Source organism: Pelodiscus sinensis, chromosome 11 (assembly GCF_052426305.1).
Source record: "Pelodiscus sinensis isolate ZL-2025 chromosome 11, ASM5242630v1, whole genome shotgun sequence".
Classification (NCBI taxonomy): domain Eukaryota; kingdom Metazoa; phylum Chordata; order Testudines; family Trionychidae; genus Pelodiscus; species Pelodiscus sinensis.
The window spans coordinates 35,680,498-35,741,473 of record NC_143062.1 but is presented as its reverse complement, the minus strand read 5'-3'; the positions used below and the strand labels follow the sequence as shown (position 1 = coordinate 35,741,473).

General features: G+C 43.7%; 1 protein-coding gene and 1 pseudogene across 1 annotated transcript; both read left to right on the top strand.

The window, feature by feature from the left end:
* The first annotated feature begins 1,329 nt into the window (after positions 1-1,329).
* Positions 1,330-4,215, top strand: LOC149523814 (uncharacterized; annotated as a pseudogene).
* A 1,016-nt stretch (positions 4,216-5,231) lies between these two features.
* EDEM1 (ER degradation enhancing alpha-mannosidase like protein 1) lies at positions 5,232-36,090 on the top strand. The gene is made up of 12 exons (XM_075938704.2): positions 5,232-5,820; positions 11,844-11,916; positions 16,627-16,730; positions 19,587-19,758; positions 23,488-23,671; positions 24,284-24,458; positions 24,982-25,102; positions 26,636-26,806; positions 27,473-27,546; positions 29,236-29,332; positions 30,453-30,641; positions 34,487-36,090. Exons 1-12 carry the CDS (start codon positions 5,378-5,380, stop codon positions 34,574-34,576), a joined length of 1,893 nt encoding a protein of 630 aa, XP_075794819.2. The 5' UTR covers positions 5,232-5,377; the 3' UTR covers positions 34,577-36,090.
* The last annotated feature ends 24,886 nt before the right edge of the window (positions 36,091-60,976 follow it).

Sequence of the window (60,976 nt, the reverse complement as noted above, 5' to 3'; positions counted from 1 at the left end):
TTGTAGTGCATAATCACAGGTGCCTTGGTGGACATAAAAGGCAAGTCTGTACACAGATGGAAAACAACTACAAATGGATGAAAAAGATTAGGAAGAACATTGCTTTAGAGTGACTATGGGGTAGGCTTGCTCTGCAATTCCCACTCCAAGACTTCCACCACTGGGGTCAGTATCTCATGCTTAGGGAGCATTACCTATCCTTGCTTTAGTGCCTTGGTATGTTGGGAGGTTAGTAGTGAGCAGCAGCTTTAAAATGCTCAAGTGCTCCTTCTTTTTAGGATCTAAGGACCCAGCAGGAATCACTGTACCTTGAAGGCATGCACCTTTCCCTGCCCCACCACCCTGATGCAGATTTCACTCCCTGCAGCGCTCACCCATGCAACTACACTTTGCAAGTGGGCCAGCAACAAGCCTTTCAGCACTTGGGTCCCCCAGCCACAGGTGGTGGGTGAAGCTGTTGCTTAGGGAAGCAAGCTCCCAAGCCTGTGGCCCCATTCATACTCATCTCTGCTCAGCCAAGACCTGTCCCATGTCTCACTGCTCCATATTCTCTCTCTTTTCTCTGTTCACCCATTCCATTTTTGGAGGAAAAAAATGCTAACATTTCTTTGTAAAGAAAATGGACCATGTTTTCCACTGCATGCCAGATTGTGATGACTGAACATACAGAAGGTACTTATAATTAAAAGCTCTAAATTTGGTTATAAAAAGTATCACACATACTCTGAAGTTGGTTTTACTGCAAAAAACTTTGTAGTAAAGCTTGTCAGTTGTCTTGATGCATACACAGCCCTTCTGTTTTATGTTTTTCATCATAGTCATGATTCCAGATTGCTACATATTTTAACTCAGACATTTTAAACTAGTCAGAGTAGCTTAGTGTGTTCATAACAATTAATTGCTTTTAAAAAAAGGAACACATTTGTGAGTCTGTCTTGTCCTGGGGTCTCTCTTTCTGCCCCATGTCCCCCACTAACTGGATACAATTTTGTAGTGACCTTGAAGCATTTTTTCGCCGCCTCCACCTCCGAGAATATTTCCAAACCACCAATCTGACCTACCAGATCTCTCTCTTCTCCCCCCCCCCCCCCCCCCATCAACACAAAAGGAAGAATAATTCTATATGGACTCCCCCTGACGGTCAGAATTACAATCTGGATTTCTATATACAAAGCTTCCACAACAACGCACAGACTGACATTCGCAAACAACAACAAGCGACACACAATCTCAGCCATGCTGAACAACATGCTGTCCAGAGTCTCAAAAACAACCTGGACATTATTATCAAACCAGCTGACAAAGGTGGTGCTGTGGTCATTATGAATAAGGCTGACTATAACTAAGAGGCAACCAGATAACTCTCCAACACCACATTTTACAAACCTCTCTCCTCTGATCCTACCTCGGAATACCAAAAGAAATTACTCTGTCTCCTTAAAAGCCTCCTTACAGCTACTTGGGAACAAATCCACACAAACACCTTCTGACCCCCAACCCAGGATTTTTCTATCTGCTTCCCAAGATCCATAAACCTGGATGCCCCATCATCTCTGGTATTGGCACTCTCACTACTGGTCTATCCAGCTATGTAGACTCTCTCCTCAAACCCTACGCAACCAACAGCCCCAGCTATCTCCGAGACACTACTGACTTCCTAAGGAAACTACAAAATATCGATAACCTTCCCAATAACACCATCCTTGCCACCATGGATGTAGAAGCACTATACACCAACATCCCACATGAAGACTGATTACAAGCTATTAGAAACACTATCCCAGAGGACACCACTGCCAACCTGATAGCAGACCTATGTAACTTTGTTCTTGCCCACAATTATTTCCAGTTTGAGAACAACTTATACCTCCAGATCAGCAGCACACCCATGGGTACACGCATGGCCCCACAGTATGCTAATATCTTTATGGCTGACCTAGAACAACGTTTCCTCAACTCCTGTCCCCTTTCACCCCTTCTCTACTTACGCTACATCGATGACATCTTTATGATCTGGACACATGGCCAAGAAACACTGGAGACATTCCACAGAGATTTCAACAACCTGCACCCCACCATCAACCTCAGCCTGGACCATTCCACACGAGCGATCCATTTCTTGTACTGTGGTGTCCAGATCAACAATGGAAAATTAGACACCACCCTCTACAGAAAACCTACTGACTCATACAGTTACCTACATGCTTCCAGCTCCCATCCAGAACACACCACACGATCCATCATCTATAGCCAAGCCCTTCGGTACAACCGCATCTGCTCTAATCCCACAGACAGAGAGCAGAAACTTCATCTCTACCAAGCATTTATAAACCTCAACTACCCACTCGGAGAAATACAAAAGCAAAGTGAAAGAGCCAAACTAATGCCTAGAAACTATCAACTACAAGACAGACCCAAGAAAACCAATAGAACACCACTTTTCATCACCTACAGCTCCCAACTTAAACCTGTCCAACACATTATCAATCAATTACAGCCTATACTGGAACAGGACACTAAACTCCAAGAAGCTCTGGGAGACAGACCCATAGTCTGCTATAGACAACCACCTATCCTCAAGATGATTCTTACCAACAACCACAGGACATACCACACTAATACCAACCCTGGTACTTTCCCTTGCAACAAACCCCGTTGCCAGCTTTGTCCACATATTCACTCTGCTGACACTATTATTGGGCCTAACCAAGTGAGTTACAAGATCAAGAATACATATTCCTGCGCCTCCAGAAATATAATCTATGCTATCATGTGCCGGAAGTGGCCGTCTGCTATGTACATTGGACAAACGTCTCAGACACTTCGCCAAAGAATCAATGCCCACAAAACAGACATTAGACAGGATCACAAAGAAAAAACAGTTTCTTGCCATTTCAACCAGAAAGGACACTGTCTCAATGACCTAATCACATGCATCCTACTTCAGAAAACATTCAAATCTGAAATGGAAAGGGAATCCTCTGAACTGGCATTCATGCTAAAATTTGACACTCTCCGCAGGGGGCTGAACAAGGACCCCATTACAAAGATAGCTTCCCCAATTATCACCTCTAATACCATTAACTCAGACATCCCCCCTTCCCCACCTCTAATATCATTAAATCATAGGCATTTACCTTCCTCCCGCCTCCCCACATCCCCCCTCTGTTCTGTAATGTGATTTGTCCTTTTCATATGTGTTCATTTTTTTTAATTGTATCCTTTGGTATATATGGCTGTGACTATTTTCTTCCATTATTTGATCTGAGGAAGTGGGTCTGGCCTACGAAAGCTCATCATCTAATAAACCATCTTGTTAGTCTTTGAAGTGCTACATAGTCCTGTATTTTGTTTCAGCTACACCAGACTAACACGGCTACATTTCTATCACATTTGTGTGATGTCATTAACATGTTTATGAAATTTCACTCTATATTTACGTTAAATATATCACCAAAGATTATCAAATGAATGTATATCTTAGTAAGGTTCTGATGTTGGCGGAAGGTTCTCTTGAACTAGTTCATCAACTAGGAGTCAAAGGAAAACTAATTTTGAAAAGAAAAGGAATGTTGTCCTTTGAGTTTTCTGTGGGGATAGTGGGAAAAGATGAAAAGAAAGCAGGGATGGATGGAAAGGACAGGAACACTTTCCAAGTGTTAGGCCCTAGAAAAAATAGGCCTAGTGCAGTTATGCTAAAGCAAATGCAACAAAGGTTTCTGGGTAGTCCCTGGGTAGAACTGGAGATAGGTTCAAGCAGGGACGCACCCTACACGCTTGCTCAAGTTGGCAAAATGAGATAAGCAAGAAGCTGCATTTTTGTACCTGCTGTGATGAGGAACAGTTTGTTTTGAGAACTGATAAGGAGACTCCCTATTTCTGCTCTCCCCGTTTGTTCCAAACTCCCTGTTTATGTTCTCCTTTGGCCATAACGAACTGTCTCCTTATTGCCTAGTACCTGTCTTTTGGGCTGATAAGAAATTGCTGATGCATTATGAATTGCTTAAGGCCATGATGTATAGTTGGCCAGGTATGCATGGGTATTAGAGGTTTCTAACTAATAAAGGGGGGTTGGTTGCTTGGGCGAATAGTCTATGACGCGACGGAACTGTCTATATAAGCCTACCTGTAAATGAAATCGGGGCTGGTTCACTTTGGAGACGGGCCGCTCTCTATTGTAAGTGCGCACTATTCAATAAAGAGCTTGTGATTGGATCTTGCTGGTGTTGCCTGTCTCTTTGCGGTCAGACAACGAACAGAGGCCGTCTGGGTTCGAGTCCCCGACACAAGCAAGGTTTTTGTACTACAGTAATATGTTTTGGATAAGGGTGCCATTTTGAAGAATTTATTTAAAGTAAATATCTGAAGATCCAATTCTTTAAGGCAAAAGCTGAACATTCCCCTTGTGTATCTAGTTATGTAATGATTTCTTTAGAGATGTGATTTTATAATTTCCACCTAAAGTAATGGAAGATAGTTGTTTAAAATTTGGTTTAAGTCCTGTTCACAGTAATGCATAACTGCTCTTTTCAGCAGTGAGGGCTAGTCTATTACAGTTGAGTGGTTTGGTTATCCAGGTTCAAGTTCAACAGGAGACAACGGTTTTGCTCAGGGGCAGATATTAATTCTGTTTGTCTCTATGGTAGTGGTTGCTCTTCTAAGTTGTAGTGGGTTCAAGGCCCCTTGTCCCCTGCCCTCTTCCTCCAGGCAGCTCTAATTGTGCCCTGTGGGGGAGCAGCCAGCTCAGGAGAAGGGCCCTTCTGAAGGTCGGGGTGGGTGTACACAGGTCTGACAGCTGCCCAGGCTTTGCCTTGCAGGGGAACAGATGCACAGCAGGGGAGGAGCCCCTTTCTGCAAGCAGCAAACGCTGCTGTGGGAGCCTTTAGGAACGGCCCGCAGACGGCGGGAACGGGCAGCGCACTAAGACCCAAGGGAGACACAGTTCTCTTCCCGCCCGCCCATAGCCCCAGCCCCGCCCTAGAGTGGGCAGGGAGCTCCTCGCGCACACCCAGCGGTGCCGGCTTGCCACGCCAACCTAGCTTAGGCCCCGCCCCTCAACGCTTTACGTGCCTTCAGCTACTGGCTCAGGGTGAGGCAACGCTCCGCCTTTGATGGACATCCCGCGTCATCCTATAAGCGCAGAGGGCAGGGGAAGTAAAAGGCAGCGCTGACCAATCAGGACCCGGCACGGGGCTGCCTTCGTTTCTCTCAGGGAACACGATGTCCCGTCCCTTAAAGGGGCGGCTGGGGCGGAGCGGGGCCGGGGTGGGGCGGCGCGGCAGGGGCGAGTCGGAGTACGCCCTACGGCTGATCAGCGGCGGGGTGTGTGTGTGGGGTGGGGGCCCCTTTAAATGATGAGCGAGGGCCGCGCGCGACCATGCCATGGCGGTCGCTGGTGCTGGGCCTGCTGCTGCTGAGGCTGGGGCTGCACGCGCTGCTGTGGCTGGTGTCCGCGCTGGGGCCCGGCCTCGGCTTCCACCAGAGCTTCCCCTTCAGCCTCCCGCCGCGCGGGGCCCGCTCCCTGGCCCCCGGGCCGCCCTGGCTGCAGGCCGCCGCGGGGGAGCCGCGGCCCGCGGGCCGGGCGCACTGGGGCTGCCTGCGCCGGGGGAGCGGCGGCGGCGGCGGCGGGGGCCCGGCCGGCGGCGATGAGTACGAGCAGCGCTACAGCGGCGCCTTCCCCCCGCAGCTGCGGGCCCAGCTCCGCGACGCCGCCCGCGGCATGTTCGCCTTCGGCTACGACAACTACATGCGGCACGCCTTCCCGCAGGACGAGCTCAACCCCCTGCACTGCTGCGGCCGCGGCCCCGACCGCGCCGACCCGTGAGTGGCGGGGGGCGGGCGAAGCGGCCGGGCGGATTTGAAAGTGGGGGGCTGGGCTGCGTGGGGCAGAGGGGAAGTGTGTGTGTGGAGGGGGGGGGTTGGTGAGGGTAATTGGTAGGGTGGGGGTTTGGTGAGGGGACCGGGCGGGCTATAAGCAGGGGCTCGGGGAGGTAAGGGGGACAGGCGGGAGGCGGTTGGTGTATGTGTGGGGGGTTGTGGGGCTGGCAGAAGGGGTGGGTTGGAGAGAGGCCAGGGGGTGTTAAGAGAGGGTGAGCAAAGCGGAGGGCTGGGCATGAGGGGGCTGCCAGGGAGGAGGCTGGGTGGGGGTTGCTGGCAGGATAGGGGTTTGATGTGGGCTTTCAAGATGATGCCTGGGAGAGCGAAAAGAGGGGACTGGGTGGATGGGTGGGAGAAGGAGCTTTGGGGAGGGGAGAAGCCAGTCTAGAGGTATGTGTAAGGTGGGGGATCTGCTTGGTGAGATCTGCCCATGGATTCCTAGTTCATTTTCCTAAGTTAAGGGTGTGGCCCCATAGGGCCCAGTTGGGTCATGCATATTTTCTGCCCCAAAGCTACAGCACCCAAGGGATTCTGATCCCTCTGTGTAGTGCCATTTGCATTGAAGAATTGCAGTCCCTTTTCAACCTGTACCCAAGCATCACTTAACTCATGGACATGCAGTGACTCCAGAGTTAATTTCCTTTACTAAGGCTCCTTGCTCGATTTGGATCAGTTAGTAACAATAGAAGAGCATTGTCTATTCATCTGTGAATTTCTTCATATTCTAATCGCTACTCTAATATATGTGTTCCTGTTGTGGTATCTGTCTCTCCTAGTGCATACCTGTAGGTGAAGACGTGTACACTAGTACCTGCCAGCCTATGTAGTTTAACTAGAAGCCCCCAAAAAACTCCAGGAAGTGGTTAGTATTAGACCAGTCGAAGTCCAAGGCCACCCTCCCCTTTACACCTATCTGCAGGTTGTTCAGGAGGTGAGCGTTAAATATATCCTGTCTGTTTTAAAGTGTAGTTGTAATCAGATAATTGATTGTAGAAATTGAAGTGGGCAGTGCAGTGATGTGAAGTACCTAGCTCCTAAACTTTTGTAGGGAATTGTGTGACTTGCATTTGTTTTCAAGGGCATTGGGCATCTCAATCCCATTTTAATGCTTTTAAATTCTGGTATTGTACCTCTTACGATCCATGTGCTTGTCTTCCTGTAAGAAAATACCACAAATGTTACTGTAACTGCCAAATAGCAAACTAACTTTTTAAAAAATTTTTTATCTGGTCAAGATATGATATATGGTATTTCCTTTACTCAGTACCATGTGGCTTGTAATACTGGCAGTTGGAAAGATCCATGTGTTCTTCTAAAGAGAATAAATCCAGTAGGGAACTAGGGATGTTAAATTTAGATTATTTGGCTAATCAAATAGTTGATGGAGTTTGCATTGAGTATTCGATTAGTCGATAAGGGCACCTCCACCTTTGAGGTGAAAGTGCTGCAGGGAGCACTGGGCCAGTGGGGGGCTCAAGCAGTCCCCCACTGGCCCTGTGATCCCCGAGGCATTTCAAAGCAACAGTACCGAATGGATTCCAGGGTCAGCGAGTTAGTCCCTTTGAAGCACCCCCTCTTTACCTCCCAACTTGCTGCCTCTTTCTGATAGAGGCAGCAAGGATGGGGGGAAATGGGGAGCAACTACTTGACTAGTGTGTTAACCATCCAATAAGTATTTGCTCATCAGATAAAGTAGTCGACTAGTTGTTCACATCCCTAAAGGGAACTCAGTTTCATTGAATAAATGTGATCTAAATATCACACATCTGAACTCAACCCAGCTTTTATTCAACAGAAATAGCTCTTTCAAGGCAGAGGGAGGTTTCAGTCCTAGGCACTAATGCAGTACAAATGATAAATTATTATTATGCTTAGTGTCAGGTTTATGCTTTTTATTAAAATAATGTTAAAGAACAGTTATTCAATACAATAGAAAAAGACTTCTTGGATCAGAAATTGCCTGCTTCTGGTTTACATTACTTCTGGTATATCGTAAGGAGGGGACAATAGTGAGGCTTGTTTAGCTTGTTTTTAAGGCTAATGACATAGACTATAATTTCCTTCTTTTGATGTAGTTAAATTAATTTGCATATTAAGTCTGGATAAAGAATCCTCGATTGTTCTAAATCGAAATAGAATTATTATGGGATAGGTGTCTGTGATATCTGTAGATAACTGGTTTGGTTACTCTCACATGTATACTTGTAAGTGGGTCTGAAGTGAGGCAGTGTATTACCAGGAAGGATTATATAAAAAAAAGAAACTCTTCTCATCTAGATGTCTGTTTCCTTTTTGATATTGCATTTTAGTAGACTTGTGTGTTTAAACAAACATGAAGGTAAAAGCCACAGGAAGCACTTGGGTAAATGTATGTTATTTAGCAACGGTGTGTGTGTGTTTACAATTTGGAAGCAAAAAGCTTTTTTTGGCACAGTGAATCTGTACTTGATAATATACAGGGCTCGACAAATCAGTGAATCTACTTGCCTGTGGCGAGTAGATTTCAGCCGGTCTGGCGCATGTGCAGTGCGGGGCTGGTGAGTAGATTTTGCCGCAGTTTGTCAAGCCCTGATGATATGTATACAGATATTGTTAACTTATTGGTCTCTACTGCCCAGAGACATTTGTCCAACTTAAAAGAAATTGCAACAAAATTATTTATAAAGGTGGTCAACCTGTCATGTAAACTGCAGAGCAAAACATTCAATGTCCCTTCTCTACATATAATAACCAACCTTACACATCTGCAGGGCTCGACAGATCGCTATATCTACAGGCAGTCCCCGACTTATGTCGGATCCGCACTTACGAACGGGGCTTTCTTGCCCCGGAGCTCACAGGCAGCGATCCGCCACCTCGACCTCCGGGGCGAGAAAAGCTGCTCCCGGTGCCCCTGGTCTGCTGGAGACCAAGCCCCAGCCGCGGCGCGGTCCCGTGCCTCTGAGGCTTTGCCAGAGCAAAGCCTTAGAGGCGCGGCACCCCGCTGCCACTGCGGCTTTGCTTCCCGTGTCCCTGGTCTGCTGGGGGGGGGGGGGGGACGCAGCTAGTGTGCCCCCTCCCCCCCCCCCCCGCAGACCAGGCTTTTGTTGCCGGACCCTGGGGCAGAGCCGCTCTGGGCACTACTGGACCAACCCGGCAGCACCCGAGCTGCTCTGCCCCAGGCGTCCTGATTCAGCCGCTGCTGGTCAGTTTCAGCAGCCTGGGGCAGAGCAGCTGGGGTGCTGCTGGGTTGGTCCAGTAGCGCCAAGGAGCGGTGCTACTGGAGCAACCCAGCAGCACCCCAGCTGCTCTGCCTCAGGCGTCCCCAAGTCAGCCGCTGATCAGTTTCAGCAGCAGCTGACTTGGGGACGCTTGGGGTTCTTAAGTTGAATCTGTATGCAAGTCAGAACTGGCGGTCAGTTTCAGCAGCGGCTGAATCTGGACGCCAGTTCCGACTTACATACAAATTCAACTTAAGAACAAACCTACAGTCCCTATCTTGTACGTAACCCGGGGACTGCCTGTACGCGCCCGTGGCGTGTAGATTTTAGCCGGTTGCCCCATTCACTGGCACTGTGTGCATGCGCAGTGCCGGTCTGGCGCATGTGCGGTGTGGGGCTAGCAAGTAGATCTCGTGGCGGTTCATCGAGCCCTGCACATCTGCATGAAAGCTCTTTTGTGAAAGGATGGCAGAGTCACAGGCCGTCAATGGATAATCCATGAGAGCCGCTTCCAAAAATAAATTAAGAACAGAAACCTAGACCATTGCTTAGAATTGCCACTGACTTCTAGTTTTGAGAAATGAGAACAGGTTAAAAATTCTATCATCTTCAGAAGTAGTTATTTACTGTTGGCAGGCGAAAGCTAAAGCTGCCATTCTATAAAATTTAGTATAGAAGATTGAAGACTGCCTATGGTGACAGTCATATTAAGTTTATGGTGTTTGGTCCTGCCGTGAGGGCGGGGGACTGGCTTGTATGTCCTCTCAAGATTCCTTCCAGTTCCAGTATTCTATGATTCTATAAAACAGTGTTTCTCAAACTGTACTCCACGGAGCCCCAGGGCTCTGCGAGACATCTCCAGGGGCTCCGCAAGATTGACAAACTGGAAACCCTTCAAAAGCATAATTGAGAATCACCTCGAACTGATGCAATTAACACACACCGCTTAGCCTCCGCATACATTTTTAAGCATATGTAAAAGGACTCCGGAGCCCAAAAAGTTTGAGAACCACTGTTATAAAATAACAGTTCCAGTAAAGAAGTAACAACTGTGCCCATCTGACTTGTATATAGTACAGGCAGTCCCCGGGTTACGTACAAGATAGGGACTGTAGGTTTGTTCTTAAGTTGAATCTGTATGTAAGTCGGAACTGGCATCCAGATTCAGCCGCTGAATCTGGACACCAGTTCTGACTTACATACAGATTCAACTTAAGAACCCCAGGCGTCCCCAAGTCAGCTTCTGCTGAAACTGATCAGCAGCTGATTCCAGGAAGCCTGGGGCAGAGCAACTCTGCCTCGGGCTTCCTGTAGTCAGCCGCTGGTCAGTTTCAGCAGCGGCTAACTTGGGGACGCCTGGGGTAGAGCAGCTTGGGTGCTGCTGGGTTGGTCCAGAAGCGCGGCCGCTCCTCGGCGCTACTGGACCAACCCAGCAGCACCCTAGCTTCTCTGCCCCAGGCGTCCTGATTCAGCCACTGCTGAAACTGGTCAGCAGCGGCTGAATCAGGACTCCTGGGGCTGAGCAGCTGGGGTGCTGCCGGGTTGGTCCAGTAGAGCCAAGGAGCGGTGTTGCGGGACCAACCGGCAGCACCCCACCTGCTCTACCACAGGCCCCGGGCTTTGCTCCACATCTCCCTGGTCTGCCTGGGGGGGGCACTAGGTGCGTCCCCCCCCCCCAACAGACCAGTGAGACGCGGAGCAAAGCTGCGGAGGACCCGGGCCGGAACGCGGCGCTTCCAGATCAGCTGATCTGGAAGCGGCCGTGGGTCCGGCCCTGGGTCCTGCGCCGCTTTGCTCCCCGTCTCCCTGGTCTGCTGGCTCCCGCAGCAGACCAGGGGGACGGGGAGCAGCTTTTCTCGCCCCGGAGGAGGCGGGCGGCAGGACCAGGCGTCCCGCTGCTCGAGTCCTCCGGGGCGAGAAAATCCCCGTTCGTAACTGCGGATCCGACATAAGTCGGATCCGCGTAACTCGGGGACTACCTGTATATAGTTTCTGGTTCTGCTCATCATGTCTTCAATACTTCGTATGCACTAAGTATCTTTTTAGAAGTTAAGAAAATAATTCATAAAGCGTGTGTAAAAAGGAAAAAAGTCAGTTTTGTCTTTTAGTTCTTATTTATTTTAATATTCTCACCTGCCCTTCTACCTGGGTATCTCAAGCAAGTTAATTTTAATCTGTATAGCAGTTGAGTGAAATGTAACAAACTAATCCAGTTGGCCATATTTATTTTGGTAGAACAAATAATTCCCTGTAAAAGGGCTGCACGTTGACTATACTTATAGTATTAAAGTGACCTCTACATTTAGTTAATAGAGAAGAATGAAGTGAGACACTAGGCTTGAAAAGTAGCTTGTATGTCATGTCTTTCTGTAGCCCTTGGAGTGAGTGAGGGAGGAGGGTAAAGTTGAGTAAATACTGTTTTGTAGCCTGGAGAGCGCCTAGGCTACAGTAATGCAGCAAAGTGCCTTCTAATGTATTGGCTTGAGTCTTAATGAGGAGTAAAAACCTTTTGTCATTTGCTACAAACTGCACTTTTTTGTCAATCAAGGCAGGGCCATAGGGCACATCTCTGTCCCCATGGGAGTCAAAAGCAAACTCCCTAGCAGCAAAAGACTCTTATCTTCCCAGGGTAATGTGTTATATTCCTGGATATAATTAAATACTCATGGTAGGATTCAGATAGGCAGATTCTCCTTGGACTAGTTTTAGTACTGTGATTGTAAACGGATAGTTCTGTCATGTAACACTTAATTGTATTTGTTTCAGCTCAAATCTGAATATCAATGATGTCTTGGGAAACTACTCTCTAACCTTGATTGATGCACTGGATACCCTAGCGGTGAGTTCTCAAAACACAAAAATACAAATCTTCAGATTCGTAGCAGAAGGTACAAATCCACAAGTTGCAGTGGCTTAAATATTTTCAGACAGTGCAAGCCCAAGAGGAAATGGTTGGTGACGAGTTGGGGTTTTTTTGTGAGGGAGGAAGTTAAGTGGCAGGGGAAGGGAAGGAAAATTTAAGAGGCTAGCATGCTAATGGGAAAAGGCTAAGGAGGTAAAACAGAATCTTTAAGCTCTTATCCAGGACTCAGTTGTTCAATTTTTTTTTCAAGGCAACAATTCTGTAAAGCATTCTTGAGTAGTTCAGACACCGTACATATGTTAAATGGACAAAACTCTAGAATTTTTGAAATGGAAGTTCTTTGAATCAACACAAGTAAGTAAAAATCACCCGAAGGGAAGTTCAAAAGGACAGTGTAGCAGATTGATAAGAACAAACTGAATTTTACAAATTAAGTTAAATTCATTTTAGTGTGTCTGGGTAGTATTGTCAGTGATGAGTCTCTTAGCTAATTAAAACCTGATGGCAGTGTCTTAACTGGAGAGAGAGGAATTGTCTGAAAGACAAGTGAATTTAGTAGGGGGCTTGTTAGGAGTGGAACATTCAACATGCTCTTGGAATATATGGTTCTGTTCCTGGCTTGCGTTCTTTGCTATCCCAACGTCCTAATCCTTGTGGCTACAATAAGTTTGAATGCATTTTTTAAAAGTTGTCTTTCATTGGTCCTGTATCAGGCCTAGTTAATACAGTTCAAATGTATTAAGAGCCGGGTGTGGAAGAAACCCAGCTCCTTAAATTGCATAGTCACAGTGGGAGGTAGCTCCTGGACGCGGTGCCAACTGGGACTGAGCCAGGTCCAGCAGCTCCTGTCTGCAGGGGGGTCTGAGTTCCCCGCTGGGATGCTCCACAGACAGGGGCTGCTGCCGGAGCAGCTTCCTGTGACTCCCCCCTGCACTGCTGTCTCTGATAGAGGCAGCAGCACGGGCGGTGGGGAGGGGAGGGGGCAAGTGGCACCATGGAGATTTTGCTGGGGGGAACCAGCTTTTAAGCCAGCTCCCCCCAGCACTGGCTACTGCTCCCCCCCTCTTGCTGTCTCTGATGTAGAGGCAATAAGGCTGGGGAATGCAAGTAGTTGACTTGATTACCCTATAAGCCTAGGCCTATAGGGTAGTCAATTAATCCAGTGTTTCTCAATCAGTGGTATGAGTATCTTTAGCAGCATTGGAGTATCCTTAGCAGTATTTGAGAGAAGTCTGGGGGGGTATGTCAACATAACTGAAATTTGGAGAAAACTTAATTTTTGTTTTAAGTTTAACTGCTTTATTATTTTTGTGCTTTTTACACCCAAACATTTCATTGCCCACCCGGCTATGATGAAATTGTTTAAATAAACGTGTTGCAATGGTAGACATTTTTTGTGTTGGAAAACTGTAGGTACTTTTTTAAAGGGATACTTTATAAAAAAAAAGGTTGAGAAACACTGGACTAATCGACTACTCTTTTATATCCGTAACGTAGATGTGCCCTAATTTAATATCTGCTTCAGTATAACAAACATACCTATTTCTCTCTTCTTCCTTCACTTTAATATGAGACCTGATTGTGTTCTGTGTACCTTTTTGTACAGCAGGCTACACTTTTTACCTGTTAGACTTTTTTCTCTTAACCAAAATTTTATACTTACTTTTCTGAAGTGAAGAGTTTTCAAACTGTATGAAGTCTTGAGTGGCACACCATTTGAAAACGTGTGGAATACAGAAAAAAAATGCTTTTCCTATATGATGCAACTTTAAACATGTTTTCCATAATCTCATTTTTTGCATTGCAAGAGAAGATTTTTTTTTAACTTGGCGCTTTTGAATGCAGTAATGTAACTACCATCTGTCCCTAGCTGTCATGTGGACAGTGTCTTTAGTAAATGAATTCTGCAGTTGTGTGCTTTTTCTTTCATATACCATATTTCCTGAAAGATCACAGCGTGTGGGTTCTCCTCTCCCCTTCCCCCCAAAGTAAAGCACGTATCACTAAAATGGGCATACATTTCTGTGGTGAAAAGCTGCAGTTGTGTGATGGAACACAATAATGGTTTATAGAGCTTGAAGCAGGAAGTGAGGGTGAAAAATGGGGAAGACTTTAGAATGCACGTACCCAAGCTTAAATGTGGCTTTAAAAATGAATGTTGATATTTCTGATCTTGGTTTTAAGAGTCACATTATATGCTGTCTTTAATGATCACAGGGCTGATTGTATTTTTTAATTTCTGAAGGATATCATCTCCAGCGGTATACTGCTGTTCAGAATAGGGATGTCAATGTGTTGTCCACTACACGATTAACTGATAAGCCTCGGCTTGTTGGTTAATCTTGTCGACTACATATATTCCATTCCCCCCTTGTGGTGTCTATATCAGGGCCTCAAGAAGGGGGGAGCTGGCTTAAAAGCCAGTTCCACCCAGCATGGTCTCCGTGGTGTTGCCTGCCATCCTCTGCGCTGCTGCTTCTATTACAGGCAGCATTGCAGTGAGTGGAGGGGAGGTTGCCTCATGGACAGGGGCTGCAGCCAGTCCTGCCTCTGTCAGCTGCCTCAGACAGATTGCTTTGCATCAACATCTCTCGGACATAGGGATCTGTGTCCATGGGGAGCTTGGACCCCGTCCCGTGGACAGGGCTGACGTGGCTCCCTGGGAGTGGCTGGAGCACACTGAATACCGGTCCCATCCCTGGGGACTATAGAAGAGTCAAGTAACTGATAGGCTTTAGTGCAGACACTTGTCTATTCAATTAACCAATATCTAACATCCCTTGTTCAGAGCCACATGAGAACATTGGTCATTCTAATGTACTAAGCCATACTGGGTCAGACTGAAGGCCCACCGAGCCCAGTATCCTGTTAGCTGACAGTGGCCAATACCAGATGCCCCAGAGGGAGGGAACACAACAGGTAATCCTCACGTGATCCCTCTCCTGTCACTCTTTTCCAGACCAACAGAGGCTAAGGACACCATTTCTACCATCTTGGCTAATAGATTCATTGAGGTTAGGTCCATCAATGGCTATCTAGCTCTTCTTTTGAACACTGTTAAGGTGTTAGTCTTCACAACATCCTCTGGCAAGGAGTTCCACAGGTTGACTGCTCTGAGTGAAGAAAAACTTCCTTTTGTTTTAAACCTGCTAATGATAGTAATGATAAAAGATCCATTCTGAATATCCACTGCTGTTTCCTGTCGTTCTTTTAGGCCGTGTGTACCTATTTGAAGTCTTCCACCAAAGTACTAAACCTGCTTTACTTTATATCCTTATTCACAAGACTCAGCTTTCTTTTGTGATTCAAACTTTTTCCATTACAGGGTTCTTGCAGAGACCTCCTCAGTGCACAGCTGCAAGACAGACTCCCCTTGCAGTAGCAGCATTCATTCTGAATACTTACCTCATTCTGAGCGCTCATTCTGAATGCTACCGTCCTTACAATTCACTTGTTCTGCTCCCCTGTGCGATTTGTATACAGTAACAACTATTTTGTAGTCCATAGGTGTGAGACTGGCAGCCAGTGTGCTCCAGCTCCACTCTGTGGTGTGCCAGGCTGGAGCCTGTCTGCGACGAGAGCCAGTTTAAAAACCAGCTCCCTTCAAGGACTGACCGGCTGCCCGTCGCCCCGCCCTGCTGCCTCTGACACTGGCAGTAGCACAGGGTGGCAGCAGCCCCTGTCCAGGGTTGGGACTGAGCTCCCAGACTCCGTGTGAGTCAGGACTGAGTCAGGCTGCCAGCCTTTCTCGTCCTAATACACTTTAAATGCAGAGCTGCTGTAGGGGTAGGTCCCAGATTCAGCATGAGCCAGGACTGAGCTGGGCTGCTGGCCAGCCTGCTAAAAAACGTTACCTGCTGAGAATGCGTGTAGCCTGTAGCATTAACCTATAGGATTTTTGCTTATTGATTAATCGACTACACTATTACATCCCTAGCCTGAACAGAACTTATGATAGTCCTTCCTTGATTTTGTAGTTTTCCTTGAATTCTGAGCTTCTAAAGGAAATCTGCTTGCTTCTGTTGCCCTCTACATGGAAAAAAATTTCTCTTAACTTCCTGCCGCTAATGTTACTAAATCAAGAAATATAACATCTGCTTACAGGTGCAGTTGGCATAGGCCTTATTAGCATTGGGTAGTTAAGTCAGTTGTTTCTTTGTTTCCCCCTTGTCTCCTGTAAGCTGTAAGGAATGCATGATGGATCTTTAAAAACAAAACAAGGCACATGGGTATCAACAAATAATGTAATTGAACATAACAGTAAAGTTAGTGACAGGAAAGAAAGGGCTAATTATTGATTATTGGATATTTTTATTTGTCTTGTGTCAGTAAGATTACTGAAAATGCTATTTTGATTGAGGCAGACGAATAAAGTGAATTAAATAGGGCACAAATGCATTGTAGCTGTTCTAGCTGCTTTTTTGTACTTCCAGCACTACAACCGCTTTTGTGAAGTACTCCTACCCTGTGTGCTGGGATAAGTTTTGAAAAGGTGCTGTATAGGAGGAAAAAGGACAAGTTAGTATTTATAAATAGAAACACTGACTCTGAATATAAAAGGCACAACTCTGTCCAGATCACACATTTCTGAGTTAAAATAAAACTGCATTAATTCTTTTTTTTCTTCTGTGCAGTCACCTGACAGACTTCTCCATGTTCTTTAATACTTGTCTTTGATTTTTAAAGATAATGGGAAATTCTTCAGAGTTCCAGAAAGCAGTGAAGTTAGTGATTGACACAGTCTCATTTGACAAAGATTCTACAGTCCAAGTCTTTGAGGCAACAATAAGGTATGTATTCACAACAATCTGATGAAATAACCTGAGGTTTTACATAGGTGGGAAGACAAGGAAAGGCTTCTTTGCTCAATAAGAAATGTACTCGTCCCGAAAATTTCATTGCTTCTTAATTGTTCACTAGGCATCATTTAGATTCAGAGTGACTGGAAAGTGTACTTATTGAACTAGCTTTCAAGTGACACTATTGGTTTTTTTTTTTGTGAAGTGTCAGTGTTAAAGCAAAAGGTATGCGTGCTGTGGTGATCACTTAAAGTAGTCTTAATAATAAGAATAGTTAAAAGAAACTCTGCATGCTGCTTGCTCAGTCATTTCAAAGTACAAGACAGTATTTTGAGAGAGGAACAGTTTTTTTGAGAGTTTATTCAGTTTACTGATATAAAATATGTTGTTGCAGTCCCTAAAAAGGAGCTCCTATCAGTATGTGTAGTCAGGCTTGCTATAACACATCAAAATAACATTCCAGTATAACTGAAGTTTTGCCATGCCATGCACTGGAATCTATGATCTGCAAATCTTGCTAAATGCAGAGGAAAAACGGTTTTCCCTACATAATTCCTTCTCCTAGACACTTGACAAACATGTGCTTTGTAGGATGTCTTAATTATGATCTGATTGAGCCTAGGGATGTTAAATATTGGTTAATTGAATAGTCGATTAACCTCATGAATTCTTATTTGTTAGTCGACTGTTCTGTAGTCCTGGGGGCAGGGCTGACAGCTAGTGTACTCCGGCCTCACTCCCGAGAAGCACCCTGCCACTCCACGCCACTGCTACTGTTTCAGAGACAGAAGCACGGGGTGCCAGGTGGGAGCTGGTCTGCGAGGGGAACCAGTTTAAAACCCAGCTCCCCTTGTGGACCTTTGTTGTTGCCCTGTGCTGTTTCAGTCCCTGTCTAGGGGGTGGTCTGAGCTCCTGGATCTGGTGCAAGCCAGAACTCTGCTGGGCTGCTGGCCAGTCTGCTAAAAAATTTACTGGCAAGTGGCGGAGGGGAAGGGAAAGCGTGTAGTCTATAGCATTAGCCTATAAGCTTTTGTTTATTGGTTAAGCAACTACAGTATTACATCCCTAATTCAGCCTAGCTGAGACCAACAGGTTGATAATGACAACTATCATATCAAAATCCTTTTAATTCTGGTTTTGCGTATAACTTGTTTCAGCAAAAGTAGTCTCCTAAGAGTTGGGATATTTTTATCATCATTTATAGTTCAGATATAAATTCATATTATCGTCGAGTTAATTAACATTGAGGGAAGCTAAATTCTACGCTACCCTGTTTTAAAATAGCCTTTTTAAAAACTTGTTCATGTAGTTCATACTGTGTTTTGTTATTGCAGACTCGAGGTGGAGCTGTACTAGTACAAGAGCAAAAGTTCTAGGGACATGAATGTGTAACCATGTACACAGTTAACCAATGAGCCCAGGGCATGGGTAAAACTTCATGGTTACATGTAGGCTACTTTTATGTGTGGCGAGCCAGCTTAAAAGCTGGCTATCTGTGTGTACTGACTTCTAGGAAGCTACCTGCCCCCCCTGCACTGCTCTCTTGGGGAGTGGGCCAGAGCCATATGTGGGGGGGAGCCCACTTGAAAGCCAGTTCCCTGTGCATACTGGCTCTCACATGTTCTCTCCCCTTCCTCTTCCCACCACACCCCAATGTTGCTGCCTCTGTTAATTAAGGAAACACATTTTAATATCCCTAGTCCCTACCCACTCAGATTCTGAGGGATGGAGTTAGAGGATTTTTTCCAAGAGTGCAAGCTCTGCATTCATTGTGCTTGGTCTGTGAATCTCAAATGAGTACCTGCAGCCCGGGACTGAAGTTATTCCTTTGACCTTCTGCACAGTATACTTTGACTTTAATGTTTCAGGGTAAGGATTTTAAGAGGCAGGTAATTGGATAACCGTGTAGTCATTACACTTTGTATCAACTATACCATTAGTCAGTAAGGTAAGACGCTCGGAAGCTCTAGCTGTGTGTGCAGGCAGCTCGGCTTCTACTACATATAAACTGCTGAGCTGCACTGCAGGTAGCTCTTGGGACCTCCGGTGGACAGGGGCTGCTGCGGGAGTAGCCTCTGTTCACAGAGGCCTGGGCTGGCTATGAACAGTCTCTGCTCCGGCAGCAGATCCTGTCGGCAGCAAACAAAGTCTGCTGCTGGAGCAGCTTCCCAATACTCCCTATGCTGCTGCCTTGGGCAAGCAGCATTGTGGAGATGGTGCTGGGGGGACCCAGCTTCTAAGCTGGCTCCCCCCAGCTCCTGCTCCCTCCCTCCCTCCCCCCACTGCCTCTGATGTAGAGGCAACAAAGGTGGGGGTGGGAAATACAAGTAGTTGACTCAACTACCCAATAAGCCTGGGCTTATCGAGTAGTCTGCTAATAAACTACTCTTTTACATCCATAGTTCAGGGTCAAATATCTTTTCTGGGATGTGCAGCTGGATTGTATATATGTGAGAGGATACCAGCTTCTTTTCCCAACTTGTTACACCTTTGCAGTGGGGTACCTTCTCTCTGAATCAGTCCTCTTTAGTAATCCTTCACACTCGGACAGAGGCTCCCTTTTGAAGATTTGTGTGCTAAAATTTGTATAAAAGTTTTCCCAGTTTAAATGGGTATGTATAGTAAAATTAAGGAAAAAATCACTTATTGTGAATGGAAATGTTGAGAATTGGATCCAGTCTTATCTGGGTTTTTTTGAATTAGTTAACTATGGCATGACCTGACCTTCAGGGGAAAAACATTTTCTTTGAAAATAGGTATTGGCCACACTGTATGAGGCAGGATATTGGTGTTCACATTGCAAATTCTGTGGATTTGATTTAAGGCTCTGCAATCTTTCTTCAATAGGGTTTTAGGAAGTCTGCTTTCTGCACACATAATAATTACAGATACCAAACAACCCTTTGGTGACATGGCCATTAAAGATTATGATGATGAACTCTTACATATGGCTCGTGACCTGGCAGTAAGGCTGCTACCTGCTTTTGAGAACACCAAAACTGGAATTCCCTATCCTCGGGTAGGTGATAACCTGATATAGCAATATAGACTAACTTCCTTTTGCTTGTCTTTGTAAGAAAATGCAAGTTCTACTTTTATAGTAGTGAAACTTTGGTTTGTCTAAAAGGTACAAATGTTGGCATTAAAAGTGACTTACTACATTTTCTGGTACTATGCAGATTTGTTTTGAGTCCACTTTTCTACTCTGTGGATGGCAGAATAAAGATGAAAAACTAACATTCTCTGATTTGTTTAGATAATGTAGAACAGGTAATTATTCTCCTTTTCTCTAGCCAAACTGTACAGATTTATTTCTATCTCATCCTCATTATTCAAGGCCCTATGTGTTGACTTCAAGTAATGTATACATTCAGCATTTTTAAGTTATTGATAAAGCCAGAAGATCCCATCTAAAGCTATTAACTCTTAGAATGCAGGGAGGAATGTGTGTAGAGCTGCTTTTAGTGGCATCCAGAATGGAAGCATGGAAACGAAATGAATTGAAATTATGTATTGTATCAGCACTTTAAAGTGAGAAGTAATCCATGTTAGTTGTCTTACTACCGATATATAAAAAAGTAAATGACTATATGATTGACTTGAATGAATTTAGCTGAGTTAGAAAAATATACTCCCCCTGTAGTGATTTAGAAAGCCTTATAAGTTGAAAGTGCCATCAACATCTACAGAATCCAGGCTTTTGTTGAAAATGTTTCTAGTCTTTAGTGTTGCAAAGAAAACATTCCAACAGTGAATAGTGTAAATGGATGCAGTCTCTTTTTCCTGAGTCTACAGATGGACAGCTCCAGGACTTCCACAATTGTTCAGAACTTTGCTAAGGAACGAACAGAGGAAAAAACATTTTCTGTCTGTTAAAACTTTGTTTTCACCAACTATATAACTGTTCAAAACTTTCTGAATAGTAGTATTGTTAAAATCCTGGAGCAAAGGAAGAATTATTAATTCCTTTTTTCTAATGAGATGTGTTGTCAGTTTTTCCTGTCTTTGTATTTGGTGGAAAGTCCAGTGCATCCATATAGCTGTGCTCAGGAGCTTCCCCAGAGGAAAAACTGAAAAGTGACAGTAAGGAAAGGAAAAAGGTGGTGGAGACTTAAGTGGTGTCTCCTCTACTATCATGGCAATCAGGAAATGAGAGAGTTGGGGTAAACACTAGGGATGTGAATGGTTAACTGGTTAGCCTCACCCTAAACTGGTGAGGCTTTCTGGTTCCTTTTAACCAGTGGTGGCTGGAGCAGTTCCCCGCCTGCTGTGGGCATGGAGTCACTCCAGCCTTGCACTGTGGGTGGGGCCCCTTATCTGCCCCCTCTGCCCCCCAAAATCACTTAACCTCTTAAACATTACGTTTAACTGATAAACCAGTTGAATGGGATTTTGCAGCCCTAGTAAGTTCTGAAGACAACACAGGTAAATTTATCTTGTGATAGATATGAAGAGAAGAAGGATGAAGCCAAGGAAGGAAAATGAGTAGGACATGAAAAAGAGGTGTGTGGGGACTATTAAAATAACTTATTGCCAGTTAAGTTCCTATTCAGTAAGATTGATTTAATGGTGCATGAACAGTTTTTTCTTTAGACTTTTTAACTGTGTGCACACAGTATAGCAGCTCAGTTGTCTCTCCCTGGCTGTTGAACTTAATCCTTGGTCTTGGAGGTATCAGATCTTTCATGGCCTAGAATTTAGTACTTGTGAGCAGTGCTGTACTAACTCTTTGCAGAATGAATGCACTAGGCTATATAGTGGGTCTGATGGGGGTACACCTGGACTTTGGCTAACTGATGGGGTTTCTTTTTCTGGAGAGAATCCTTATAGGGCAGAAATGGCAATCCCCTCTTGATGACCATTTATTTGTTGGCTTGGTTAGGCAGCTAACATTGCGTGCCAGTTCTGATGGCCTCTTGTAGTTGCTTCAGGTGTAAATTATCTCTGCCATTTAATTTTCTTATTCAAGTGTGAATGCGGAATTCCTTTAAATACACAGAATTGAGATTCCACTAAACAGTTTGTTGAATGAGACGCTATCTTTGCAATAAAGTAGTAATAGGCTTGTATGTAAATACAGGCAGTCCCCGACTTACGCGGATCCAACTTATGTCGGATCCGCAGTTACGAATGGGGCTCCCCCGGAGGACACGGACTGCGGGACCTCGCGGTCCTGCCGCCAGTGTACTCAGGGGCTTTCTCCGCGTCTCCCTGGTCTGCAGACCAGGAAGACGCGGAGCAAAGCCGGGGGGGCGGGGGGCAGCCCAGGTGCGCCTGGGCTGCTCCGCTGCCAGCTTCCCCGAGGCTTTGCAAAGCCGTGGGGGGGGGGGGGGGGGGGGGCGGGGCAGCGAGGCAGCCCAGACGTGCCTGGGCTGCTCCGCTGCCGGCTTCCCCGAGGCTTTGCAAAGCCGCGGGGGCTCGGGCAGCGAGGCTTTGCAAAGCCTCGGGGAAGCCGGCAGTGGAGCAGCCCAGGTGCGCCTGGGCTGCCTCGCTGCCCGAGCCCACCCCCGCGGCTTTGCAGAGCAGGGAGACTGGGAGCAAAGCTGCGGAGGACCCAGGTGGCGGGACCGCGGTGCGTCTCGGTCCGCCGCCCGCGTCTTCCTGGTCTGCTAGGGTGGGGGGGGGGGGCGCAGGTAGTACACCCCCCCTCCCACAGGAGACTAGGCTTTTCTCCAGACGCCTGTGGCAGAGCAGCTGGGGTGCTGCTGGGTTGGTCCAGTAGCGCTGAGGAGCGGCGCTACTGGAGCAACCCAGCAGCACCCCAGCTGCTCTGCCCCAGGCGTCCCCAATTCAGCTTCTGCTGAAACTGACCAGCGCTGACTACAGGAAGCCCGAGGCAGAGTTGCTCTGCCCTGGGCTTCCTGGAATCAGCTGCTGATCAGTTTCAGCAGCAGCTGACTTGGGGACGCCTGGGGTTCTTAAGTTGATTCTGTATGTAAGTCAGAACTGGCGGTCAGTTTCAGCAGCGGCTGAATCTGGATGCCAGTTCCGACTTACATACAGATTCAACTTAAGAACAAACCTACAGTCCCTATCTTGTACGTAACCCGGGGACTGCCTGTACTGCAATAATATGATTTCCTTGTCAAAGATGATGCATTCTTAGCAGAAGATTAACTCATCATTTAGGCATTATTTCTAGCTACAGTGATGCATCTTCAGAGCAGAGTATGTATTGTTCAAATGAGTCCTCTTTATTGGGATATATTTCTTTTCTTCATAACAACCAGATGAATTTTAAAGGATTATCATAATATTTTTGAGTTGTTACATTTGCATCTACTGTATGTAGTATGGGCATAAAATGCATGTAATATAAAGAGAGAGCTGGCATTTATTCATTCCCAGGAAAGAGTGAACAGGTTGAGGTGCACATAAGAACACAGCTGTAATTCACAGCTTACAAACCTAAAAGCACAAAATTAGGCACCTGAACTTCATAGGTGCTGAGCACTTTCAGTTTAGGAATTGTTCACTCAGCACCTTGGAGAATGGGGGGCTATTTACATAAGCATATGACTCCTCCTTAAGCATCTAATTTCAGGGACCAAACTTTGAATTCAGATTGCAATATATTAGCTCTTGCTCCAAATGGTATTGAGTTAATCTCTTCTCACTGCATGTAGCTAATGCACAGTCCATTAAAATTCCTCATGTCAGTAATACAGCTAAGAGTGGAACTTAGATCATTGTGGCACTTGTTGCTCAACATGTCATGCAACTGAAACTCCTTGTATTTGTTTCATAGGTGAATTTGAAGAACGGAGTCCCTCCTGACAGCAATAATGAGACCTGTACAGCAGGAGCTGGCTCTTTGTTGGTGGAGTTTGGCATTCTTAGCCGGTTGCTTGGGGATTCCACGTTTGAATGGGTGGCACGACGAGCTGTTAAAGCACTCTGGAGTCTTAGGAGCAATGACACTGGACTACTAGGTAGTCAATGCTCCCATGTGCTTACCAGATGTTAGTCACTTCATTCAGACACATTGTATTAACCATCTTGTTTTCTACCCTTCTGTTTTTAGATACTCAGTTTCCTACAGAGTAGTGCTTCACAGATTTCAATATATGAAGGGCACCACACATCTTCTGTGTTGTTGTCTATATATGTACATGTGTTACCTGTCTGTGATGTTTTGTGGATGTACAGGGAAATTGTCAGAGAGAGATTTAAGACAAACTCTTAGTGGCTGACTTTTTTCCCCACAAAAAACACATAAATAAGAGATTTCTGACTATGGCACAAACCTGAAGTTCCTACATATCTAGTCTTGCCATAAATTAAAATGGCACGTGATTAAATGCTGCAGGATAGGACCTTTTAGTCTTTGAATAACTGCATTGGAGTATTATGCTTAATAATTAGTTCCTCAAGTTAACAAACATTAACTTTTTTGACAATACTGTTTTATTAAAGTTACTTTGTAATTTGAACATGTCATTCAAGAATTGGAACTTCAATAGTGAGTTGACTCCAGTTGCTTCAACTAAAATATGCATTAGGAAATACCTTACAAATAAATCTTTGTCTATTTATTTCTGAAGGAAATGTGGTGAATATTCAAACTGGCCATTGGGTTGGAAAGCAAAGTGGCTTAGGAGCGGGTTTGGATTCATTCTATGAGTATCTGTTGAAGTCTTACATCCTTTTTGGAGAAAAAGATGATCTAGAGATGTTTAATGGTGTATATCGAAGTATTCAGAACTACTTAAGACGAGGGTATGTTTTCCATAGGTATAACTTTCTTAAACTTACAAATGCTATAGTGCCGTTCTCTCAAAGACAGTTTTTCCTAGATGGAATCATTTGACCCCTGTCATTTAAAATTTGTCTGACATTTGCACCAATAGTACTCTTATAAAGATCAGTTGATTTATAATGGTAAATCACTTCACATTTAAGCCAGTGCGTACTTAGAGATAATTGGAAAGGGAAGGCAGAGTTGTGGTGTGGGTGGCGTGTATATGTCTCACTGATCATTTAGGCCCCAGTTTTGCCCTTTTATCAGTAATAATACTTCCATTGAGGTCCAAGCATGGGCTCAGACCCTGAATTGATATAGCTAGTGATTATTAGTGATTAGGAAAACTGGTTTAATGAGGTCTAATAACATAGGCTCAAAATATAGCACCTCTACACCTGTAAAATTGACTTTCTGTGGTAGTTGTAAGAATTTAGCATTAATGTGTCTTGAGCATTCCTGAAAATGAAGCATTCCTGTCGTGTAATGGTTACTTCGCAGACGAGAAGCTTGTAATGAAGGTGAGGGAGACCCTCCTCTGTATGTTAACGTAAACATGTTCAGTGGGCAGCTGATGAACACCTGGATTGACTCCCTGCAAGCCTTTTTTCCTGGACTACAGGTAATCACAGTTTTCAGTTTCCTAGAGTCTAAGTAGTGCAATGATTAGATTTATTCGAGATATATTTTTAATGCTAGTTCTAGGCACAAGTGAGGGTCTGAACAGATTCTGGAGTCTCCTGAGAAGCTTGGTTTGCATCTTACTAGACTTAAATTCAGGTGTGGCAATAATTTTGGATGACGGGAGGCACACCAAGATTTTGGGAAGTGGTCAAGAGCCGCACTCTTCCATGATCTTAATGGAGGAGGTGCGAGGTCTGGAACGGAGGTTGAGTGCAGAAGGGAACTTTGGGCACGGGCTGGATCTGGTGGCATGGCAGGCTGGATCCAGCCCGTTGGTCCTATTTTGCCAAGGTCTGCTTAAACTAGCCCCATATTTTCAAGAATTTATTCTGATCCTAATCCAGTGGTCGCCAACCTTTTTAAGCATCATGAGATAATTTTTTTTTTAAATTGAAGTGAGAGATTTTTTTTTAAATTGAAGGCCTGGCTCTGCCTTCTTCCCACCCCTTCTCCAAGGACCCACCCCTGCTCACTCCATCCTCTCTCCCTCCCCTTACTCAGTTTTATCATGCTGGGGTGTGGTGGAGAGGGATGCAGACTCTGATCTTGGGTTAAAGCAGGGGTTCTCAAACTTTGTGCTACTGCGACCCCCCCCCAACTTGCTCGTGACCCCCCCAGGGGGTTGGGACCCACAGTTTAAGGAAACATGGGGCTAAAGAATTTGGAATGTGGGAGGGGGTCTGAGCTGAGCATGGGGCAGAGAGTTGAGGTGCAGGAAGGGGTTCAGGGTACAGGTTCTGGAAGGGAGTTTGGGTGCAGGGGAACTCAGGGCTAGGGCTGTAGTTTGGGGTGTAGGAAAGGTTCAGGACTGGGGCAAAGGTTCAGAATGTGGGCTCCAGCCTGGCATTGCTTAGCAGATGTGGCTTCTGAGTGGTGGTGCAGGGGTTTAAGGCAGGCTCACCTCATTCCCAAAAGCAGCCAGTAAACTCTCTCCATTCTTGTCCTCCGCCACTCTGTGGAGATGGGGTACAGGGCTTGGGGGGAGGGAGCACCCTGACAACAGCGCCCCCTTCTCTTCTTCCTGTGCCATGCACAGCAAGCAGGAGTCTCCCGGGCATGAGGGTAGCTCCAAGGCAGAGGGCAGGAGCAGCGTGGCAGTGCTGAGGGGTAGGTTAAGTGTTAGCACTTGACAGCCTCCGGGCCAAAGCAGTCAGGATCACCTGTTAAAGGCTCCAAGATCTACCAGTAGATCCCAATCTACTGGTTGGTGATCACTGTCCTAATCCTACCATTTAGGGATCTGTGATGTGTTGGCATGAGGGAGCTCATATTGGTGTTTCTGGTATAAATGAAGTAACAGTGTGACTCTGCCTTGATTCAGGTCTCTGTCCTCTTGAGGTGCGTATTTATATCTGGGTATCCAGTGCAATGTGTGGGACGGAAAAGTGAACCACTACCTTTGCATTTTGTTGCATAATGTGGGCATGAGGTTTCTTACATGCACAAGTTTATAGCTATTAATTATTTCTAGGTTTTAATAGGAGATGTGGAAGATGCTATTTGCCTCCATGCCTTCTATTATGCCATATGGAAACGCTATGGAGCTCTTCCAGAGAGGTACAACTGGCAGTTACAGGCTCCAGATGTCCTTTTCTATCCCCTGAGGCCAGAATTGGTGGAATCTACATATCTCCTTTACCAGGTACTTGACCTTCTTTTGAGAACATGGCTCAGACATGTTTTGGTTTCAGAATGCACCTCTGCTTTTCCTATTCTGCACATGGTCATGTTTCCAAAATCTCATGGCTGTCCATCAAAAAAAAAGTTTGTATATAAAGTCTCCCTACCTGTATTCTAAATATGTAAAACTGTGTGTGCTGCTTGCTTTTGAAAAGACACCATCTCACACTCAAAATGCCTTCTTTCAGATAGTTATACATAGTAGATCCTTGAACAAATACTAGTATGGCACAGTTAATATTTTAACTTGGTGGCAGCTATTACAGGGGAAACAGGATCTGTGGAAGGGCATGTGACCACATCTTTCCTTTCACATTCACTCTGGCACAGTTCTGATCATCAGTGCAAAGGCAGCAATCACGCTTGTTTTAAAAAAAAAAAATTTGGTTTCTCTGATAAGCCAACGAAGGAATACTGCATCTTCTGTCTTCCAGAAGATAGGTCCAACCCGACCCTTTGTAATTGTCAGCTTATGAAACAGATGGGGCACTACATAGTTTGAGTGTCTGTCTTGAAAATGTGCTTCACTAAGCTTCTTTATAGCCCCAATAACCCCCCACAATAACAAATACCAGCTTGATGATATTTTTAACTCTACTTTTTTATTCTTTTTTCTCCCTCTACCTAGGCCACAAAGAATCCTTTTTACCTTCATGTAGGCATGGACATTCTTCAGAGTCTGGAAAAATACACAAAAGCCAAGTAAGTTGTTTCCTTCCCCTGCCCCCTTCCCTAGCCCCCCCCCCCCCCCCCCCCCCCCAAAAAAAAGAGTCTTTCTCTATGTCAATGTACAGAGTATTCAAGTTATATTTAGGGATGTAAAATCCCATTTAATCAGTTACCTGGCTAAATATTATGTTTAACCAGTTACTGCTTAAACGGAGGCAGGCAGGGTAACCGCTTCAGCCAGGCAGGGACTTCTCTGGCTTGGCTGGGCCGGGCCCACTGCACTGTGGGTTGATGGGGAGAGCCACCCGTTGCATGTTGGGCCTGGCCAGGCTGCTAGTTATCTGTAACTGGTAAGCATGTCCCAGTAAGGGTAATGCTAACTGTTTAACCATTCTCTTCCCTAACTATATTTAGAAATAGTAAATTGGGATGGTTTGTTGTTTGTGTTAATGTAGATGTGGTGCCAGTTTTCAGGTAGAAATCTGCATCCTCAAGTAGGAGGAAATTGTGGGGTGGTGGTGGTGGTGTAGTGGTGGTGGTAGGAGTAGTAGTAAGTAATATTTTGCAACAAAAGATCCTTTCAGTAATGTGTCCTTTGTATCTTTATATGCCTTTTCTGAGAATTGGTTCAGTTTTTGGCAAAGGGAGGAAACTGACTTGCATAAATTCTGTTAAGAGGAATATTCTTAACTTCAGACTCATCTCTAATTTAAGTTTGGACTTAAATCAAAATTTAAAGGTTCTGTTACCTGGCATCATGGTTGGACAAGAAAGTAGTCTCAAAACAAAAGGAACCTGTTAATGGTAATGTTGATGTTAGCGTATGGGCTGCTCCTATTTTATTTGGTACCTAATATTGCAGGACTCGTACGAGAAACTTCAAGTAATAGGTCTAAAACCATATTTAAAATACAGTGATTCCAGATAAAACCCTGTGAAAAGCATTGTACACTGAGCCTGAATTATCTTTCACTTCTGTGTTTTTGATTCATAATTTATTACTTTTCAAAAGTAATAATTGTTCAAAGCTTGTGAAATATAACTGCACCTAGAGTAGTAGACTGGATAATAACTTACCTTATATATTTCTAATGATGCCCCAAGTTGTGGTTATAAGGAAGACCAAGAGACTGTCTCTGAGGCTTCATCTACACTGCAGCACTATTTTGGGATACCAGAAATATATTTTGAAATATAACTGGCTCGTTATTTCATCATCCGCGAGGAATAAGGGATGTTTTGGAATAGTGATTTATTTCAAAATAAGTGTCGTGAAGACTGTGCCAGATTTTGAAATAAGCGATTTCAAAATAACCTCGAAATAAGATATGCAATTTGCATAGGTCAAATTGCATATCTTATTTCAACCTATGCTGCAGTGTAGATGCATCCTGATGATGTTGGCAGTCTTCCTCGGTTTACTAGAGAAGTTAATCTATATCAAGTCTCTGTATTGCCATTTGGTGACCAAGCTAGCAATTTCCTCCAAGTATTTGTGCTTTGATTATCTCATTACAGGTTTTATGGGGTAGTTTAACAAAATTTCTCCTAGTTCACAAATAACAGTAGTGGTAAATGTGTCTTTTTAAAGTGTGGGATGTCTCATTTTTTTAAATTTTAATTTCATCCCATGTTTGGCATTTGGACTGAGTGAAGTTGGGAATGTGTGTACTTAAATATCAAATATGATAGAAATAAATATAAAACAAATTTTAATTTTAGATGTGGCTATGCTACGTTGCATCATGTCATAGAGAAGTCAAAAGAGGACCGGATGGAAAGCTTCTTTCTCAGTGAAACATGTAAATATTTATATCTGGTATGTATTTTTGTGTCTCACTGTCATCAGAAAAACTTGCAAACTTCATATTACAAGGAAGAAACTTCCTGGCAGGGACTGCAGGCAAGTAACAATAATAATTATAGAAATGTAGGGCTCGAAGAACCCTTAAGACAGGGGTGGGGAACTTCAGCCCCAACACAGGCTGCCCCAGGGATGGAGCTTGGCTCCTGCACCTGGAAAGCAGGATTGAGCTAGCTGTCGCATTTGGGAGGCGGGATAAGGGACCCCCTGAAGTTAAGGTGGTGAGGTGGCTTCTGGAGTGGACTAGGGGATAGGGCATTTGCCTGCAGAGGATAGGGCGGTGGGCTAAAGTCCCATCCACCCTGAGAGCGGCAGGAAAACTAACCCTGGTTTGCCTGGATTCAGGCCCAGGACCCCCCCCCCCTCCTCCCCAAGCACTGGGGAGTCTGCACTGACACTCCAGCCCTGCTGTTGCCCCACCATGGGGCCAGAGCACACAAGCCTGGGCCCCCCCCAGGCTCTGGCATGTGAGGAGAATGTGGGGAGTGTCTTTGTCCTCAGCTGGGGGCCACATCAATGAGTTTTTTCTCTTTTTCCTTCTCACTTGTGTGGCCCCTGACTGATTTTGCAGTTCCAAGACAGAGGGCAGAAGTAGCATGGTAGTGGGGGGTAGCAGCGGCTGAATCAGGGATGCCTGGGGCAGAGCCGGACTTTTGGAAGGGGGGGCTATGAGGGGTTGTTCCCCCCCACTCCAGACCCCTCATAGCCCCCTCCTTCCGATAGTCCGGCATATCTGATAAACCAGCACCCCCTGGGTCCTAAAGGAGCCGGATTATTGGAAGTTTACTGTACAAATAAATGCTTAAAGTATTCAGCTCTAGCTACCACCGATTTTTCTGTCCTTTTAGAATTACAAATACTCCCCCTCCCCCCCAAAAAAAGATAAAATAAAATACAATAAAAAGTTTCCTTTTACTCTAATGGAAATCTGTGCCACTGATCAAAAAAGATCAGAAAAGCTTTATTGGTGTCGTGTTCAATTATTCCACATGCATCTGATGAATGTTATAATAAACATGGATTTCGTTAGAGGAATACCCTCATGCTGTATCTCTTTTCCCTGCCTCTTATTTAGTTGTTTGATGAAGAGAATCCTGTCCACAAATCTGGAAATAAATATATGTTTACTACTGAGGGGCACATTGTGTCTGTGGATAAACGTTTTCGTGACTCGCTATGGAAAGATACTTTCCCTGAAGAAGAGGAAAGGAATGCAGAAAAACTAAAACCTAGCGAATTAAAAGCCATGAACTCCAGCTCTAATGTAAGCAGCAGTCTCTGACACTGTGGTTGATGGAATATTATACTCAGACAGATTGAGAGGAAAGCAATTTAGAAGTGGTAACTAATAGGGATGTTAAAATGGTTGAATTTTGTAAATGTGTAATGGCATAACTTTAGAGCCAGGCCTGCTTCTCTCTCCTCCCCCTTCCTCCCCTCCATCAGAGGCAGTGGGGAGGCGGAGTGGGGGAGGGAGTGACTTTGCAGGAGCTGCCACACAGAGAGGTGGCTTAAAAGCTGGTAGAGAGGCAGTGGGGGTAGGGAGGAGGAGAGAGTCCGCATGTAACTGTAGGATTAACCGATGAACCTGGGCTCATTAGTTAATTGTTAAAATGGGGACACACATCTCTAGTAATTACTGAATTCTGTGCAACAAACTTGTATTCAGATATTTTAAAAATATGAACACTCAGCTTTTGAAAATAAGAACGAACGCCTTTCTGAATGGCTTGGAATACGGGTAATGGCACAACTTGTAAGATCTTAGGTCCCTTGCTCCAATTAGTAGTTGTTTTCAATTACAATGAAAATTATGCCATCTGGTTGTTAGGGGGTAAATTGTGCCCTCCATTCATTTCCTGGAGGTCAACTTGGTGCATTGCACAGCTACCAGCCCAATTTCAGATTTGTACTTTAAAGCCAGAAAGGGACCAGCATGATCACTTAGTCTGACGACCTGCACATTGCAGGCCATAGAACCTCACTCACGCACTCTTGTAATAAAGCTCTAATCTCTGAGGCTGCGTCTAGACTGGCAAGATTTTGCGCAAAAGCAGCTGCGCAAAAGGGGGAGACGGTTGGGAGATGTCCAGGTAATCTCTACGCCGGATTTTAACACTGAGAGGGAGGAAAACGAAGTAAGAAAGGATATAGCTGGGGGTAGGAGAAGGTACATGAGGAAGGGTAGGGTGGATACTAGTCTAACAGGTCATATTGGAGGTACAATGTCCGGGCCAAATTGGGTAAAGAATGTCAATGAGGCCAAAGAGCAAAAATTAAGATGTTTGTACACCAACGCGAGGAGCCTAGGTAACAAAAAGGAGGAACTAGAGCTTCAGTCTTTAATGAGGCTAATGAAGAGCTTGGGGATAATGGTAACATAACAAATGGGACTAAGGATATGGAGGTAGATATTACCATATCCGAGGTAAAAGCCAAACTTGAACAGCTTAATGGGAATAAATCGGGGGGCTCGGATAATCTTCATCCAAGAATATTAAGAGAACTGGCACATGAACTTGCAAGTCCATTAGCAAAAATGTTTAATAAATCTCTAAACTCAGGGGTTGTACCATTTGACTGGAGAATTGCTAATATAGTTCCTATTTTCAAGAAAGGGGGAAAAAAAGTGACCCGGGTAACTATAGGCCTGTTAGTTTGACATCTGTGGTATGCAAGATCTTGGAAAAAATTGTGAAGGAGAAAGTAGTTAGGGACATTGAGGTTAATGGCAATTGGGACAAATTACAACATGGTTTTACAAAAGGTAGATTGTGCCAAACCAACCTGATCTCCTTTTTTGAGAAAGTAACAGATTTTTTAGATAAAGGAAATGCAGTGGATCTAATCTACCTCTACTTCAGTAAGGCATTTGATACAGTACCACATGGGGAATTATTGGTTAAATTGGAAAAGATAGGGATTAATATGAAAGTTGAGAGGTGGATAAGCAGCTGGTTAAAGGGGAGACTACAGCGGGTTATATTGAAAGGTGAATTGTCAGGTTGGAGGAAGGTTACTAGCGGAGTTCCTCAGGGATCAGTTTTGGGGCCAATTTTATTTAATCTTTTTATCGCTGGCCTTGGCACCAAAAGTGGAAGTGTCCTGATAAAATTTGCGGATGCATTTAGGGATTAATAACAAGAATTTTAGTTATAAGCTGGGGACACATCAGTTGGAAGTAATGGAGGAGGAGAAGAAGGACCTCGGAGTCCTGGTTGATTATAGGATGACTATGAACCGCCATTGTGACATGGCCGTGAAAAAGGCTAATACGATCTTGGGATGTATTAGGCGAGGTATTTCCAGTAGGGATAAGGAGGTGTTAGTGCCATTATACAAGGCATTGGTGAGACCCCATTTGGAATACTGTGTGCAGTTCTGGTCTCCCATGTTTAAGAAGAATGAATTTAAACTGGAACAGGTACAAAGAAGGGCCACTAGGATGATCCGAGGAATGGAAAACCTGTCTTATGAAAGGAGACTCAAGGAGCTTGGCTTGTTTACCTTGACCAAAAGAAGGCTGAGGGGGGACATGATTGCACTCTTTAAATATATTAGAGGGATAAATACCAGGGAGGGAGAGGAATTATTTAAGCTTAATACCAATGTGGACACAAGAACAAATGGATATAAGCTGGCTAGTAGGAAGTTTAGGGTTGAGATTAGATGAAGGTTTTTAACCATTAGAGGAGTAAAGTTCTGGAACAGCCTTCCAAGGAAAGTAGTGGGGACAAAAGATCTATCTGGTTTCAAGATTAAACTAGATGGGTTTATGAAGGGGATGGTTTGATTAGATAACATGATCTTGGTAACTAATTGACCATTCATTATCAGTGGGAAATAGGTCAATGGAGGGATGATAGGAGTTACTATAGAGAACTTTCTGGGTGTCTGGCTGGTGAGTCTTGCCCACATGCTCAGGGTTTAGCTGATCTCCATATTTGGGGTTGGGAAGGAATTTTCCTCCAGGGTAGATTGCAGAGACCCTGGAGGTTTTTTGCCTTCCTCTGTAGCATGGGGTATAGATCACACCTGGAGGATCTCTGCATCTTGGGGTCTTCAAAGTATTTGAAGGCTTCAATATCTGAGATATAGGTGAGAGGATTTTTCTAGGAGGGATGGGTGAGATTCTGTGGCCTGTACTGTGCAGGGGGTCAGACTAGATGATCATAATGGTCCCTTCTGACCTTAAAGTCTATGAGACTGGCTGTGAGTATTTGCGCAAGAACACTGACTTTGTACTGTACAAAATCAGTGGTTCTTGTGCAAATACTCTGATGCTCCCGCTCAGGGATAAGCCCTCTTGCACAAGAAAGCCCAATGGCTAAAATGGTTATCGGAGCTTTCTTGCACAAGAGAGTGTCTACACTGGGCACGGATGCTTTTGCGCAAAAGCAAATCTTTTACTGGCATGTGCCTTTGCGCATAGACACTCTCTTGCACAAATACTTTTAATGGAAAAACTTTTCTGTTAAAAGTATTTGCGCAAAATCATGCCAGTCTAGACGCAGCCTGAGTTACTGAAGTCCTGAAATCATGATTTAAAGATTTGCGATGGTGGATTTTCTGTAACCTGCTCTAATTCAGCGGTTCCCAACGTTTTCCAGATGGGGGCCCATTTTGACAATTCAGGAAGATTTGGTGATATAAGGCAATTCAAAAACAGAGGCGGGGGGAAGAGGTGGGGCAGAGCCACCTGGGGAGATACTTGGTCACCCTTTTGACATATAATGGCGATCCATAAGTTGGGAAACCCTGCTCTAATTCAAACTTTCGGGTGACCTGTGCTCTGTGCTGTAGCAAATGAGAGACTCCAAATACAAACAGAACGCTATTTGTTGTGTAGTTTGCCTAAGGCAGAATGTACATGGTGGTAACCAAGGCTTGGAAGGGTGGTAGAGGGAGCCAAACACTGCCTGGCATAGCATTACTTACTGTCCCACGTAGTTGTGTTGGTCAGTGACAGCACTGCATATGGGGTAAAGCTCTACACTTGGCAATGTTTGCTGGTTCAGTGCCTGAGATTGTAAAACTTAAATATGGAGCATGTACACAATTGATCATTCAGGGTTTTGAATTCTTAGTGTTTTGTTGCTTTGTTCACAGTGCAATAGGGTTCCTGATGAGAGAAGATACTTGTTGCCACTGAAGAGTATTTACATGAGACAGATTGATCAAATGGTGGGTTTGATCTGAATGAGTTCTCCAAAGTAATGTTTCATAATATACAAGGAACATGGACTCTGATTCTGATACAACATTGTCAACTGCGATGCAACCTTACATTCACCGAGTCACTTGAATGCCACTATTTCTTACGGATTTAGCTATAAACCGAGGGAAGATTTAATTGTCTTCTGTAGTGAAATGTAGTTAAGCAATGGGAACTCTAAATACAATTTGAGCAGAGTGCTAGCCTGATAAAATTTCATACAGCAAAGCTTGTATTACAAATTATTTCTGGATAATCTTGGAGCACACACTTTTATTTTTTTAAAAGAGCAATTGGCATATGCCATAAGTTATATTGCCACCTTTTTGTAGCTGTATTTATAAATGATGATCCTTTGGAAGAAGTTTAGTATCAAAGTTGAAAATGTTTTGTTGGACAGGAAAGGGAATGTGCAATTTTATCACCAAGTTTAATCATTTGGGTTGTTCTGTCTAGCAATAACAATATTATTTGTTCCTCAGGTAGAAAAACACTTGTAATGAGTTTTGGTCGAAACAAAATTTTGAACAGCTTTGAGAGGCAACTCGTAGTCATAAGAGTTCTTGGTATAGTCCTGAGATATTTTAAACAGGCCTCTTAACGTGAATTTTGCATTCACAAAAGCATACTAACTATAGTAACCAATAATTGAAGAACAAGGTGCCTTTGTATGGAAATGCACAAACCATTCTGAATTGTTTGAACTGCTCAACTTCTATTGCTTAGCTGAACAGATGGTCAGAAGTATTCTTAAGTTATTTTTGTCACATACAAATGTAATGTCTTTTGCAAAGAGATCCCGAAGAAAAAACTGACAATATGAAAACAAGGGAATTATATTCTTGATAGTGTTTTTTTGGGTTAGTGCCTTAAGTGTATTTTTGCTCATGAGAAAAAAAAACCTGAGCTGCTATTTGAGTGGGAATGTATTTTTGTTAAATGGAATCAGTTACTATTGGAGTGCCTTGGTCATACAACTTTGAATCCCAAAGAAACTGAGGTTGGTATTTTAGATACTGGAAGGATGTTTCCTATTTGTATCCCAAAGAATGTTGGATTTTTTTATGCATTTTTTTCTGTCAATCCAGTCAAATATTGTACAATGTGTGCTTATGGGTGTTACCATGTTTGAGAGTAGAGCCTACAATATGCTGAGATCCATTTTCGATAGAGGGTGGCAGCAGAGTGCATTTGTCAACTTTCAGGAGGTGTGCAGCAGTTCATAGATCAGGCCAGTAGTGGCTAGTAACACTGAGCTCAGTCTTGCCCTGTGAAAGTGCATCTCCAAGATTGGTGGTGGTAAGGGGGCGGGGGGGGGGGGGGGAGGACCAAGTTGCAACTCAGGCATGCTGAAGGATTACTGTGTGATCACTTAGGAAGAAAGCAATTGAATTTGGGACAGCTTGTCATGAAAGACTTTTTAAAAAAAAAAAAAAAAAAAACATCAACTGAGACAAAAACATAACTTATATTAAGGATTACTATTTTCAGAGCTTATCACTGAAACCTCTTTTAAATTGTATTCAGCTAGCATGTGGTTTTCTACTTTTTAAGTAAAGTTAAAACTGGCATAGGAACTTCAGAGGAACAGAGCCAAATGTGTTGTAGAGCGTGTATATAAAAATAATTATATATACAGATCATCTAAGACTTATGATAGAAATCCAGTTCTTCTTAAGCCATTTGTTGCTTTCATGAGATAAATGCTTAATTTAGTATATAGATGCATCTCAGGGACATCCACGTAGACATTTTGTTCTCATCAGAAATATTATGCATTCAAAAAACAAAATCTTGTCTTCCTATTTTTACCTGGTATCTTTTGAGTATGGGGAAATAGTGTGTTTTATCACAGGTAACAGATGTAAAGTTCCCAAAATATACATCTGGTGCCTTTCTGAAGTTAGATGCCTTCTGAACTACTTAATATTTTTTCTTAATTATGTTTTAAAGCTATCATTAGACTGTTTTTCATAGTCACTCCAGTGTCTCTCTTTAAAGCAAAACAAGGTGTTATGATCCAAAGATGTATTGCGCTGGGAATGCAGGTGATGCAATCCTAACTGAGAGTGCCTGTTAGCCTCAGTTGCTAATTTAGGTGCAAAGGCTATAAGGAAGAAACCTATTCTGTCTACCAGGGGAAGGTATAAAGAAAAAATATCTAGTCATTCCAAAATACTGCTACCTGGGCCAGACCTCTTACTAGCCGGTGATTTGAAGTGAAAAACTTTATTAAAGTTAGCAATGTGAAAAGAAACCTATGTAGAGCCCTCCAAAATGTGCAGGTTACAATTGATTCTAAGCAATTAGTTCATACCAGCAGGTGTCCTGGTGACTTCTTTTGCTAATAGCAAAATCTCCCTAAGCCTCAGTTGAGCCCTTTGCTCATGCATTATATGCCCTACTACTCTCAGTGGTGTTTGTGCCTTCTGGAAAAACTGAACTGAAATACAAATTCCAGGTGGGGATTAAGTAAAAGGAATATGCTAGATTTGGGTAATTCTCAAAAGAGCAGTTTAACCAGGTTGTTCAACTTTTATTTTTCTCAAGTTATGTGGATTGCCAAAATTAGACGGGCCTTCTTTAGTTGTGGGAATGGCACAGGATGGACAGAGAGCAGAGGCTTCTCTGCTGTCCCATCTGGTGTGCATTAGGTTTGTATTGGATGGATGAATTACATCTAGTACTCAGAGGAGTTGAACAACCTTTCAGTGTTTGGTGTGTCAGATCACTAGACATGATGCCAAATGGGATGATGATTCCTGTCTTCTAGAGACAGGGCTGAAGTAGCTAATTTGCTTTTCATAATTAACTAATATCCATTGTCCCATGGTAACACACTTGGGTGCTAGAGTACTGGATTTAATCTGGTGTCCTGAAAGTGAAAAACACCATCTCCTCAAAGAATCCAGTTTCTCACTTTCCCTGTACCCCCTTTTTAAAAGTATTTTTGAAATAAAACATGGCGCAAAACAGGGCACATCTTACGTTTGATGCACTAGTGTGAAAATCTATTTTAAACTAAGTATTAGAGCCAAGTTGAAAACGCTGCTGGAATGACTTGCTGGTAATTATAATGTACTTCAGTGTAATGTGCAATATATTTTTTCTAATTAAAATTTCATTGTATGTTTAATTGTTGTCAAATGTATTTAACTGGGGGGAGGGAAAAGACTTGTAAGAGGACCAAATGTTCTTTTATAAATGTCCAAAGAAATTTTGTCAGAATTGCTTAAAATGAGATTTTACAAACTTGTATTAAAAAAAAAAAAAAAAAAGCTATCTTTGACTTTTCTTCCCCCCCTCCCCTTTGCATGGGGTAGGGTAATACAAAGTATAAACCATGTAACTTTGGGAGTTCCATGGTGCAGTTTGCAGATTACACTTCATTCCTTTCATGGACTGTGTGGTATGCATACTTCACCCCCACCCTGTTTGTCTTTCCCAAGTCTGGCTTTTTGTTGGCTGAGAGCGCTAGAGTAGGTTATGAAGTGGAATACAGTGTGGGAGGGGAGGGGCGGGGGACCAGCTTTTGAGCCTACTCCCCCACACCTTGTTGCTTCTGATTAGAGGCAGTAAGGGGTAGGGTGGGGAATGTGAGTAGCCAGCTACTCCTTTACATTCCTAGTTTGTGTCCCTACATATGCTTGGTGTTACATTATTCCCTGAAGTATGTACAAAGCAATACCCGCAGTCTCTTATCTCATGGTATGAAGTAGGAGTGCTGGAGCCTCAGATGTTGTCCAAGGCACGAGAAGGTCACATGCTTTACCCAGTGCAGGAAGACCACTTGGGCTGGGGTCTGGCCCATTGAAGGGGCTCTTCCTAAAGTCTGTTAGAAATCTGGGGGACTGCACTGATCATGTTGATCCATGACCCAGGTAAAATCAATAGTCTAGAAATGTACTAAAAGTCCCCATACTGGGAGAGCCCTATCTCTTGCTATAGCCTTGTGTGTCATCCTTTTGGATAATATGAGCAAAGGGAAGCATAGAATGGATATTTCTGCTACTAGCAGTGCTGGGGAAATTGAAAGCCTATTCTGCTCACACAATACATGGGGAACGTTTAGCTTGTTCTGCAATATTAGCACAGTACCAGTGGTAAACTCAGGTAGAAAAATACCAACAATCACCATATTCCTGTCCCATGTTGGATTCATGGTGGAGAGGGAGAAGTTGAATTTTCACATGGCAAACTTAACCAGAGGTCAAGTCCTGTTGTTCTGCCATGAAACTGAGACTATCTAATCCCTGGCCACTGTTCTGCCCTCCACCCCAAGAGGAATGGGTTACCTTGGGAGGCGGTGGCATCTTCATCCCTAGAGGTGTTTAAGTCTCGACATTTACATTACTAAAGTGTAAATTCCATTTGTTCATGGGAAAAGAGAGCCTTTTCTGTATGTTCCTGCTTGCCTTCCTTCCTGGGCTATATCTTCTACTGCTTTGGTGTGTCCCTATTCTCCACTTTTCCTGCTTCACCTTTCTATCAGTAAAAGCAACTTTAAATCCCTCCAGTGTATCATTGACAATCTACAACCTTGCCTGGAAAACAATCTCTCACTCTCGCAGGCCTTGGGAGATAGGCCAGTCGGTGCCTACGGACAATCCACTAACTTGAAGGAAATACTTTCTGGCAGCCCCACATTGCACCTCAGGTAGACTCACCCAGGAACCTGTCCCAGCAACAAATCCTGGTGCCAGTTCTCCACACATTTGTACTCACCCAGGAACCTGTCCCAGCAACAAATCCTGGTGCCAGTTTTCCACACATTTGTACAAGTGACACAAGACCTAACCATGTAAGCCATGTCACCAGAGGCTCATACAACTTCACATCCTCTGATGTGATCTGTCACCTCGTGCCAACAATGCCCCTCTGCCATATTGGCCAAACTTGACAGTCTCTGACAAAAGATAAATAATTAACTTAGAAAACAAACGGTCTGGTAGCACTTTATAGACTAACAAAACGTGGTGGTATGAGTTTTTGAGAGCACAGCATACTTATTCAGATGGACACCAGTCAGACATTAGAAATGGTAACACAAACATGTAGAGGAACATTTTAACCCACCTCTGCACTCTATCAAGGGTTTCAAAGTAGCAATTCTTCTACACAGGAATTTCACCAGCCAATTCGAGGAAGTAAATGTGGAATTGACATTCATCTGTAAATGACACTGTTGCCATGGGCTTGAACAAAGACATTAACTGAAAGCTGTGTTATAAAGACAGCCTTCCCAGCTTTTCCTGTAAAGAGGTTGAATGCTAAGTAGGAGATATTTCCAGCCTAATAATTAGTCTCATTAACATGGGTCCTACAATTGACAAGTATCTTCCCCCCTCCCATCTTTTTTTGCAATACATTCTGGGTTTTTTTATCCTCCAGATCATTTAATAGTGTTTTGTCCACAAAAGCTCATGATACTGCATATTTTTGTTAGTCTCTAAGGTGTAACAGGGCTACTTGTTTTTTCAGTTGCCATGTTTGGGTTCCACTGCAAAATTACAGTAGGGGGGATTGGCAGAGGAACCCTCCTATGTCATACAAAGCTGTTGCTCTACGCTTCAGGCCATTCAGTGAATGTACTTTTCTTGCCCTGCTCAGTAAGCTATTTTCTTGCTCCTTGGCTGCCTACAGCAGGCTGTCATTGAAGGTATGGGACAGCTCCTAACCATGACAGGAAGAGGATGATTGCAAGTGAGTGTGGTTTCTGTAGTGATACTGCTTTCTTTCTTTCTACTCCTTACTTGTGGTGGAGGAGAAAAATACCTATCCAACTAGATGCTGTAGTGTTATAGCATAGTGACTCCTGTATTTATGACCTGCAGGCTCTTCATCACAGCTACTAGGCCTAAAACTGGGCTACCTGAAAAAAGGCCAGCAGCCCATACACTTAGCAAGACAGGCTGCTGTTCACATTTCTCCCTGCCTTCTCTCCCTACTGAAGAGAGAGAGAGCCTGATTCCAGGTTTATCTGATATTCAAAGTCTCAGGGGAATCATCAAGCGTCTTGTAAAAAATGCTATAACTGCACAGCCCTGACCACCTGGTGGAGCCATGAAACTCTTGATATCTGGACTCCTGCAGGTGTAAGTGACAGGATTTTTCCAGGTGCTGGATCCACATTCTGGAACTTTTGCAAAGCTAAGAATAACCATGTCCTTTGGTAGCATTCAGGCCTAAAGCCAAAATCCTAGTTCTTTGAGGCAGTGTTCCATCAATTCCTATACCCACCCCTCCAGCCAATCACTGGCTCGTACACACATAATCAATTCCAAAACCCTATGAAACCAGTCAAGTGGCTTCCTAAGAAGGGATGTAAATATTTTTAATTTGTTTGACTGCTGTTGGGGAGGGCGGAGAAAATGCGATGGAGTCATGTAAGTCGTCTGGCAGGCTTCAACTGGTCTGAGGAAGAACTTTGGAAAAATTGGCACAAATTGGACTGATACACACCACATACCCTGCTGGTATGTCTCCAGTGCTCCCTCACCCTGTCACCTTCTGTGATTGCTAATAATATTCTACTCACAAGTAGGGATATGATGGTGTAAATATGCGGCTTGTCAGTTAACCTCCACAGTTGCACACAGCACCCCTTCCCCACTGCTGCCTCTGCTTTAAGGAAAAGCATAAAAAGAAAAGTGAGTTTTCTAGCTTGCAATTTCCTAAAAACTGAAGCAGATGAAGACCTCGTGTGGTGAAGGAGTTCAGTCCAGATGTTTAGGGTTAGGCATTTCTGTGCTCAGTGTTGCAACACCTAGTTGATTTAGGGCCCCAAATGTCATTTTCAAAATGGATTTAGGCACTCATGAGCCAAACTCCCATTGATGATGAAATTTAGGCACCTAAGTGCTTAAATCCCCTTTGAAAATGATTTTGGTAATATTGAGCCCTGCAATGCCTTCATGATTTTAAAATCTGAGCCTGAAAGCCTTTCAACATTTGAGAGACACTCTAAAGTTTTGAGAGTGGTGAGTGAATATTTTCTCAAACTGTCCCCATTACAGGCCAGTAAAATCAGAGTGAATACAGAAAGGGATAAGGAGAAAATTTGTTCCTCTTGGTTTCTGAGGACAGGACAAGGAGTAATGGGCTTAAAGTGCAGCAGGGGAGGTTTAGATTGGACATTAGGAAAAAATTCCTACCTATCAGGGTGGTCAAATATTGGAATAAATTGCCAAGGGAGGTGGTGGAATCTCTCTCTGGAGATATTTAAGAACAGGTTAGATAGACATCTGTCAGGGATGGTGTAGACGGAGCTTGGTCCTGCCTTGAGGGCGGGGGGCTGGACTCGATGACCTCTCGAGGTCCCTTCCAGTCCTATTCTATGATTCTATGATTCTATAAGATTTTTCAAGTTGTCTGTGCTTTAGTGTTACTTTTTGCATGAATGTTGTAGTTGTGATGCATTTCCACAAGAGACCGCTCCAGCTTCACTATTGAGAACCTTGCTGTGCTTCAGATGTAGGGAAAAGCCAAGTGTAATCACATCTTTTAACCTGAGAGTTTGGAAGTGTAATTTCATGGTTTTCATGAGCCTTGCTTTTCCTTCAAGCGAGTCTGTGCAAAAAGCTGCAAAATTTTAATGGAAAGATGGACAAGGAAAGCTAAAATGTAAAAACTCCGCTGTCAAGAGATTGTGGTAGTCTTGAGGTTTCATTGACAGATTTGGCCCTGTAAATATATGAAACAGTGTTCCCCTTAATTGGTGATGGAGTTTTATCTATTGTTTACGATTGGTATTGATTTTTCACCTGAGAGAGATCAGAAACTGTTCTCCAAAAGCCATTTCCTATTGTCGCTCTTCTGCTTGCACATCACTTAAGCTGATCAGAGAAACATTTAATTCTAAAGATCCGATTGGAATGACATCAGTTTTCAAAGGTAAGGGAATTTTGCTGCCTTGCTTGTTATTTAGCTACAGGTAAAGAATATTGCAGCTTGTGGGTGTGCCCACTAGACTGTTAATCTTATTGCTATTCCATAGCAATGATATGCTTAACACAATTCTCTCTTTCTTTCCAAGATGGGAGATGTGATGCTTTCACAACTGTTTTAAGAGGATGTAAGTCCACTGATTTCAGGAAAGTTAATCCTGGTATACGTTGTTTGTCAGTGAGTGCAAAATTGAGCTAATTGACTCTGTTGATGGATCTTATTTGGGACATTTACTGTTCTTCGGATGAGGATATAGGAGATACCACTGTCAAAATGGAGATTGCTGACTCCTACAACAGGAGAAAGTGATATTTAGATGACTATAGGACATTATTTTTAGGAGTGTGCATGCTGCTGAGGTCTAAGAAGCAATTTGTGGGGAGGGGTCATCATTGATTAAATGGATTGAAATCACTGTAGAAATAATTCAAATGGATTTTGTGCATGTCAAACAGTAAGCTGAAGGATGTGGCTGTTGGTGCTGATGAATGCTTCAAATAAAATGCCATCCCTTGTGTTAGTAATCCTGTTAACCTGGATTCTAATTGAAGTCTGTTAGAGCGGCTCATGAGAGCCAGACTTGTAAATCTCACATGGAGTAAAGGAGTGGGGGGAGAGGGAATTGCCAGTGCCTGTCAAACCCATCATTCCATCAAGCCCTCAAAAAGTCTGTGGGAGTTCTGGCAGTTATTTGCCTAGGGCACATTTATTCACTTTGGGTGCATGCTGTACCTTTGTATACCAACTATAATTGGCTGAGAGATCCTGGCTTAATGGGAGATGGAAGCAAGTCCAATGTGTTAACTTTGTCCAAGATGACAGGCCCCTACCCGCAAAGGTACTTAGGCACCTGTGTTTGGGTTTAGGTGCCTGCATCACAGTTTTAGACTCCACTGTGATCTACTGCTGAACACTGTAAATGCCTAAATTCACACTCTGCCTACATTTTTAGCGTGCATTCCCTTCGTGCCTAGGTTTCTGCCTCTGACCATATGCACTGATATCTCACTCTACCTCTTGCGACACCCATCTCATACCAAAGCCCCAGAGTGAGTAACAACATGGGAAGAGAGGCATTCAGCCACCTAGGCCACGTGTGGGGCCCAGTCTGGTGTGCTCAGCAGCCCCCTACTACCACTGGTGCCATTCAAAATCTAGCCTCAGGTGGTGGTAATGGTGCTGGTGCTGCCAGCCGTAAAAGGTTTAGTACACTGGTTAGCACACCTGGGTGTAACCACTGGACTGCGGAGTCATTCACACACTTGTTGTCTTTTCCTCTGGCGCAGTGAGTTATTTCCTTCGCCTGTTTACTTAGATCCCTATTGCTATCACGAAGGCTTCTCCGCTGAGGTGAACTGAATCGTCTCCCTAGGTAAACTGGGACTACTGCTATCTATTGCTTGTTTTAAAGAAGTGAAGGCACAGCCTTAGGGTTGATAAAAAGCCCAGTGGAAGTTAAAGCTCCATTCATTACCTGCTGATAAGAGCTTCTTTGCCTCTGAATATGCTGGGTTTGTGATGGTGTTGCAGGACAGAGGATTGTAAGCATAAGAGATTGTAAGCATTAAGAGTTAAATATAATTACTATTAAGTGAAAGTAACTGAGTGTTTAAATGATTTCAATACAACATCCAACAGAGATGAACTGATTTTGTATAAATGAGACTGTGGAGCTAGCATCCTAACTAAAGAGAGGCCCCTTGAAATGCTACCTTGCATGTGCTGAGGCATGCCTATGTAAGAATGGCAAAGCTGTGTGGGAGACAAGCATGAAGTCAAGAATTCCATAAAAGTGTGTCCTCTCCAGTGCATTCTTATCCAGACATCAGAGGCTCACTCACAACTCATGAAAGCACCAACAGGCCTTGGATAGATTTGTTTACAGGGAAGGACACTTCATTGTGCATTACTACTGCACGAGGATGGATAAAAGATAAGAGCTCCGAAGCATTAGATGTTCTAGAGAACAATGCTGTGTGGCAACATGTTACTGAACATGGATTTTCCAGAGTTGTTAGTGCCAACAACAGTCCACCTTATTTCACAGGTGAGTTTACAGTGTTATCTGAGCTCTGTGCCATATTGCTGAGTTCTGTTTCTTGTTTACCACATACATGTTTTGTTAGTCTAAGTGCTACCAGACTTTTTGTTGTTTTTTAAGTTTATCTTTTTTAGGAGTTAGGGTTTTTCTTTCTCAGGAGTCCCTGGTCCAGCTTACCTGGATGCAGAAGCCCCTGAGGATGTCATCAAGGGGTCATCAGTTGTATTGTCAAATAGGACCTGGTTCTCTGTGACCTGAGATTGTACCCAGGTGATTATTAATACCCTGGTGATTATTAATCCTGATTCTGAGTTTCAACCATCCCAAACAACACCTTGACATTTTATATGATAAAAGAAAGATAGACCTGATGATGTGACATTAATGGAACTTGACTGTAGAAGAGAACAGAGAAACTTAGGTTACTGATGTTTCTGCTTTGTGTACCTGCATAAATGAGAGTTGAGGTCTGACAGTCATTAGAGGAAAAAAATTAGAAATGTCAGTTTTGCTCATTCAAGAGATAACAGGTATGGTATTTCTGTCACTCCGATTCATTGTTGCTGTTTCTGGAACTGAAATGCATTCTTGCCAAAAACAGGAGTAATCGCCATCCAGAAAGTTTTATGGCTGCCCCAAACATGATGTTGTCTGCTGTTCAATAGATGCCTTGGTGAACCCAAAACAAGCTGCCTAACGGCAGCTTTTAACATGGAAAGGGGAATCTGTTTTTCTGTCTCCTTTATTCTTTTTTAGTGACTTCAGAAGTATGTTTCCCCTTGAGGGCAGGGACTCCCCCTAGCAACAAGTGGTACAATCCAGGGGCTTTTCATGGATACCTGCTTAAGTCCATTAGGAGACTGCAGGGGTCTGGGAGCTGAAATTAAATGGTGTGTGTGTGGAGGGGGGAGGGGTAGAATTGAAGCAGCACTGCTGTATGGGGAATTGAGCTTTCTTCAGCCAGTCGCTGTGACTATATCTATGACATGTCATATGGCCTGCATCCAATTATATATAAACTGTGAGGAAAAACAATAAGTGACCTCTGGACACGTGCATATTATCTGAAACTAAATTAAATCCAGATGGCAGCAGCATCTAGCTCAGCCTTCCACTTCAGTAGCTTATTGCTGGTTGACCCCCCCTTGCATCAGCAGCAAAACAATGGAATGCAATAAAACAAACTCATTTGTCACCATGTTTCCTCATGAGCATATAAAATGCTGTGGTGGAAATTAGATCCAGGTGCAATCGCCCAGTCTCCTCCAATCTTGCAGCACCTTCTTCCCCAGGAGCCTAAGTCTCTCCAGGAAATGAGAAAAGTATAATCACTGGCAATTTCCCTCTGAATTTTCTAAGTGATGGTGTGTGTCACTCACCTATTTTGTACGGCTTGACCAGGTGGCTGGATGAGTTATGGCCAGCGGAATACAGGGCCTGAACCCAAATCTGCTGAAATCCATTGAAGGACTCCCACTTGGTTCAGTGGACCTAATTCCACTGAAGCACAGTTGGATTCATGAGAGAATTTATTGTTTCTCATGAAGGCTTGTAGTGAGACTTGGACTGAGTCAAAAGCAGTGTCACTGCCTGAGGGCCTAGGAGAGCCAGTTGAGGTTACTCAGGCCCAAACTGCAAAGAACGGGGCAGCCATTCTCCAGAGCTGGTGGTTATTCCAATACTTAGATTGACCAAAACAGCCTCTGATATTGGTTACCCAGCAGCCAACAACACAGCCTTAGGCCTCCACCCTGTCACCCAAGTCACATAAAGTTCTGCCAACCCCAAAGGATGGGACATGTTTCCTCCCAGGCTGACCTGCCGACAGGAATTACAGGCCCCAGGAAAATGCATCGGTGGGCCCCCTACCTCCTCCCTTGAAGGGACCTACAACTCTCCCCCCTCTCCCCACCCAGAGAAACCCTGAGCCCCACCCCTCAATCAGAGGACACTCTTGTTGGTCACTGCCCCATCCCCCCACCTGCCTGGGGGTGCCCTCCTGCCCTCCTTCCCCTCTCTGCCTCCAGCTTCTCCCAGCCCCGCTCTGGCCCCAAGTGGTCTTGTGTCCCTCTCCCCCCAGCTCCTTTCTCCCAGCTGTCCCTGCCTACCCCCGCTTGCATCCCTCCAGTCTTTTGCCTTCCCGGCCCAGTTCCTCTGTCTTCCTCTCTGCAGCCCATGGGCCCTGCCCCAATCACTCCATGACCCCCCTTTCTGTCATTTGCTCTCCCCCACCTTCGCTCACTTTCACCAAACTGGGATAGGGTTTGGGATGTGGGCGGGGTCAAGGCATTTGCAGTATGGGAGGGGACTGAAGTCCAGGAGGGGCTGATGGGTACAAACTCTGGGAAGGAGTTTGGTTGTAGGAGGGGGCTCTGGTCTGGGCAGACTGTTGATTCTGGAGGAGACTTGGGGTGCTGATTCTGGGCAGATTGTTGATTCTGGAGGAGACTTGGGGTGCTGATTCTGGGCGGGGGCTTGACTAGAGTTTCGGGTGCAGGAGGGGTTTTGGAGTGCTGGCTCTAGGGGTGGAGTCAGGTTGTGGCAGGAGTCTGGCTTTGGCAGGGTCCTCAGGGCTAGAGCTTGGGGTGCAGGTGGCTTTGTGAGGGGGATGGGGTGTGGCCTCCTGCCAGGTGGCACTTACTGTGAGTAGTTGCAGGTTGGTGGTGGCATAATGAAGCTGAGACAGGCTCCCTGCTTGCCCCAACCCTGTGCTGCTCCTGGAAGGGGCCAACACACCCCTTTACTCCTGTGGGTGAGGGGCATATGGCTCCATTCACTGCTCCCTCTGCTGGCACTGTGTCCTCAGCTACCATTGGCTACAGTTCTGCATTCCTGGCCAATGGGAGCTGCAGAGGGGCAGTGCTTGCAGTCAGGAGCAGTGCACAATGGCTCCTGCCCTTCCCACACACTTCACTGTACATGTGGGGCTGTGCTGGCTGCTTCTGAGAATTGGCCTGGGTAAGCAGGGAGCCTGCCTGCCAATCACAATTGACTTGGAGACTCCCCAGGATCAACCAGTTGATTATGATTGACCAGTTGATGACCACTGCAGTGGTTGATCATGGAGACTTCCAAATAGACCTAGCTCTGAAGCATCATGGGTAATTTGTTACACAGGTTAGTAGATAAGGCAATAGCCTGTCATACAGCAAATCATCTTCAAATTTAATAATGGAGATTGCCTATCTCCTAGAGCTGGAAGGGACCTTGAAAGGTCATTGAGTCCAGTCCCCTGCCTTCTCAGCAGGACCAAGTACCATCCCTGATGAATTTTTGCCCCAAATGGCCTCTGCAAGGATTGAACTCACAACCCTGGGTTTAGCAGGCCAATGCTCAAAGAGCTGAGCTATCCCTCCCCCCCAGATGAATACCGTATAGACTGAAACCATTTGTTTACATTGTTAACATCTAACAATATATATGTAAACACACACAAACATTCTATATCAGTATGTCCCTAAAGGTTGAGCTGGGTCATTTATCCTCCGGACTCTTGCATGAGTCAGTCATTAAGCATGGTGAATACTCACATGTGTTTTAAACTAGTGTTTCTCAACCAGTGGTACAAGTTCCTTTAGGGGTACTCAAGAGAAGTTGGGGGAGGAACAGGGAGAGGAGGTACGTCAACACCACAGAAATTTAGAGAACTGAATTTTTGTTTTAAGTTTTACAACATTTTATTATTTTTGTACTTTTTACACCCAAAAATTTCATCGACTGCCAGGCTACGATTAAGTTGTTTAACCAAATGTGTTGCAATGGTAGAAAAAAACAGTGTGTGTCTGAATACTGTAGGTACTGGGGGTACTTATAATTTTTTTTTTTAAAAGGGGTACTTAATAAAAAAAAGTTGACACTATTTTAAACAGTATGGCTATGTCTACACTGGCAGCTTCTTGCACAGGAACTCTTTTGCGGAAGAGTTCTTATGCAAAAACTTCCAGAAGAGAGCATCTACATTGGCATGTGCTTTTGCTCAAGAGATGTGTTTTTGCGCAAGAGCATACATGCCAGTGTAGACGCTCTCTTGTGCAAGAAAGCTCCGATGGCCATTTTAACCATAGGGCTTTCTTGCGCAAGAAATTCATGTTGTCTGTTTACACTGGCCTCTTGCTCAAGAACAGTTGAGCAAAAGGGCTTATTCCTGAGCGGGAGCGTCAGAGTTCTGGTGCAAGAAGCCCTGATTTCATACATTAGAACATCAGTTTACTTGTACAAGAACAAGCAGCCAGTGTAGACAGGCAGGAAGTTTTTGCGCAAGAGCGGCCGCTTTTGCGCGAGATTGTGCCAGTGTAGACACAGCCTATGTCTGGGAGGAAATACAAGCCTTGTTAATACAAAAGGGCTTGTGTGGGGTATTTGGTTTGAAGCACTACTACCGGGACGTGTTCTTTCAATACTGTGAATGCTTTGGAGGTACTATTGCTGGCAGCGGCGGATGAGAGCTTTGCAGGGCCCAGGGCAGCACAATTTCATGGGGCCCCCCTTTGGAGAAAAAATAGAAAAAAGGTGTCAAATGGGCAAATTGAAGGCTATTTTCATATTAAATGTGAATTGGGTAAATTTGATAGAAACTTAATTTAGTTGGATAATTTTTATTTTAATTATATTATAATTCATTCTTAAACAAAATTCTGCATTAATTAAATAATACAATTTTCATTTGTATTAAGTCTATTATAGCTGTCTAGCTCTTTTGGCTGCACATTCTTCAGTTATGTCATTAAAGTCCATTTCTTTACACAGGTCATTTTCAAAAAAGTTTAAAAATCCTTCTTCACAAACAAATGCAACAGCAACTACATGACAAATGTGTGTGACTGAGGACTACACACATTAAGCAGTACGTTCATCTGCCAACATAATTTTTAAATCCCTACAGCAGTGAAATCCTGCATGATTGTACTCTCAATACTCCTATTATTCTGCATCCTTTTAGACCTTTAGCGGAATGTTTTCAAAATCACAAATAGCAATTAGGCCCAACTGAAATAGCCTAATTCTGATAAAAACTCAGAGCTGAAAGTCCAACTTTATCATTTATACCTTTGAGAAAAATCTCCCATCTATATCTATGTGACAATTTCTCATTTAAGGAACACATTTTCAGAAACATGCAAATGAACATATCCCAGATTCAGCCCTGCTGGCTATCTACATATTACTTCTTAGCTGGCCACAAAGTGAGACAAAGCTTTAATGTGTTATATTCACACACAGTATAATTATATGCAATGTAATCTGGTGGAATATGCATTGCCTGTAACCTGGAGTGAATTATGTCATGAAGACCATGTAGCTCAATGAAAGAAATAGTCTGTAAAAGGTAAAGAGACTCCCCCAGCCATTAACTGGCTACAGTGAAGAGCGGGGATAATGTTTTATCAGAAGTTTCTTCCTATCTATGTCTGGGAGACTTTTTTTAGCTGTTCCTTTAATGGTGATGTAAAGGCAAAACCAGACACAACCTGAGTTCCTACTCCCTTCTACCAATAGTAGCCTTTGATATTATATCTGGCATTAGTAATTACTAGGTTGTGCTTTCTCACATGAAACACTGCCTTAGTACTCAGTGCAAGACCCCACAAGAGGAAAACCTCTCAACAGCTTGCTCAGGTCTTCAGTCTTTCTAGAGCTATAGATGGCACAGCACAATTTGGCTCTTCTTAGGCTCCCCAGGACTCCTCTCCACATAAAATGTTCTTAGTCCTCAGATATTTCAGTACAACAAACCAAATTATCAACAGGCAAAATTTCTGCAACCCCTCAGGGAACGGCTTATACGACCTAACCACAGAAAATGTATAGCTCCACCCAAAATGAACAAGACTTTACCTATGCAATTTCCTTTCCTCCTAAGCAGCCATAAACTACCTTCAATATCCCTTTTTTGTCTCAACAAAATAGAATATTTAAGCATTTTTACAATAACCCAAGAGCTGAGCTATTCCTCCATCCTGACAGGCTAATAGGAGTACAGCTCCACTGACCCAATGAGAATGAGGATCCTAACTAAACCAGTGAAAGAGCCTCTTTCGTTCGCTCTGTTCACCTCTACTGTCAACACAAACAGCTGAGTGGCCGGTGCCCGATCTTTCAGAAGGCATGAACAGAACAAGGCACTTCCTGGTGATCTATCACTTGTCCTCTAGTCCCAGCATCTGGCACTCAGAGTTTAGGGACCTCTAGAACATGGGGTTGGATCCTTTATAATCTTGGCTGATAAATTCACCCGCTCTGTTTAAAAACCCTTCCTCCCCACCCGCACCAAACCATCTGTTGAATTCCTTCATAAGTCGATTTATTTGTTCATTCATTCCTGTTCCTCTTTCAGTTTAGAGACAAGGCGGGGAAATTTAACATTCGTCGAGAGAAAAAAAATCAAATACTAGTCCAGTCTGAGCGTAGAACTGTGGGTGTGTGCAAAGCTTTGGTGGTGTTGCCCCTCCCCGTTTTTCCCAAGCAAGCGATGGGCCATTCCTTAGGAGCAAGGCTAAAGAAAGAAACACCCTCCGGCTCCGATCAAGATGCCTAGCTGGTGTGGGATAACGGGAGGTCTCGGGTGGCTCTTGGGATTTCGGGGTTTCAGATACACCCTTTTCGAGGAAAGCCAGAGAGAACGAGACAGGAGGGCCGGGGAGTTGATTCGTTTGCGTCTGGGTCTAGGTTATATTAGCAGCCTGCAGCAGCTCTGGCTTCCAGTGGTGGCGTGAAGGGGTGAGAGCGGCTCCACTCGAAGCGCCTTGCAGTGGAGAGCCAACTGGATTTTAAAGAAGAAGGGCGGGGTGGTGCTGGCGGCGGGAGAAACTGCGCCCCCTCTGCTCTGCGATGAATGCAGCTCAACCGGGTGCCGCTGCAACCCCAGGCAGTGAAAATAAAAGAAGAAAAAAGAAGCCGCCCAGCAGACAGCAGCCGGCTTCCGCCCAGCTCCTCCTGTGGAGCGTGGACTTGGCGGTCATTCTGAAGGAGAAACAAAAGCCGCATCAAAGTGCTTAAGGACACCTCAAAGCGGGGCCTACTGAAGCGTGGGGCCCGGGGCAGCCGCCCCGCTCACCCTGCCCTATATCCACCGCTGATTGCTGGACATCTTGAATCTCAGGCTTCCTTTGTGGCAAGATGGTAGCCACTTAAATGGTTCAAAATGAGTTCATACGTTGTAAAATCTTTCTTTCCAGCCTTTATCTATTCCCCATTACTTGTAATATCTGAGTACTTCACAGTCTTATTGTATACTTTTGCTGAACATCACCTTGTGGATAAGGAAATAGTATCCCCCTTGATGGGGATGTAGGGGGAACTGAGGCTTGGATCTTACATATCCAACTCCCATTTGAAATAGGCCTGACTACCTAACTGGGCCTGAGACATGATGTGACCTATCCAAGGTTAGGCAGGAGATACATGGTGGATCAGGGAATTAAACCTGGGTCTAATGCTGGACCATACTTCTTTCCATTGATTTAAATAGGAGAAGGGTTAGACCAACACTGAGAGCATAGTTTTCAAATTTAGTGTAAAACAAAGGTCAGAATCTTCCCTTGAACAGCTTAGTGTCTTTTCATATTATGCATCAAACTGAGATATATTCCATCTTTATATTGCAATCTTAGCTATAACTGTAACCCAAAAGGATGTTTAAAACCAAGTAATTTAAACCAACATTTGAAATTAAATAAATCAGCATACTAAATCTAATTGCTATTAAGTGCTACATTTCAGTCTTCAAAAAAAGCAATTAATGCTTGTGTGGAGAACTCTAATAATACGTATAAAGATGTTGAAACTCCTGTTTGCAAACTTATCTTTTGAGAATACTTGTTACACATTTCTAGAGCCATATGACAATCATTTGACAACCATGCCATTTCCCTACCATAGCAAAACCTCATACAACCTTAAAAAGCAATTTGAAAACAATCAAGCTTTTCCTTAATTTCAGTTATTTAAAAATAATAATGTTCTCCATTTTAAGGCCCTATGGGTTTTACAATACTGACAAGTTGGATACCTTACATTTTTCATAGTCTCATTTATTGTAGTATGTATTTCTTAACACTAATAGTTCTTGAAAGGCACCATGTTTTAGAATCAATTATCTTCATCATGTAACAGCAGCAGTGGCAATATGACATTACATGTTTGTGTAAAAGAACTGCTTTTGCTTAACTTCAAGTGACATAAGAAACCAGAGGGTTTGAAAAAAATCTTTTCTCTCTCTCTCTTTTTTTTTTGTTCCTTTTACAGCAGAGATGGATTACCAAAAAAACAAAAACAAAAACAAAACAAAACAAAAAAAACCCCCACAGGCCTGGGGGATGACTTTTATTTTACTCCAAAAGGAGATTTAAAATAAGCATTTTAATAGAACAGTCACCATACTTTGAGATGTAGCTGAATGAAAAACAAATTATTCAATAGCTATTGATTTCTTTCTTTGCAAGTAATTATTCTCTGTCAAACGTTATTATTTTACTTCCATCTGTACAGCTCGGTGTAGAATAACTCTGAGACAGCAGGGCTTGTATTTGCACTTAATTCTTTCTATCCCTCTCACAGAGGAGCAGACCTTTTGTCTTTTTCACTGTTATTAAATAGTATGACACCTCATGGAGCAAAGGGCAATAACAGTAATTAACCCATAAATTAGCAGAAGCAAAACCAGATCAATAAAATGACTTTGAACAGATTTTTTTTAAATGGTGACTTTTTTGCTTTATAAACTATTTGCCACCTGATTACATGATGGGTAAAGACTGAAACATTTTAGTTCTTTGCTGCCTCCAGGGGCTGAGAATGTTGTGTGATGTTGTTGAGAGGTGTTATTAAAACAAGTGACATTTTGTGGGGGGTTTTATGTTTACTGGGTCACTGAAATGTGGTAGCCACTTTCTGAGATTGTCTCTGTTCTAGCAATCTCAGCGAGCTTAAGGTGCAGTAGAGATGAGACATTTTTGAACTTATAATCTGCATGCATTTCTATGAGACAAATTCTATTGCCACCTCCTAAGGTGAGAGCGAGGTTTATTGGAAGATGGTCCACAAATCCTGGGCTAAATTCAGAATCCTCCCTTGGCTACTGTGTATGGGTCTGGCAGTGTAAATCAACTGTAAAGTCAATAGAGCCAACCCAGTGAGAATTTCTTCCTGTCCTGGGGAAGTTCCAATGTGGCTTCTGTTGATCCTTCTAGTCCCCATCTGAGTAAGGAAATTTCCGTCTTCTCTAATGGCTTGTGCATACATATTAATACCACATTACTCACCTCCTTCCTTGTCTTTAAGCAGCAAGTGATATGGATGAAATCGGTCTTGTAACTTTTCTCAGAATATGTAAGAACTTTTATTCTAAGAAGGCTGGAAAAACAGAATAGGCCGGTAAATAGTTACATATTTACATGAGTACCGCAGAAAGGGATCTTGGGGTTATAGTGGACCACAAGTTAAATATGAGTCAGCAGCATGATGCTGTTGCAAAGAAAGCAAACATGATTCTGGGATGTATTAACAGGTGTGTTGTGAGCAAGACACGAGAAGTCATTCTTCCGCTCTACTCTGTGCTGGTTAGGCCTCAATTGGAGGATTGTGTCCAGTTCTGGGCACCGCATTTCAAGAAAGATGTGGAGAAATTGGAGAGGGTCCAGAGAAGAGCAACGAGAATGATTAAAGGTCTAGAGAACATGACCTATGAGGGAAGGCTGAAGGAATTGGGTTTGTTTAGTTTAGAAAAGAGAAGATTGAGGGGGGACATGATAGCAGTTTTCAGGTATCTAAAAGGGTGTCATAAGGAGGAGGGAGAAAACTTGTTCATCTTGGCCTCTGAGGATAGAACAAGAAGCAATGGGCTTAAACTCCAGCAAGGGAGGTGTAGGTTGGACATTAGGAAAGAGTTCCTAACTGTCAGGGTGGTCATACACTGGAATAAATTGCCCAGGGAGGTTGTGGAATCCCCATCTATGGCAATATTTAAGAGTAGGTTAGATAAATGTCTATCAGGGATGGTCTAGACAGTATTTGGTCTTGCCATGAGGGCAGGGGACTGGACTCGATGACCTCTTGAGGTCCCTTCCAGTCCTAGTATTCTATGATTCTATGATATGAAAAGAGTGAGGAGTGAATGACAAAACACTGACATTGTAAGAGCCAACATCCAGCTCTAGGAAAGTTAGTGAGGGGGAGAAATTAAACCTTAATTCTGAACTTCCTGTCTGCTACCACTTTAGAGACCCATTTTTTAAAAACAACATTTTGACTTTTTTTTTTTTGCTTCTTTTAAAGAAAATAAAGGGGGAGGGAGGAGCAAGAAATAAATATTTTTCCCTGATGCAAAATGACATGTCTCAGAACAGTTACATAAATAAATTGCCTCTAGCTTGAAATAGAGTCCTATTATTTAAGTAGAATCAAAGGAAATTAGGTAAATCAAGATTAGCAGCAGCTAATGATCTAGAGAAGCTCTCTCCTGCCCCTTATGGTGATATAAGGTGCTGGGTGTGAGATTATAACAGGGACCACAGATCCCTTTAAAGGATATTGAGGTTGCTCAGTGGTAACTGAATAACTTACGTAGGTGTTTTTTGTGTGTGATGATTTGGTGAAAATATGAAAAAAATTGAGAATTTGTAGGCCAAGTTTCACTAGGCCAATCTGTACAATTTTGTAAAAAAAAAAAAAAAAAAAGATTTATTATGGAAAGCTATGAATGGGGCACATCCAACCCACTTAATTAGCTTCATTAACACAGATCCCACAATTGACAGGTACTATTTTTGGTATCTATCTATCTATCTATCTATCTATCTATCTATCTATCTATCTATCTATCTATCTATCTATCAATTTCACTCCAACTCATCTGATGAAGTGGGTCTTCCCACAAAAACTAATGATACTATATATTTTTATTAGTTTCTAAGGTGCCCCTCTTCATTAATGAACATAACATAAGAAGGGCTGTACTGGGTCAGACCAAAGGTCCTTCTAGCCCAGTATCCTGTCTACCGACAGTGGCCTGCACCAGGTGCCCCAGAGAGGGTGGACTGAAGACAATGATCAAGTGATTTGTCTCCTGCCATCCCTCTCCAGCTTCTGAAAAACAGAGGCCAAGGACACCATTTTATCCCCTGGCTAATAGCCTTTTATGGACCTAACCTCCATGAAATTATCTAGCTTCTCTTTAAACTCTATTATAGTCCTAGCCTTCACAGCCTCCTCTGGCAAGGAGTTCCACAGGTTGACTACACGCTGTGTGAAGAAGAACTTTCTTTTATTCGTTTTAAACCTGCTACCCATTAATTTCATTTGGTGTCCTCTAGTTCTTCTATTTAGGGAACTAATAAATAACTTTTCTTTATCGGCCCTCTCCACACCACTCATGATTTTATAGACCTCTATCATATCCCCCCTCAGTCTCCTCTTTTCTAAACTGAAAAGTCCCAGTCGCTTTAACCTCTCCTCATATGGGACCCGTTCCAAACCCCTAATCATTTTAGTTGCCCTTTTCTGAACCCTTTCCAAGGCCAAAATATCTTTTTTGAGGTGAGGAGACCACATCTGTACACAGTATTCAAGATGTGGGCATACCATAGTTTTATACAGGGGCAGTAAGATATTCTGGGTCTTATTTTCTATCCCTTTCCTAATAATTCCTAGCATCCTATTTGCCTTTTTGACCGCCGCTGCACACTGTGTGGAAGTTTTCAGAGAACTGTCCACGATAACTCCAAGATCTCTTTCCTGATTTGTCGTAGCCAAATTAGCCCCCATCATACTGTACATATAGTTGGGGTTATTTTTTCCAATGTGCATTACTTTACACTTACCCACATTAAATTTCATTTGCCATTTTCCTGCCCCATCACTGAGTTTGGTGAGATCTTCTTGGAGTCCCTCACAGTCTGCTTCTGTCTTGACTATCCTAAACAGATTGGTATCATCCGCAAACTTTACTACCTCACTGCTTACCCCTTTCTCCAGATCATTTATGAATAAGTTGAAAAGGATTGGTCCCGGGACTGACCCTTGGGGTACACCACTAGTTACCCCTCTCCAATCTGAAAATTTACCATTTATTCCTACCCTTTGTTTCCTGTCTTTTAACCAGTTCTCAATCCAAGAAAGGACCTTCCCTCTTATCCCATGGCCATGTAATTTACACAAGAGCCTTTGGTGAGGGACCTTGTCAAAGGCTTTCTGAAAATCCAAGTATACTATATCTACTGGATCCCCCTTATCCACTTGTTACAGACCGGTAAGCCTAACTTCACTACCGGGCAAATTAGTCGAAACAGTAGTAAAGAATAAAATTGTGAAGCATGTAGAACAGGGGTGTCCAAACTTTTTTCAAAGAGGGCCAGATTTGAAGAAGTGAACATGCGTGAGGGCCGTCCCCGCACTCTCAGCCCCAAGGCGGAGGGCCCGCGAGGTCGGAGGCGGGCGGAGAGCGCAGGGCACGCCGGCCTCACAGCGGCCTGTGGGGCAGGGCGAACCCGCAGCCGAGCGGGGGAGCGGGGCTGCGGACGTGCCCTACAGGGCAGGCTCTAGAACCGCGGAGGCCATGGGCGGCGGCGGCGGCGTGGCCGGAAGCGGCGCGTTGGGTGCACCAGTTCAAAAGAGCGTCGGGGAGCCAGGAGAGGGGGAGGAAGCGGAGGCCGTATTAAACCGGAACGCGGGCCGCAATTGGCCCGCAGGCCGGACTTTGGACATGCCTGATGTAGAAGAACATAATTTGTTGGACAAAAGTCAACATGGTTTCTGTAAAGGGAAATCCTGTCTTACTAATCTATTAGAGTTCTTTGAAGGGGTTAACAAGAGGAAATGTCTTCTGATAATGTTAAAATTTAAAGTACATAAATAAAATTTCCCAAAACACCTTGTTGGATGACATTTGAAAGACACTGTAGGTTTTTAACAGTTGAAATACTAAATCAAGTCCTTTCACAGCCACTATTAGCAATACGAGGTGTTAGAAGACATGGTCCAGATGCAACATGAGTTGAAAGAACGAGGTGGCATACCAATATGTTAGAGAAATTCAAGCTTATGGTGTGAAAAATGAAACTTCTTGTATCTTGAACTTCAGTTATGTTGTCAGTTGGTAATGCATCACTTGATTTTAATCTGGAGTAATTACCTTTTGAGCATCAAAAACCCGTCCTTCCACTGGAGTAAAGCAGGATCATAAACAAGTTGAATCTCCTGTTTCAAAGGAAAACTTTTTTATTTATTGCAAACTGAAGTCAGATGTTACAGGGAAAAGGGCCAAAAAAACCAAACAAACCCGGCAGGATATATGGTGGTACAGCAGGTTGGTTTGTATATCTATACATTCCATGTCATTTAGCTCAGTGTTTCTCAACCTTTTTTTTTATAAAGTACCCCTTTTTATTAAAACAAAAGTACTCTCAGTACCTGCAGTTTTCAGACACACAATTTTTTTCTACCATTGCAACACATTTGTTTAAACAACTTAATCGTAGCTGGGCGGGTGATGAAATTTTTGGATGTAAAAAGTACAAAAATAATAAAGCTGTAAAACTTAAAAATTCAGTTTTCTCCAAATCCGATGTCCCCCCCCCGACTTCTCTCAAGTACCCCTAAGGGTACTTGTACCAGTGGTTGAGAAACACCGATCTGGCTGGCTCTTTGTCAGGTTGGGTGCACATACTCCAGCCAGTGATTGACAGTGTGGTAAATCAAGTGAGTCAGCAGGGGTCAGTGTGATGAATGAATTCTGCTGTTGCTTTTTCTCTCCTGTTCAGGGTGATGGCCTCAGCTGGGAAGGATTCTATGGCAGTTAGTTGGGGCGAGTAGATCACAGAGGTGCTGTGGCGATGGGGATACAGAATATTAATGTTTGCATTTCTGTAGCACCTAGGATCCTGACTTCTGGGTTAAGACTCCACTGTGCTAGGCACAGTACATATATACCCCAAGCCCTCCATGCACTTCCCAGCCCCCTACCCTCACTCCAGCTCCCTCACCCTCACCTTGAGCCCTCCAACCCTTGCCTTGACTCCTGCACCCTCCACTCCCTGCTCTGAGCCTACCCCCAACTTCCAGCCCCATCTTTTGCGCTCCCACTCCCTATCCTGAGCCTCATCATTTAAATAAAGCATGTACATTCTCCTTTAAATTAAAAAACATTAATACAGTTATGGAGTCAAGCAATGCTAGTAATGTAATAAATTGTTATTAATAAGGACAAAACTGAGTCCATAGGTTACTTCACTGGATACATATTTTAGCGAGAGATAGTTCAAGCATTGAGACGTTAACTGCAATTTAAAGAGCACATCCTACAGCAAAAGAAATAGTAAACTCAATCTGCTGTCTGAGGATTGTTTTATATTACCGAGGTTCCCTTTATACAGCCTCTTGGGAGGTGATGAGCAATGAAAGCGTTTGCTATCATTCTTTGAAGTTATATTGTGGCTGGGAGCATTCATTGCTAATGGTAATATTGGAGTAGTCAGAAGGATGCTTGTACCACTCCAGATATCTCATGAAGAAAACTCAGTGTAAATCATGTTTTTGTGGAAGTACGAACTCACTGACTATCCACATTTCCAATGAAAATGGATACTCATTCTCTAGCTTTCCCAGTTTGTAAATTGTACTGCTCCTCAGCTGTTCATTTCTTTGAATAGAAGTTGAATATACTCACTAGCACTTGACTTTAATGATCAAGTTTCTGTGGCGGCACTGGTCACTTGTAACTCTGTAGTTAAGGCTGAGTTGTATTTTTGTATTGAAAGCAGAGATTCAACCTCCTCATTATGTATACAAATATAGCATATTCTCGCTAATCTTATAGCAATCAGTCTCTTTGAGCATACTTTTTTGATAATTTGAAAGCAGACGTGATAATTAGATTGAGTAAATGAATGGAAATTCTTTTAAGGAATTTAGTATCTGACAGTTTTTTTTTGTCCCAAATGATCTTAATAATGTAGTAATTTAAACACTTCAGATCTACTTCAGAATTGAAATGTTGTGCAGAGACTATATTTAAATTAGTTTTTAATTAAGTTAAGTTATTAATGGTGCTTTTATTTAAGTGCTTTGATTATATAGGCTATAAATATTGTGAGGTCTACAGCTCAGGTTAACTTATGTTTGGCTATTGAGTGATGTATGATGTCACAATTGCCACTATTCCTCTGTTGCTAATTTGCATGCCACAGTTCTATTGGTTGTAGTGAGACAATGGTAAGAGGAAGACTGTACACATACATTAAGAGTTCTCACGGGTTTATTATTTGGTCCAGTTGTCACTGATCTTTAAAGGATCTGTAGCTGCACACTAGTTTGAGAATTAGTGCTTGCAGAATTGTTTCTCTTAGGATGAGAAGCTGTGGATTCATATTTAGAAAAGTATGTGCACAAAGTCCTGTCTCTGTATATGCAATACAGATGAACAACAGTAGGAAATATTCTTGCTCAAGAATCGAAGGCCATGTCTTTACTACACAAAAGATTGATGCTGCTGTGGCCGATCTGCTAAATTAAACCCCAGAAGGTCTTGTGAAGACCTGCTAAATCGAACTCAGAGGGTGCAAATGCTCCTATCACACTCCTCCTGTGTGGATGGCACGGAAATGTGCTTTAAGAAATGATGACTCCAGCTATGTAATTAACATAGCTGGAGTTGCATATATTAATTTGACCTTGTGCTATAGTGTAGACCAGGCCTCAGAGTCTGCCCCTCCAGCAAGTTGTGCCTACAAAGCTCCCTTTCTCTGCTTCCTCCAAAGGGCCAAATTTACAACTTCTTCTCCTGACTTACTCTGTAGCCAAGTACTGTTCACTGGCTTTGTTCTGACCTGTGACCTAATGGCTAGGTGGTAGCTCCCAGTCACCTCTATTTTTATTACATAAAGGGGTGTGATTGCTCCTTTTGGTGCACCTCAAAGACACAGCCATTGGCTTTAACAAGGTCTGGGATTGGTTTTTGATCTAGGGTATGCATTCACGATGGGGGCTACAGCAGCACAGCTTGTGTCAACCATACCAGTGCCTATCCCAGTGCTTAGATCTGCTTATCTTTGTCTGGAAGAGGTGTGACTTTTTCTCATATCCCTGAGTGAAATAATGAGGCCGATATACGTTTCAGGCATAGATCAAGTCCTGGTTTGCCAAAGGGGCAGGGCAAGGGAGCAGCTGCACCAGAACCTGCTGCCACTGCTACGTGACAAACAGCAGCGTCTGGAACCCTAGGCTCTTTATATTGCTGTCTGAGTTTTGGATGGTGGCTGGCTGGGGGAGACTAGCCACCAGTCCTGCCTCTTCCACCTGAGGTCACACCCTCTCTGGGGGCCTGGAGCTCCCTCCCTTCCCCCCACACCTTGCCCAGGCCCTCGCAAAGTCTGTTGGCTGCCCATATCAGGCCTAAGACTCGTTT

Excerpts from the sequence above, each read along its gene's own strand:
- EDEM1 (XM_075938704.2), top strand. The coding sequence starts at position 5,378 with ATGCCATGGCGGTCGCTGGTGCTGGGCCTGCTGCTGCTGAGGCTGGGG. Across the intron at positions 5,821-11,843 it reads GGCCCCGACCGCGCCGACCC|CTCAAATCTGAATATCAATG; the intron begins GTGAGTGGCGGG and ends TATTTGTTTCAG. Across the intron at positions 19,759-23,487 it reads CTGGAATTCCCTATCCTCGG|GTGAATTTGAAGAACGGAGT; the intron begins GTAGGTGATAAC and ends TTTGTTTCATAG.